General features: G+C 40.3%; 1 protein-coding gene and 2 pseudogenes across 1 annotated transcript; all 3 read right to left on the bottom strand.

Annotated features, from left to right (window-relative positions):
* Positions 1-10347: 10347 nt before the first annotated feature.
* On the bottom strand, positions 10348-10935 carry LOC141827230 (uncharacterized). The gene is made up of 2 exons (XM_074714462.1): positions 10789-10935; positions 10348-10647 (listed from the first exon to the last, which is right to left on the bottom strand). The coding sequence occupies exons 1-2, from the start codon at positions 10933-10935 to the stop codon at positions 10348-10350; spliced, it is 447 nt and encodes a 148-aa protein (XP_074570563.1).
* A 6175-nt stretch (positions 10936-17110) lies between these two features.
* LOC141827625 (cellulose synthase-like protein G3) lies at positions 17111-25367 on the bottom strand (annotated as a pseudogene).
* A 23345-nt stretch (positions 25368-48712) lies between these two features.
* Positions 48713-53073, bottom strand: LOC141828280 (cellulose synthase-like protein G3; annotated as a pseudogene).
* Positions 53074-64644: the final 11571 nt, after the last annotated feature.

The following is a 64644-nucleotide window of genomic DNA, read 5'->3' as shown; positions in this document are numbered from 1 at the left end:
CCAACATTTCAAATTTTGGTGTGCGGCGCTTCAGTTGCAAGGGGGCATCACGCCCTATCATAAGATTTGAATGCTAAGCAAAAATAGGAGTAAAGACGCCGCTACAGTCAGAGTTGGTCGGGAGGGATGTTAGGTTTGGGACATTCATGGTTGGGAGGGGCATTCGTGTTCAAGAGTTGATGTGGGTAGTGTAGACCATTAGGAACAAACACGTCGTTGTTGCATTGGGAGTGTTCCGATTGGATGTTATGGATGGTCAAGCCACCAGTCAAGAATTTACCACCTCACTTGTTGTGGATCCCGCCAATGAGAAAACTTGAAAAAGGGAACTAAACGAACGGATTAGCAGGGTGTCGGGGATTCTTGATAAGCCACTCCGATGCTCAAGTCAGCAAAGAGAAGAAGAATTGTAGAAGGAGTGTATGAAGTAGCTGGAATTAAAGTGCGTTTCATACCTGCCGGGGGGGATTATATACTTACGAGAAAGAACCTTTCTGCTGACATAGGGGTAGGCCGTTGTGGTGTCTTGAGGAGACATGTTCTGTGAATTGCTGATAAATGAGTCTGTGATACAACATCTAGGGGACCGAGTCTGTAAACCTCGTAATCATCCTATGGCTTAGGCATGTTGATTATTCTCGCTTTTTAGGCATAGGTAGAGACACAAAGGGATTTAAGGAACCAGGCCTGACAATCTAGTAACTGTCTTGATCCTTTGGCAGAGTTCGCATGCTTTGTTACTTTTGTCGTCTTCTAACACTGGGGATGGCTGAGAGAGACCAAGTCAGAGTGAGGCTGAGTGGCCAAGACTGCTGAGGCCGAGAGACTAAGGTGATTGAGGTCAGATTGCTGAGAGAGAGGTCGAGTGACCGAGGAGGTCGGACTAGCCAAGAGCAAGTGACCGAGGGAGGTCGGACTGGTCGAGAGCGAGTGGCCGAGGAGGTCGGACTGGCCGAGAGCGAGCCCGAGTGACCGAGGAAATCGGACTGGCCAAGAGCGAGTGATCGAAGAAGTTGGACTAGCCGAGATCGAATGATTGAAGAGGTCGGACTGGCCGAGAGTGAGGCCGAGTGACCGAGGCGATTGAGATAGGGAGTGTTGGGCTGATCCACCGGGGGTTGAATGTTAACCCCTTGACTCGCCATATCAGCCCGCCTCTTAACCTTTATTGCCACGTTAGACCAATCAGGATCTACTGTATCACAAAACCTCTCCATCAAGTTTAGTGAAGGAGGTGTAGGCCGATTGACTAGACAACAACTAGTCGGAGAAAGATTTGCTCGAGTCAGGCCGAGAGGTCCTCTGTTCAGTTCAGGTCGGTGTGTATCGATCGAACGGCAGGGGTGGGCCGAGTGAATCATAATGGGTCGACGAGTATCGCTCAGGCTGGTGGTAAGGAGTTAAATGACTCGTGATGGGTCGGTACTCACACTACTGGTCGGACTGAGAATCAGCGATCTAATCTCATTTAATGCCCAAGATATGCGATCTGCCTCGAGACCGAGGGGCATATCTTTGCATTGATGACGATGGCGTGTGCTATTGACAATGGGATTCGTACAGTCAAATTCAACGTCAAGTGGCCACGCGCCAATGTCAGGTCCCCAATGGTGAGGATAGAGGGCTCAGTGAGGATCAAGGGCTAGGATTGAAGCAGATCTGAAAAGGTGGAGAGAGGCTGAGCCAATCGGAGTGGTCGGACGTGTGGTGTGGATCTGACCACAAGAAAATAATCATCTTAATCCAACAATTGCTAATGTTGACACGTTGGCCTTATAGTATTCTTTCTGGCACTATAAAAGGGACTCTCGCCGGCGCCTTTGAGTTCATCATGCTCAAGTTTCCTAACTCTCTTACTTTCTGTCCCTCTATGTCGCATTCTTCTCTGTTGTTGTTTACTTTTTCGTCGTAAGTCCTGACCCCTCCCCTTGTTTTTTCTAATGGCCTCTGAGATACCATGGTACGAGACACAACACTCTGTCTACGATAGAGACGTCGCCAACCTCTTCCAGACATAGTACTATATCCCAACCGACCATTTCATCTACGTGCCTATGCCCGAGCACCGCCCACACAAACCTATCCTAGGCCATATAATATGTTTCTATAGCCAAATGACCAACGACCTCAGGTTTCCTATCTCTCTATTCATACAAGACCTAGCCAACTTCTACCGCATAAACTTATCCCAACTTACCCCGAATTCTTTCCGCTTGATCTGCGTCACAATCATTGTGTGTCGGTTGTATCAGATTCCCTTGACCCCGACCTTGTTCAACACCTTTTTGGGCCTAAGGCGTGTGATGAGGGGCATTTTCTGCGGGTAAATTAGAATTAGAATGGACCGATGTGGACCGTATTTTATATCACAAATATGGATTTTGGGCTATTTCTTTATTTTGGATGAATTGTGGTGGTTATTGTGATTTTAATTAATTTATGAAATTTTATAAATATTAATTGGTTGTAATGTATTTTGCAGAAAATTCAATTGGGAGAAAAATCGATTTTGATTCGAGTTCGAGTTCAAGTCATATCCATATGTGGCTCAACCAAATTTAAAGGGGTTAAAAGATTCAATTTGGGCTTAATCAACCCTCAAATCTGCCAATCCAACCCAAACATCCGACCCACATAAAAGCTCAAGCCCGGTTCGGTTCAAGCAAAACCCAGCTCAATCTCAATCAAAAGCAAAGCCAGTCCAGATCCACTCCAATCCGGCCCAGCCCAACACAGCTAGTCCGGTCCATATCCATTTCAGCCGGTCCAATTTCAATTTGAAGCCGGTTCAAAATCAAGCTCCGGTTCACTTGCATTCCGCCGGTTCAGCAGCGGGGTTAAAGCCGAAATTCTGATTCAATGGCAAAGGGAGGCTCACAGGCTAGGTTTCTCTATCGCCCTCACTGTTCTTCCCCCTTCGTGATTTTTTTTCTCTGCTTCGTATCTTCTTCCCCTGTTTTTCTTCGTCACCGAGCCTCCTCCACTCCATTCCACTCGCATTTCTTCCCCCGAGTTCCTGATTCAAAGCTGAGTGGCGCCGGCAGCTCGAAGATTGCTTCATCGCCGATCATCCGCCCTTCTCTGTCGTCGTTCTCCGCCGTTGTGTAGCGGTTGTTCCAGCTGCGGACGGCCGACGACAGCCACTCCTCCATCACCATAGAAGCTTCGAAGGTGGCTGGACCTTTTCTGCGGTTATAACAAGGATTCCGCACCAGCATCTGTCTGCGGTTGTAGCAGAACACACGAAGAGCTTCACTATCCACCGTCACCGGAGAGAGCAGATTAGGGTGTTCATTCGTGGTTTCTGACTTTGTCTGCGGTTGTAGCAGGGAAAGGAGCTGCGGCTGAGGATTCCAAGCTTCGCTTGCTCCAACACCTCTCCCAATCACCACCCCGGCGAGTCCATCTTCCCCGGTGCAAGGTCTTCTTCCGGCTGTTGTCTTCGGTTGGTGATGACAAGGGAATCCCCTCAGAAATCCTAGCTTGAACTTATAATGTAGATTAACTTTGCTTGTAGTTATTTGTTGTTCTTTCTGTTTAATTGAATTCGAAAACCCCCTTCTCTATAAATACATTCCTAACTTTAATCCCAATCCCTAATTGTGTTCTAACCGTAACAATGGATGTTTCCCTAACCCTAACTATTAACACTAATTCCTAATTTTGTTCTTAACCCTAATCCTAAGTCTAACCTTTCTAATAACACCCTGATTTCTAATATAACTTCTAATTTGTTTTGTTTGTGTTATTTTGCTAGCAGGTTGTAACAATTGAAGAACCCTGTGAATGTGGATGACTCATGTATTTGTTGTTGGTTCTGTTCAGTTTTGAATAAGAGGGGGATTGATACTCCTAACCCTAGCTGATACTTAATCATTGCTCTATTTCTTTAGCTTCTTTCATTCATCCCTGTTGCTTGAGCATGAGTTAATCCTTCAAGAACCTCCATTTCTGATATTTTGATTTTGAAGACTGCTAGCTGAGTGTGATACTTAATAATCTGATTGTGAATTTCATTTGAGTGATGGTGTTGTTAATGAACTTGTGTGCCAATGGGAGGCTATATGTTTTGAGTTGTAGAGTTTAATGGAATCGGTTGTATCATAGGAAAGTGGAAATTGGAGTTGTTTTTGTTTGTCATCAATGGAATTAGAGTCATTTACTTATGTTGGTTTGCATTAGATGAATTGCATGGGAATCAGTTATGAATGATTTGCAAATGGAAGTTTGAACTTGTGTCACAAATTGAGTTGAAATGAGTTGTGTAGGTTGAAGGAAATTGTTAGTGTTGTGGGATGTATTTTAAACATTTGTGAATAGGTGCTGTGATAACTTGTAAATTGTATGTATCAGTTGTATAGTATGAATAAGTGTTATGTAAATTATATGTATGTTTTGTGATTCTTTTGTTGTGTAAATGTATGTACAATTCATGTTGTAGGTTATGTAATTAAAATGAATGGTGTATGTTATTGTATGATGCATGTTGTATGAATGATTTGTTTATGTAATTGATGTATAGTGTATGATAACTAAATCTATGTTCTATTTTAATTTGTGATGATAAATAAAATGAAAAGAAAGATTGTTGTTGTAATTGAAACATGTCTTGTATAGTGATAAGTGTTGGTTGCTATGTTTTTGTTTGTATTAATAGATTAATGTTGTACCATGTTTTGTGAAGATTAAATAATTCATGTGTAGTTGTGTATGTATTGTAGAGTAATTTGTAAATTGGTAAAACTTGTTGTAACTTGTAATTGTGAATAAATAGAGTTGTAGATAGTTAGATGAATAAAACACAATAAACACCCTACAACAGTTTAGAATAAACATCCTGTCATTGAGTCCGAGAGAGACGACCTGGACCTCTCTGTACTACTTAGGATGATAATAAGAGGTTTGGTGATAAATAAATAAATAATTTTGACGGGTGTAAGTGACACAAATAAATAAGGAAAAATGTAATAAAATAAAATCCCATACAAAATAAACACCACATCAGCGTGCCTAGTGCGGGGTATTTTACTTCTTCGCTCGACAGGGGTGTACTTTCCTGAGTGAGTACCCGACCTCGCATAAGGGTTGGAAAGAGTGTTTTATTTATGTCAAACCCCCTCACCCTTATACATGGCCGACCCACTAGACGTCCGACCTACCTTTCATCCCAGTCGTAGGTCAGTAGAGCTGTCAAACGGGTCAATCCATGGCGGGGTGGGCCAACCCATGATAGGCTCATCATATGGCAGGGCAGGGCGGGCCAACCCACCAATTTGGCGAGTTGAGAAATCTTCAATCCAACCCAACTCAAGGAGGGCCGCGGGTTAGGCGGGCCAACCCACGGGCCTATTAAAAAAATAAAAAATATTAAAAATATTAAAAAATTTAAATTTGAATTATAATTTAAATTAATTAATTTAAAATTTTTAAGTTTAAATTATAATTTTTAAGCTTGAATTATAATTTAAATGGATCAAATCCACTAATTCATTGAGTTTTCTACTTTAATTTTAAAATTTAAAATAAATAAATAATTTTTCTCAACCCGCGGACCAATCCAAGCCCGTCGTGGGCCAACCCACACAGGTCGCCGGCCTAGGTGGATTAACTCATCTGAACCCATCTTAAAATGGGTTGATAAAATTTCAATCCAACCCGTCTAAATTACTTGACGGGGCGGGCCAACCCGACGGGCCTAACCCAACTTGACGGCTACATAGGTCAGCACCATTTGTCCCAAGCTTTCTTGGAGGCAATGAAAATCTTGACCGATCTGAAATTTAACATCAACAACTTAGTAGAGAAAAGGCCCTGTTGTACCGAGCAGGGCTGAGTCCCATTGCCATCCGCTTGGGGGATCGACTGAGTAAGCTTAAGTTATGTTTAATTCTCTTCCCCTTCACTGACTAACTTTGTATTATTTTGCAGGTTGAATCATGTTGAACGCCTCCATGAACACAGTCCTCAAATGGGACTTGGCGTTTGTGGAAGGGCTCTGGGCAGAGGGAGATGCTGCAGAGGATGCCGGAGTACTGCACCATTTATCCCAAGCTTCTGCCGAGGGATCAGGTCCCCCGCAGCCATCATCCGCTCATCCCCAAGGAGCCCGAGACAAGGGCAAGGGCCGGCTTAGAGAGGGGTTAGGGGTCGAGGCTATAGGTCTCGCCCAGCGAAGCAGCCTGTCGAGTCAGAGTGAAGTCTCCCACCCTCATTCCCTGGCCCCCTCAGAAACATCCCCACAGCGCTCCCGGGTCGATCCAGCGGGTTTGTTTTCTTGGGGGATTAGCGAGGCTGTGAGCGAGCGCCTCCAAGAATATCAAGAGGTCGTCCCACAGCTTGGGATGATCGATTTGAGTGCAATCTTACATCAAGGTGAGACAAGTGGTCAGTTATACTCGCTTGTATTCTTTCTTACTTATTTCTTAACCCATTTTATCTGTTTGCAGGCTGGGATGGAGCAGAAGGCCCTCCACCATCATTTGATATGGGTAGAGAAGCGTCATGCTCGGATGGAGAGCCAGATCGCCCATCTTCGAGAGCAAGTAACGGAGCGGGCTTCGACCGGAGGCGGACTGTCGGAGGCCCTGATGGAGGCTGATCGTGCCAAAGACGAGCTGGCCATAACTCGCGCAAGCCCGGCAAAAGGCAGAGGTCATAGCAAAGGAATGGCGTCTGAAGGCCCAGGGCCACTCGACCCATGTCCAAGAGTTGGAGCGAGAACTAACCCAAGTTAAGATTGCGGCTGAGGACGCTTTTCAGGCGGAGAAGTAGGCTCGAGAGGCCTGCTTGCAGGTGGAGCATACCACGACATGCCGAGAGGTAGAGATGGCATCGATTGAAGCGCAGCTCCTTCAGCTAAGAACTGACTCGCGCCAGGGGCGGGACTGGCTGAGTCGGCAGCTGGCTGAAGATCGATCCTGGTAGGCTCAGGTCGTTCTGGAGCTTGAGGTGGCTCGACAGGTGATGGAGGCAGCTCGGGCTGAGCTGGCTGACTTCCGGGCACAGGAGAAAGCCAAACTGACGGAGCACCAATGGTCTTTCCTAGCATTGCAGGACTTATTCGACCTGCTGGCGCTCGAGAAAGATGATGGTGTACGACTTCAAGGACGCCATCTTCTAGTTTATGAAGTCCAGACTCATCACTTAGGGAATTGACCTCAGCTTCCTAGATCTTAGGAAGGTGTGGAACGACCTCCCTGACGCCGAGAGGGGGGACTTCCCTACGGAAGCTAAGCAACCCGAGGCTCCCGCGGAGACAGAATCTCTGGATGTGATTGAGCCCACTAAAGCTCCTACCTCGGCCGATCCATCTGAAGCTCTTGCCTTGGCTGAGCCAGCTACCTCCCAAGAGCCCATGATAGAGGCCGAGAAAGAAGATTGAGTCTTGGGCTCTTATCCTTTATACTTTTATCTTTTGTATTAGTTTCTATCTTATGTAATGAAAATTTTTTGAAGGAAACGATTTTGTCTTGTGTTTGTTTCTATTGTAAGCTTGTAACTTTTATAATGGAAAGAAACACTAAGTGTCCTTGCATAGAGTCATATTTTAGATTTGTCATCGGAACGAAAAATATTAACAATCAGGGTCAGGTCGAGTAGGTAAGACAAATTGAAGGATGTAAGTGAACCAGTCGAGCGAGTGAGACTAAGGCCGTGAGCGAAATTAGCCGAGCAATAATGAGAATCCAATCCGAGCGAGAGTGAGCAAATCCTTAGGACGAGCGAGATCGAATCCATGACCAAAGTTACTTGAGCCAAAGACGAGGGTCGAGTTCGAATGAGAAGACTAAGTGATAAATAGGCGCAAACGAATAGACACGAGCGAATTGGTGGGGAGTGGGCTATATGCCCAGAACGTGAGTGAGTCGGTCAATCGACTGCCACAGAGATTAAGGACTTGGGCTGCACTGTGGACGACACCTGTGACCAAGGTGAGTCAGTCGGGTGAACAATGTGAAGGTGCCTAAGGCACATAAAAAATGTAGGAAGGGTGCGGCTGAAGTGATTGGCCGACCTCCGAGTTAGTACTTTGGGTCAACCAACATACCTTTTTGGGGGACAACAAGTTCAGACATCATCCTGAGCTATTGATGGTGAGACGAGAGACGAGTGACGAGGTGAGGAAATTAGACAGATCCAGACCCTGCCTAACAAGTATCTTCTTTTACCGAGGTAGAAGAACAGATCCGGCTGGTTACAAGGAGAGGTCGTTAGCGAGAGGCTAAGAGGGCCAAAAGAGTTGAATCTGCCGGGAGGCTCACTTGTCTGAGCCTGTCATAAGGTGGAGCCTACTATAATGGGCTAAGAGGGCCAAGAGAGTCTGGCCGTCAGAGGTCGAGTCGTCTGACCCTGTCATGAAGCAGAGCCATCAGTGAAGGGCTGAGAGGGCTGAGAGAGTTGAGTCATTGAGGCTGAGTCGTTCGAGCTTGTCATGAGGTAGAGCCATCAACGAAGGGTTGAGAGGGCCAAGAGAGTTGGGCCGTCGGAGGCCGAGTCGTTCGAGCTTGTCGTAAGACAGAGCCATCAGTGGGGGCTGAGAGGGCCGACAGACTTGGGTCGTTGGAGATCAAGTCATCTGAGCCTATCGTAAGGTGGAGCCATTAGCAAGGGGCTGAGAGGGCCAAGAGAGTTGGGCAGTCGAAGGCCGAGATGTCCGAGCCTGTCATAAGGCGGAGCTATCAGCGAGGGACTGAGAGGGCCGAGAGAGTCGAGTCGTCGAAGGTTGAGTCGTCCGAGCCTGTCATGAAGTGGAGCCATCAGCGAGGGGCTGAGAGGGCCAAGAGAGATGGGCCGTCAAAGGCCGACTCATCCGAGCCTGTCATAAGATGGGGCCATCAGTGAGGGGCTGAGAGGGCTGAGAGAGTCGGGCTGTCAAAGGTCGAGATGTTCGAGTCTGTCGTAAGGTGGAGCCATTAGCGAGGGACTGAAAGGGCCGAGAGAGTCGGGTCGTTGGAGGCCGAGTTGTCCGAGCCTATCATAAGGCGAAACCATCAGCGAGGGGCTGAGAGGGCCGAGAGAGTCGGGTCGTCGGAGGCCGAGATGCCCGAGCCTGCCGTAAGGCAGAGCCATCAGCGAGCGGCTGAGAGGGTCGAAAGAGTTGGGATGTTGGAGGCCAAGTCGTCTGAACCTGTTGTAAGGTGGAGCCATCAGTGAGAGGCTGAGAGGGCCGAGAGAGTCGGGCCGTCGGAGGCCAAGTTGTTTGAGTCTATCGTAAGGTGGAGCCATCAATGAGGGGCTGAGAGGGCCGAGAAAGTCGGGCTGTCGGAGGCCGAGTCATCCGAGCCTATCATAAGGCGGAGCCATCAGCGAGGGGCTGAAAAGGCCGACAGAGTCGGGCCATTGAAGGTCGAGATATCTGAGCTTGTCGTAAGGCAGAGCCATTAACGAGGGGCTGAGAGGGCCGAGAGAGTCAGGTCGTTGGAGGCTAAGTCATCTGAGCCTGTCGTAAAGTGGAGCTATCAGTGAAGGGCTGAGAGGGTCGAGAGAGTCGGGCCGTCGGAGGTCTAGATGTCCAAGCCTGTCGTAAGGTGGAGCCATCAGCGATGGGATGAGAGGGCCGAGAGAGTCGAGTCGTTGGAGGCTAAGTCGTCTGAGCCTATCGTAAGACGGAGCCATCAGTGAGGGGTTGAAAGGGTCAAGAGAGTTGGGTCATTAGAGTCTAAGTCGCCCGAGCCTGTCGTAAGGCGGAGCCATCAGTGAGGGGCTAAGAGGATCGAGAGAGTATGGTTGTCAGAGGTCGAGATGTCTGAGCCTGTTGTAAAGCGGAGCCATTAGTGAGGAACTGAGAGGGCCGAGAGAGTCGGGCTATTGGAGGTCGAGATGTCCGAGCCTGTCGTAAAGCGGAGCCATCAGCGAGCGGCTAAGAGGGCCGAAAGAGTCGAACTATTGGAGGCCAAGATGTCCAAGCCTGTTGTAAGGTGAAGCTATCAGCGAGGGGTTGAGAGGGTCGAGAGAGTCGGGCTGTTGGAGGCCAAGATATCTGAGTCTATCATAAGGCGGAGCCATCAGCGAGGGGCTGAGAGGGTCGAGAGAGTTTGTGTGGAAACCTGCTGTGTATATACAGGATTTTTACAAAGGTGTAGCATCAGCGGTTGTTATATTTTAAGTGTGATAGGGCCACAGGTGAGTAGCGTGTCATGGCCTTGGGAGCTCCGTTTCCTAGGCATCGGCCAAGTAGTAGGATCCGCCTACGAGTTAGGCCGTGACCCAATAAGGTCCTTTTCATTGTGGTTCAAACTTCCTGACTCCACCCATAGGCTTTCTTTTCTTCCATACGAAGTCCCCTACATAAAATGAGCGAGGGATCACCCGCTTGTTGTATATCTGACTCATATGTTGTCGGTAAGCCTAGAGCCACCTGTTCGCTTGATCGCAGATTTCCGTAATGAGGTCTAACTCTAGGGATCTCTGAGCAGCATTATCTTCTGCGCCTGCATATGCCCTGACCCGGGCTGACTCGCAATCAATCTCGACAGGAACCACGACCTCGCCTCTATAAATAAGATGGAAAGAGGTCATTCTTATGCTGTCCCGTGGTGTTGTTCGATATGCCCAGAGGATATCGGGGAGTTCATCGACCCATGAGCCTTCCACATGATTTAACTTGGTCTTCAACCCTTGGACGAGCACTCTGTTCACTACTTTAGTCTACTCGTTACTTTACATATAATAAACCGGAGTAAAAGCTTATTGGATCCCCAAGTTTTGGCACCATTCTTGAAGGTTACACCCTTGAAATTGTCTTCCATTGTCAAACACCAGCTTGCAAGGTATGCCATACCGACATACAATGTTCTGCCAAAGGAACTTGAGAACACTCTTCTCTGTAATTTGTGTGAGTGACTTGGCCTCTACCCACTTGGAGAAATAATCCACCGGGGCCAACAGAAATTTCTTTTGGCTGGGATCGACAGGTAAAGGACCAACGATATCCATCCCCCATTGGTCAAAGGGGCAAGAGACGGTGGAAGTCTTCAGGGGCTCAGTCGGGTGATAAAGCAGAGTCTGATGCATTTGAAAGCTAAGACAGGTGCTGACGAATCGAGTTGAGTCGGCTTGCATGGTGGGCCAGAAATACCTAGCCAATAATATCTTATGAACCAAAGTTCTCCCACCAATGTGGTTGCCACAACATCCCTGATGTATTTCGCGTATAACATAGTCAACTTCATTAGACCCGAGACATTTGAGAAGAGGACGAGAGAAGACCCGTTTGTACAAAGTGTCCCCGATCAAAGTAAATCGGGTGGCTCTTCATCTGAGGGTCCGAGCCTGCTTAGGTTCCTCGGGCAGAATCCCTTGTCTTAAAAAGGAGATGATGGGTGCTTGTTAATCTGCTGGCTTGGCAGGTCGGGGTGTTTGGTTCACTTGGGCAATCAGTTGTTCTTGTATGGCGGGCTCTTCTATATCCCAAGTAGCCAATGCACTGGCCAGCTTAGACAACTCGTTCACCTTCTGATTGTCGATTCAAAGTATTTTTTGTAAGATGACTTCCTGAAACTCAGCCTTCAGTTTATCCATGGCCTCGGCATAGCGTTTCAGTTGCTCGTTGTCGATCTCAAAAGTACCTTTAATTTGTTGGTCCACTAGCTGCGAGTTAGAATGTATGATAACTCGGGAAGCACCTACATACCGAGCAGCCTAGAGTCCTACGAGTAAAGCTTTGTACTCAGCCTCGTTATTGGTGGCTCAGAACTTCAACTTCACAGCCAGCTGCAATGTGTCTCCATGTGGGGAACACAATAATATTTCCACTCTTACCTTTCTTGGTGGCCGACCCATCCACGAAAATCTTCCAAGTTTCCAAGGATTCTCGGCCAATGACTTTAGTTAGAAAATTGGCCAAAGTCTGAGCTTTGATGGCAGCATGAGATAAATATTGAATATCATACTCACTCAATTCGATCGTCCATTTGATGAGGCATCCCATGGCGTCAGGCTTGATAAGAACCCGACCTAAGCTACTATTGGTGGGCACTATAATTGGGTACAAGAGGAAATAAGGACGCAGCAGCCGAGCTATTAGAGTGAGAGCCAACACTAACTTCTCTAAGGGAGTATACCGAGTTTCCACATCCTTCAATAAGTGGCTCGAGAAATATATCAGGCGTTGCGTCTGGTCTTCTTGCTTAACTAAGACGCCTCCTCAGAGGCTGAAGGATAGACCCACAAGAGTTCATGAGGTGTCGGCTTGGCTAGGATGGGTAAATTGGATAGATATTACTTCAAGTCAGCAAAGGCCTGTTCACACTTCTCGTCCCAAAAGAACTGAGTGGCTCAGCGCAGGATTTTAAAGAAGGACAGACTTTTCTCAGCTGAGTAAGAGATAAAGCGGGATAGAACTATGATCTGCCCTACTAACCTCTGCACTTCCTTGGTATTTCTTGGAGACGCCATATTCTACAAGGCTCAAACCTTTTCAAGATTGACTTTGATTCCTCGCTCAGTGATAATGTAGCTCAGGAAGCACCCACTTTTGATGCTGAACAGACACTTATTTGGATTCAACTTGAGGCTATATCTTCGAAGTGTGCCAAATGTTTTTTCAATGTCCGCCGTGAGCTGCTCAACCCGAATGGATTTGTCAGTATGTCATCCACATAGACCTCTATGTTTCAGCCGAGCTGGTGCTTGAAGACCTTCTCCATGAGCCGTTAGTAAGTAGCTCCGACATTTTTCAGCCCAAATGACATAACAGTGTAGCAGAAGGTATCATCAAAAGTGATAAAACTAACTTTCTCCTGATCTTCTCGGGCGAGAGAGATCTGATGGTAGCCTTGATAAGCATCCATCATGCATATGAGCTCATAGTCAGAGGTAGAATCTACCATCTGATCTATCCGGGGGAGGGTGTAACAATCTTTGGGACAAGCCTTATTGAGATTCCGAAAATCAATACAGACCCGTCATTTTTCATCGGGTTTGGGCACTAGAATTACATTAGCCAGTCAGGTGGAGAATTGCACTTCCCGTATCTGCCTAGCCTTTAATAATTTGTTAAATCCTCTCTGATTACTTTCTCTTGATTGGGAGAGAAGTGTTGCCTTTTCTACAGGTCGGGCTCCAAGGAGGAGATTGAACCTATGTTCCATTACCGTCGGAGCCATACCGATGATTTCCGAAGGTGACTAGGTGAAAACATCATGGTTTCGAGTCAGACAGGCAGTTAATTGCTCCTTCAACTCAAGGGACAGGTCGGGCGCCACTTGGGTGACTCGGTCGGGTTGTTCAGGAATAATTTGTACTTCCACCTTTTCCTGGGTTGGCCAAGAAAGAGGTGCGTCTTGTACCGAGTTGACCTTAGTCTTCTGTCTCCTTCGCACCTCGTGGAGGTCAGTTTTAACCATGTCAATATAGCACTTGCGGGCAATGCCTTGATTGCCATTAACAGAGTCGACCTGGTCATAGATTGTGAATTTTAATTTTTGGTGAAAGGTAGATACTACTGCGCCGAAGGAGCTGAGGGCTGGTCTTCCAAGAATGATATTATAGGCAAACAGGGCATTCACCATCGTGAAGAGAATGCTGCAAGGCCACCGTAGAGGTTCTTCCCCTAGGGATAGAGGGAGTTGAATCTGTCTCAGGGGGTCGGACCTCATACCCTGTGAATCCGAACAAAGAAGTCGCCATGGGCTGTAGCTCCTCTCGGTCAATCTGCATTTTGTCGAAGACATCCTTATAAAGGGTGTTAGCCGAGCTACAGGTGTCAACAAACACCCAAGCCACATTATAATTAGCTATAGTGGCTCGAATCACCAAGGCATCATCATGGGGGACAACGGTTCCTTCCAGATCCTGGGGCCCGAAATGAACGAATGACCTATCTCCTGGCTCCGACTAGTACCAATGCTATATGTCTCCAATCGTCGCTCGTGGGCCTTGCAGGCACGATTAGAGTCCCCGCCCGTAGTACCACCGACAATCATATTGATATCCCCGCGGTGAGCGATATTATCCTGATGATCTCGGCGATCATCAGGACGAACCTCCTACTGTAATAGGTGGTCAAGTTGTTGGTTATCTCGTGGTGGAGCCCTATCACGATTCAGAGGGGATCGCCACGACATTTCAGGTCTGGGCCAAGGTTGCGGGTCCATCCTTCATGGGATCACCTGCCGCTCTTGGTCGTCTCTCCAGGCATATCCGTCTGGCACGCGCTTGCCAATTTGGGCTTGGTATCTACCACCCTGCTGCTGCTCCATGATGACTTGGTTGATCTCTTGGGCTAGCTATCGACAATCTTGCGTATCATGGGCAGACGATTAATGATATGCACAGAAGTGGGTCGGTCGTCCAGGTAGAGCTGAGCTTAGCCTCTCAATCAAAGCAAGGATGGTGTCCACAACCTGTACTGCTCGCTTGTTTTAGTGGGCAAGAGCATTATTGAGTAGTTAGGTCTGGACCTCTCTCCGCGGCGGAGGCAGAATCGGCCTCATGTCTAGCAATGAGACTGTTCCTGAGTTGCCTCGTCAAGCGAGCTGTGTTTCCTCCAAGTGAATGTACTTGGCAGCTCTCTCTAATGACCTCTGATAACTGATCGAGGGCTTCTTGACCAAAGAGCAAAAGAAATCTTCATCAAGTAGCCCCTGAGTGAAAGCACTAATCAAGATGTCGGAAGGGGTCGAGGACACATCCCATACGACTTGGTTAAAATGATGGAGATACTCCCGCAGAGTTTCTCGAGGCTTTTGCATCATGAATAGATTGAGAGGGGTCTTCTGGTATTTCTTGCTGCTAGCAAATTGGTGCAGAAAAATCTCTTTGAAGTCCTTGAAGGAATGGATGGAAGAGATCGGGAGCCGGTTGAACCATCGTTGCGCCAACCCAAAAAGAGTGTTGAAGAAGACTCGGCATTTAACCCCGTCTGTGTATTGGTGCAAAAAAGAGGTATTCTCAAAATGGCATAAATGATCTTCCGGGTTGGTTGATCCAGTATATTCCTCTAGCTACGGTTGTCGGAAGTGGCAAGGCAGCTCTTGTTCCAGAATTTCACGGGCAAATGGGGTCTTAGGCATGTCGGTTGAGTGGTGGATAGGGGCTTTTCCCCTACGCTTGTCCCACAACCCTTCTTCGATTTTGGACTTGTGGGAATCTTCCTCAGTGGGCCCCACACCTTGGTTGGTGGAGTCCATAGGCAGCAAAATCTCATCTAATAGTAAAGGTCTTTGTCCTCCGAGAGGGGCATCGGTTGCATGCATTAGAGGCGGCGGAGGTGCGGCATGTTGCAAAGCTTCTTGTACAGCCTGCTGAATGAGCTGGTTGAGGTCTCCTCGTGTCAATGTGATGGTCTCCTCGTGGTTTCTCTCTTCAACGGGATCACGGTTGTTGGTGGTGCGTCTGGTGTTAACCATCGTGGTGTCTAGCTCAGTTTTTCCATAGACGATGCTAATTTGTTTCGGCTAGATGCCGTGGACGGTCAACCACTAGTCAAGAATCTGCCACCTTACTCGCTGTGGATCCCACCGGCGAGAAAACCTGGAAAAGGGAGCTGAGCAAACGGATTAGCAAGGTGCCGAGGATTTCCGACAGACCACTCTGACGCTCAAGTCAGCAAAGAGAAGAAGAAGAATTGTAGGAGTGTATGAACTAGCTGGAATCGAGAGAGAGTTTCATACCAGCGAGGGGGGGCATTATATAATTACGAGAAGGAACCTTTCTGCTAACATGGGGGTAGGTCATTGTGGTGTCTTGAGGAGACAGGTTTTGCAAATTGCTGATAAATGAGTTTGTGATGCAGCATTTAGGGGACCAAGTTTGTAAATCTCATAACCGCACTATAGCTTGACCGTTTTGATTATTCTCGCTTTTAGCCGTAGGTAGAGACACGAAGAGATCTAGGAAACTAGATTCGACAACCTAGTAACCGTTCTGATCCTTTGGCAGAGCTCGCACACTTGGTTACTTTTGTCATCTTCTAACACTGGGGATGACTGAGAGAGACCAAGTCGGAGTCAGGCCAAGTGGCTAAGCCTGGTAAGGTCGAGAGATCGAGGCGGTTGAGGTCGAACTGGCCAAGAGCGAGACCGAGTGATCGAGGAGGTCGGACTGGCCGAGAGCGAGTGACCGAGGAGGTTGGACTAGCCGAGAGCGAGGTTGAGTGACCGAGGAGGTTGGATTGGCCAAGAGCGAGTGACCGAGGAGGTCGAACTGGTCGAGAGCGAGACTGAGTGATCAAGGAGGTCGGACTGGGCAAGAGCAAGTGACTAAAGAGGTCGGACTGACCTAGAGACCGAGGTTGACTGAGAACGAGGCTAAGTGATCAAAGCGATTGAGATCGGGAGCATTGGGACGATCTATCAAGGGTTGGGGGTTGACTGTGACCCCTTGACTTATCATATCAATTCGTTTCTTGACTTTTACTGTCAAATCAATCAGGATCTGCCGTACCAGGGAGTTAACATCATATTTGGGTTTTGAGGGTCCATCCGTATTCGGTTTTTCGCAAAGAAGGTGCAATGTCGTGCTAGTTGTTGGGATTTTAAGACTTCAGGCATGCATGCAAAGTGGTTCAGACTGTGTATTTTTTCTTTTTTAATTCGGATTCATGTGATTAGTTTTTAAAAAGAAGTGGCATAATAGAAATGTACATATATGCATTTTTAGAATTTTAAAAACTAAATATATGAAATGAGCAATATTGAAACCTATTTACATGGTTCGGTAAAATATTATAGTTGTGTCAGATTGGTGCAGCGGTAAGACATTTGATGGATTTATAAAGTACCAAGTTTGAAATCAAACTAAAGTATGGATAGATTTTATAATAGATTTGCACCTGTTCTAAGATGGAATTATTTGTGCCTTACAAGCATATCAAAGTTGGTACTCAATAGTACATTACCATATAAAAATAAAAATCTAATTTTATAAAAAATAATTTTTTGAAGAATAAAATCATTTGGGAAGAGGCTCACTGTAAGACCGACAGTAGAGGCACTATTATGAGATCGATATTAGGGACATTTAATATGAACATTATTGTATAAAGGTGAAATCTGTTACCTTAGCGATTTTATACGATTGATCTTATAATCATTTGTAAAAAGATAAATTAAAAAACTACAATTGATCATTACTTCAAATGAACATCCAACTTTTTATCGTCGTAAATGGAATTATGTGTTTATATGGCGCATAATGTCATACTTATTAAAGTAATATCTTACACAGATGAAATTGATCTTTATACAGTATCATAAGCGATCGTACTCTTCCCAAATTGTATAATTCAAGTTCAGCCACAGAAAGCAAAGACGAGATGCGCGATCATGTGGAGCAGCCCCGCCACCGCGACTGCCGCCGCCGTCACACTCACCGGCATCCTCCCCCCGTCTCTCCTCCAAAACATCGCCCCATAAATTGGCCAGCAATTCCCCGCCACAAACCCACACAGCGCCAACTGCATCGAGAACTCCCCGATTTCCACCTCCCCCGTCACCACCCTCTTGATCCCCACCGCGACCGCGCTCAAGTTCACGACCGCCACCGCGCCGAGCGCCGCGAAGAACGGCGAGCGCGCCCCGAAATCGAAGTCTCCTCTGGCGTACCGATCGGCCTGCTCCTCCTCGGTGACCTTGGAGGTGACGTTGAACCCGGGGGCGGATACGGACAGCGAGTTCAGCAGGAACTCGAGTGTGCCAAAGAGGAACACGGTGGGGCCGCGGAAGAGCCAGATGCGCTGGTCGTTCCACCACCGACGAAAGGGGACGCCTTCGACGAGGAAGTCGAGAAGGTCGTAGAGGTAGGCGGCCAAGAAGAGGTAGGCGTAGACGAAGAACCACGGGTCAGATACCTGCAGAGACGACGACAAATCAAAACAAAACATACCGTCGAACATAATCAACCAAATATAAATATATATTCACCTTGGGAAACAAAGGTACGCGATGGATGAGAGCTATCTGCGGAAGAAGGCCATAGATCATCAACGGAACGCACCAAGCGCCCCAAAAGGTGCAATGCGCGTAGTACAATCCCACTGGGAAGGAAGCCTTCCTGACGCCATAATACAGAGGAGTGTGCCTCGACAATCCCACCTCGTACAGCCCCACGATCCAACGCTTTATTTGGCTGATCACGTCGTTTAAGTTCTTGGGCACGTCTCCGACGAACGCCGCCCTCTCAGGGTCGCAGAGGACTGACCTCCAGCCCTCGCAGTGGAGACGATACCCCGTGTGGAAGTCCTCCACCAGCGATCCGTACCGAAACCCAATCTACGGAGAAGACGAAAAGTAATATATATATAAATTGAATCCAAAGCTTCAAAATCTTCAATTTTACCGTGGAACCCCAGCTGGTGGCGTCTTCATAGTCGCACTTCGCCAGACCGTGAGCCTTCCTCAGAACGTCCTCCGATGCCGAAAACCGGCCAACTTCCGAACGCGATATCGGCAACGCCGCCTTTGTGTCGCCGTGCAAAGACGTTCGAGCGAAGAAGCAGCCGGTGCCAACGTAGTTTGGGCCGCGAAACCCGTCCATCCCCCTGGCATTGAATCGAAACAAGCGCATTAACTGGGAGGCGTAGATGTCGTCCTCGTTGATCCCCTGGTAGCGTTGCGGGAACTGCACAAAGGCTAGATCGGCGGCGAGGGAGGGGTCGAGGAAGTAGCAGAGCGCGCGGAGCGGTGCGCGAGGATCGTTGGAGAAGGTATCGCAATCCAAGGTGAGCACGATTGGCGCATTGCTGAGGGCGCCGGACACCCGCGTCTAGAGAAAAAACCAAACGTAGAATGACGATCAACAGATCATATTCTAGAAGAATGATGACACAACAACAACAACAACAATGAAATCAAATTCAAGAACAAGAAATTTTGTTACCAGGACATTGAGAGCCCCTGCTTTATAGTGGTGATGGTAAGCTGGGCTTTTCTCTCTGGAGACATAGATGAGATTGGGCAATGAGTTGCCGGAGATATCTACGTCTTTGCCGCTTTCAAGCAACACCTGTTCAAGAACAGCATCTTCAAGAGCTAACAAACAGAGCTTTGTTGAAGCTTTTTTTGTTTCAGCGAAGTTTGTTAAGGTTCATAGAGGAAAAGAAAACCTTGATGATGGTGGGGTGGTTGTTGCGGGAGAACCCCTTCCACCTTTCGAAAATTTCAAGTTCCTCCTCGTCTGAGACCAAGTCCTTGGATATGTAATTTCTCTCCGCTGCCCTCCCTATTCTGTCTTTCATGCTCTCGTACATTTTCTGCATTTATTCTCAAATATAAATCAACAGCAATCTCCCTCTTCTACACTCAAAATCTATTTATAGTTTGTCAAGAACATGAAAGGTGAGGACAAGTACGCATGTGGATGTGGCCATGGAGATAGATAGTGAGGCCTTCGAGTTAAGACTTCCAATTATAATAAAAGCACCTTAATCGAACTTTTGTACTTGATGCAAAAATTAACCGTCACAAAATGACACTGATATGATAATTTGCGGGAGCAATGATACATTATATCAAAATACAATATGAAAATGTAACATGACACACTATAAACCTGGCTCCATATCCATGCAATAAGTCTCACATTTATGCAGTGTAATGTGTCATATTACATTTTCATATTGTGTTTTTATGTAGTGTATTATTTCTCAATTTGCAACTATAATTTTGTTAAAATCAAATATATATTTTGTTAAAAACAAAAACTCACTCATGATGGTGTGGTACCACTTTGTTAGAAACGAAAAGGATATAAACTTCTTTATTTAACAAATATTTAGAAAAAAAATATTTATAGAGTTTATTCTACTTATTCATATTCATATTAAACAAATAAAACATTTAAGTTTATATTTCAACTTAAACCTTCAACATGTGTCTTATTTTGATCAGGTATAATAGAAACTTAACTCAATTTTGCTAGTGCAATTACCATTTGATCAAGGTTGACCAAGCTTGAGTTGACTCAAATTGAATTTCAATATTGGATCAATATATTTAAAGTTGAGTGACACTTCAAGTAGACTATGCTCAATAGTTGAGTGAGATGTCAAATAAAAGTGATTTAGCAGATTCGAAGTCAGGTGATAAGCCAGCAAGGAAACTCATGATAGCCATCTGCTCTCGTTGATGTTGTTGAACCTTCACATCAGGACTAAAAGGTAGTAACATATTAAGCTCCTCATATGTCTTTTTGAACGTCATAAAATAATTAATTAGAGGTTGATCTTGTTTTTCCACACGATAAAAAGCTTTGCAAACCTCATACATACGGGTGAGATTTCCTTTCCCAGAGTACAAAAAATCTAGATAATCCATCAATTCTTTAACAAATTCACAGTGATTAATCAACCCAATTACCTCATTATCAATGCAATTTCGAATCTGAAGGAATAAGCGAGCATCTTCTCTGAGCCATGTCTGTTTTGAATCATCTTGTGGTGGATCATCAGTCAAATGTCCATCTTTGTCAATACTTCGTAAATAAAGACGGACGGTTTTACTCCAATCCAAATAGTTTGAACCATTTAACTTATAATCCGTAATTTTAGACATCACAGGTACCATATCCATCACGATTGAAGGTTTACGCTCAGCCATAAAATTTTATTCACAAAGGAAGTCAAATAATTCTTAATGCTGTGAGACAAAAAGAAGAATACCAAATTTGAAGGAAGAAATTGAGGCAGCAGCGGCAGCCAAAAACTCACAGCAGTCAGAATAGGGATTGTTGTAGTTGAGGCTGAGTGGAGACTTTGATTCGTGCTCGCACCTGGCATGGAGCAAGGAAGAACCTTGACGGAGCCTGCTATTATCAGATTTCCTTCTGATCAGTGCGATTGTCGTCTTCCAGAGAAGGGAGAAGCAAATTCGCCGATCTGATTCTACTTCGCTGGTCGACTCGAAACACGTAGCAAGAAGAGTCTGCGTCGGTGTTCGATGATCCTGAAGCGAAGGAATTGAGTGGGGACGAAGGAATCGCCACCCAGATGGGGAAGACGGTGGCCGGCGTTTTCACAGAGAGAAGCGGAGGTGTGTGCGACAACAAGGGAAAAGATGCAACTTCTAGGTGGGTTTTCGAGGCTTCTCAGGCGGACGGACGGCGCTAGGAGAGGTCCGTCTATGTGCGACAGCGGAGGCGGCGACACAGCAGAGAGGCGGCGGGGGGGGGGGGGGCTGCGCGATAGCGGAGGCGGCGTTCCGATTTCTACACCAGCGGCCACGCGTGAGCGAGAGAAAGAGGAACCGAGGGAGAGAAGTCGGCGCCAACAATTCTCTGTTTCTCTCGCGGGAAGGACGAGAATCGGCGCTGAGAAGAAAGTTTCTCTCGCGGGAAGGAAGAATCTCCGTGAGACAGAACTCCCGGAAATAAACCCTAATGCTCTGATACCATGTTATAAAATAACTAATAAAATCTTATTCCAAACCATGAGATATAAGGCCCTATTTATAGGGCCTATTCTAGAAAAGTCTTAAGAAAAATAACAAATATTTATATCTAATAGGTATCAATCAATTGATGTCGATCAGGAAATGAATAGAAAGTTTTTTGATCGATTGCTCAACTCTACTAATTGTTATTAGTTGACTGCTCATGGGCATCAGTTGATTGTTGTTGTTGTTGAAGTGAACAAAATATTTATAATTCAACTGTTACACTCAAGTCATTAGGATTAGTCGATTAATGAATAGTAATAATCAATTATTGTTCAAAATCCAAGAGGATATCAACTATAGATTAGAAGTCAGTGATTGTTCAACGGTCGAGTTAACAATCAACACCTACTCCAATTGATTGTTTGGTAATAGAAATTGATTGTTAGCGAGAAAAATATGCATAAACTGTGCTTGACTAAAATTTTTATAAAAGGAGGTTTTAGATTCTATTCAAAGCCTCCTCTCCTGCTTTTTCTACTTACAACTTGTGCTCAAAGGCTTACTCATTTAGTATTTCCAAAGTGAAAGAAGAAGAGATTGTCTCTTAAGGTTCTTTATTTTTTTCTTCATTCGTGTTCATTGCTCCATTGATCTATAATCTATAATCAATTGTTGTAAAAGGTTTCTCCACCTTTAGATTTTTTTTAAGAAGGAGAAACATATTAATGGTGTTAGAGCACTAGGACTAGGATTGGGAGTAGTAGCCTTGGGAGCCAATGAACCATGAAAACCTTGGTGTTTTGTGTTGTGTTGTGTTTCTTTTTTGTGTCAAGACAATTCATTGTGTTCATGAGACAACACAATCGAAGCTATTCACCATCCCCTTTTAGCTTGCATCGATCCTAACATTTAGGTGATTTAGGGACCACTCCCAAATGGAGGGCACAATCAACCTCAACAATTGAAAACTCAATTGGAATAAGTTTCCTATTACCATCTACTATTGTGGCCATTAATAGATCACTAAGATACTTGTCACTTAGGTGTGTTGTATCAATTCCAATTAGTTTACGAAAATATGCTCGAAAAACACTTTCACGTGAGCCACAAGCCCAAAAATAATGTAGGAATTGATTATCATCATTCATCTTTAATGCAACTATGTATTTGTGTCTCTATATCTTAGTTCACGTAAAAGTCTAGGGTCCTTATCAAAGTCCCCTACCATCTTCTTTAGAGCTTTCTCACATGCAAAGTATGTCTTTCGATATAATATATGATATATGCACTCCAAATGGTATTTGGATCTCTCTATGAAGTATTTTGGGTATATAATTATTTGATGACACAAAATACCCTTCAACTTGAGAAGCTATAAAAGAAGATGTGCATGCAGGGTGATCAACTATTTTCATGATAAGACTACACTAGTGATTCTCTAAATATTTTGTAATTGTAAACTCAATGTATCCCCTTGCAATTATTGTCTATATTTTTTCTCACAAATTGCCTTAACTTTAGTCTTCCTAGAGCCCTTTGTCTTGTATGTGAAACTTCTACTCATAGTATACTTAACAAGTACATCTTTAAAATCTTGTCGCATTACAAAAACCTAAAACAAGAATAAATATATATTTATGATAGTAATCCAAATTTTCAGTAGAGTTAACAATCAACCTATTTATAAAAGTTTATAAAATACATTACATGGCCAACACAAAAAATCAATAGCCTCATCTAGTTCTTGCCTTTACAATGAAACAAGTCTTGAATTCATCATATATGCATCTTCAACTAATAAAAAGTGCTCTTCTAAAGTCGCTATATTCATTAGTCTTGATAGATTCATTCACTACAAGAATAACAACATTGAGCGACAGAATTAGCCACGGAAATTTAATTTCATCGTTAATTTAGCGAGGGAATTAAACCTCTATCACTATTTTGTGTTTTAGAGACGGAATTAAATTTTCATCACTATCTTGTTAGGATCGGTTGGTTCGCTAGAGGGGGGGTGAATAGCGTTTCTCGACTTTTCTTGTTCTTTCTCTGCACAGAGATTAGCGGAAGCAAAAATATAAAAGAGAAAGAAAGAGATAACGCTAACCCGGTTCTTGTTCACTTGGTCTCCACCTCCGCAGAGGTGACTAATCCAAGGATCCACACACACACACACACCCGATGCACTCCTACGTACTTCTCCTTCTCGAAAACCTCGAAGGCGGAGAAACCTTTACAACTCTTTCGATCTCCTCAAAGATGATATAAAATATTGTTTAGGAGGAGAGGAAGAATGCAGAGAATGGAGAACAAACAAGTTCTCAAAAGAAGCACAAAGCAATAAAAGAATGGCGAAGAAGATGAGTTGTTCTCGTGCAGGCTTCTTTTATAATCTCTGCAACATCAGTCGACTGCTGGCAGGGCCAGTCGACTGATGCCTTCAATCGGCAACAAAATCTCGCATTAAAGCGCATTAAATGCTTGCCAATTTTCTGCAACGTTCAAATAGCAGTCGACTGTCCAAGACCAGTCGACTGGCAACAGTCGACTCACCATAACACCAGTCGACTGCCCAGTCGACTCCTGTCTTCCTCTGGCTCGACTGATCTTTCTGTGTGCGTCTGATTTATGAGCAGTCGACTGCTGGCAGGGCCAGTCGACTGGTGAAGCTGAAAAATCCCATATATATATATATATATATATATATATATATATATATATAGAATAATCCTCCCTGCGAACAAGTCAGTCACTAAATAAGACATGTCTTTTTGGCCCTGTGCGGGGAAGGCTTAGACCAATACTAATTGTTACATTGTTTCTACAATATTCCGCTTTCAGAATATTTGTAACAGTCGAAAGTCATAACAAATTAACTACTCCATCAATGAAATATCGAGGACAAAAAATATTTCGCCATCGGCATTCATGTCACTCTCCCAGGTTATATACTTGCGTCCATCTTTCAATGTTGGACGAGTAATAGTTTTGTGATGTGGTAATCTGGCAATCCCCATCCCCTCCACGTCGATACATCCGCTGACAACACGAACAGCGATGCGATAGTAACATTCTTGTTATTTAGTACATCGACTAGAGACCACCGAATGGACTTCATGATGCAAAGACGTACCATAATCGAGAGCCGTATAAAATAACTGGATTATGAATATCAAGGTCAAAGTCTAACACGTGCCCATCAGTCAACGGAGACGGGACAGTATTTAGTAAAATATAAACTATTAAGCGGTTTGTGCAGAGGTGGCAGACAGTCTATCTATTTGGGTCTGACCCAATCGACTTAATTACGACTTCAAAACACAGTTCAATCACGACTGTTCTCAGATGAGAAAAATATAAAATATAGATCAATGAGAATTTGGAATATGCAGCCTAAGTTATGGATCTAATAATTGAATAAGTGTCATTTATGCAGCACTAATAAATAACAAAAATATACCCCCAAAAATAATTAAGAGTACGCACGTACCTTCATCTTTTTGGAGCCTGCGTCATCGCAGCTGTCTTCTTCAAAGTACACCTCCGGCGATCTTTTGACGACTGCGTTCTCCTTACAGAAGGGCAGCCAGTAGCGCGCGAACCGCGCCGCCTCCATGAACGCGAAGAGCGTCACTGCGGAGCCTCCGTCGTCGGAGAGGTAGACCGACAGCCTGTCGGTCGGGTAGTCGAAGGCCATGGCGGAGAGCGCGGTGCTGACGACGCTCGCGGGCGGCTCGCAGCGGGGGTCGGCCGTGCAGACGAATACATCGATAGCAGGGAGGCCGTCGCGGCCGACCTCCCGGAGGAGGCTGTCGGGGAACTCTTTCCGGCGGACGGGGCACCATCGGAAGGGTATGGCGGAGGCCCAGAGGAAGGATAGGACGAGGTCGGCTGCGAGGAGGAGAAAGGAGGCGGAGGAGGGATAGAGGAGGTGGCGGAGGAGGAGGGCCAACAGAGGAAAGGAGTAGAGAAGCACGTTGGCTCGGTAGAGGAGAGTAGTAAAGCGGGAGCGTGGAGAGTGTGGAAGGCGAAACCACCGTTGAGTGACGTCATCGCGGCCGTACTCTGTGGAGCAAGGGAATGAGAATGAGATAAGGTGCCGGTGGCATTACTGTGCTTTATAGACTTAAATGGGCCTTAAATGAAGTTATATGGGCTTAATAAGATTGGCCCAATAAGTGACCAGTAGCATTGTAGCACGATGGGTAAGTTATATGTAGCACTGTTAAATGGGTTAACTCATGATGGAGCAGGCTAATCCATCAGAAATCTGTTATATGGTGAGATGGGATGGATCAACCCACCAACTTATTAGAAAATCTCCAATCCAATTCAATCTAAAACGGATTGCGAGTTAGACAGGTCAATCCACAGACTTGTGAAAAAAATAAAAAAATATAAAAAATTTTAAATTTGAATTATCATGTAAATTGATAAAGTTGAAATTTTTTAAACTTGAATTGTAATTTAGATAGATAAGTCCATTGGTCTATTAAGTTTTCTATTTTAATTTTAATTTTTTTTTAAATAAATTTTCTCAATCCGTGAATCAATCCAAATTGACCACAGACCCACTTGACTTAAGCGGGTTGGCTCATCTGAATCTACTTTAAAATAAATTAATAAAATTTCAACTCAATCCGTCTAAATTATTTAGTGGGACGAATCAATTTGATTGATCTAACCTAAATTAACGGCTATAATTATATGCGCATATACGAGATGATGCGCTCATGGACATCAGGATTACCTCTTCCGCCACCATCTACTCCGACGATGATATGTCGCATGATAATTCGACTAATTTTATTACACTAATTATCTTTGTCTAACTCCTGTATATTTTGAAATTGACTTGTGTTTAAATGATTTATGTGAAATTTAGATGTTTATATATTGTATAATACATTGACATTAGATCAATTTTCTTTTGAAGTTATGCTCATAAGTTGTATTGTGTTCCTATGATTGTGCTAATTGCTTTGTTTGACTTGCATGTTTCCTCTTGTGTTGTATGTGAAATATCACTGTCTTAAAGGTGGAGCTTCGTCTTCTAGCTCTCTTTTTAATTTTTGACAAAGGAAAAGAATTAGAGTATTTAAGTTCATAGCAAAATTCATAAAGTGGGCGATGATGTAAAATTTTCTTCAATTATGACTACATGAACTATTCATTATCATAATGTCATTATATAAGCCTAAATTGAGTTCTCAAACATAAAAAAAGAAAAAGATGATTGATACAATCATACCCTAGACATGTAGATTTGATATTTGACAGTAGTATTTAAGTTAAGAAAGATAATATAGTATCTCATCATCTTCATGTTAGGTGTGCATGAAAAGTCATCGTGGGTTTGAAAATCAAATGCAAGCAAGAAAGTCAAAGAAAAGAAGATTGGAGGCTTAATTCTTGACAAGAGTAAGATCTTGCAGATCAAGTGATAGAATGTATAAAGTTCAAGAAAGCTAAAGCTCAAATTCTTGGCAAGAAGAAAAACTCAAGTAGATCAGGAGATTCGATGCAGGACAAATGAAAACTCGGAGACATGCATGCTCCAATCACTAAAGTCCAAGGAACATGGTTCTTTGGCATGAGGTAAATGAGAATCGAGGGCAAATGAAGTCTAGATGAGTTCAACCATTAGAATGGTTGAGAAAAATGCAACAATCCACTTATATATTGTAAAATAGAAGGGGGCTTTCTATTCGAGGTTTAGGGTTTGTAAAATTTGAATTTATGTTGAAGGGTTGACAATAGTCAACATGACTTTGTAGCAATCGACTAATGTGTTAAAACCCCAAACCAATTTGAGGGTTTTCCATAGTAATCTTAGCAGCGAGTCGTTCAATTGATTGATCATATGGTGAAGGAAACAAAATATTTCTAAATCGACTACCGAACTCAACTCATCAATATTAATGGACTAATCATAGGTATAGTCAATTGATGTCGATGAGGAAGCGAATAAAAAGTTTTTGGATCGACTGCTCAACTCTACTAATTGTTATCAGTTGACTGTTCATGGGATAAGGTGATTGTTGTTATTGTTGAAATGAACAGAATGTTTATAATCCAACTGTTACACTCAACTCATTATGATTAGTTGATTGATGAATAGTAATCATCGATTATTGTTCAAAATCCAAGATGATATTAACCGTATATCAAAAGTCAATGATTGATCAACGGTTGAGTTAACAATCAACACCTATTCCAATCGATTGCTTGGTAATAACAATTTATTGTTAGAGAGAAATGTTGGGAATCCGATGTGACAAAATCAAAAATCGCAGCGGAAAATAGGATCCCTCGAGCGATTCATACGAAAAATCCATACAAGATTAGATCTATGAAATTAAATCCTATCTAATAGGATATATACATTTGTTGCGTGCTCTTTGCTTATCCCGTTCGTCCAAGGTATATCGGATCTCTTGAACGTTCAAATGTACGTGTCTTTATGCGTATCCACACTAACATTCTTTCACCTTTTTGGAAAAACTTGGTTGTGCTAGCAACCTACTTGAGATTTTCGGCCAAGCAAGAAGAGGGAGGGAGAAGAACAAACCAACCAGGAGTTTTGCAAGAGAAAATTCTTTTATACTCATGCCATGAATACCAAAGATTTTTATGCTTTTGGTATTCCTCATCAATGTATGATTAATCCTATTAATCAAGCATGATAACTCCCATGCATGTAACCTCCTCCTCTTCATTGCATGATTAATCTACATTATCTACATTAATCATGCATGATGAATCAAAATCCAATTTGATTCAATTTGAGTCTAACTCAAATTCAACTCATGCATGATAACTTCCATGCATATAACTTCCTCTTTTTATTGCATGATTAATCCACATTAATCATGCATGATGAATCAAAATTCATCTTGGTTTAATTTGAGTCTAACTCAAATTCAATCAACTTGAGTTTAACTCAAGTCTATATCATCCAATGAGCTTAATTATTCTTTTAGTCAAACTAAAATGAACCTATCTCCAAATAGAGTGTTATTTGTGTGTGACCCAATAGGTTCTTGTAACATTGACAATGTTTCTAAAATCAATTTTAGAAATATAAGCAATGAGTGACATCTAGCAATGCATCATTGCTATCCAAGTGACAAGAATGTCGAGATCCGACATAACCTTCGTGACTATGATAATGTATGACCATGCCCTTTTATCCTCGATATCTAGATTGATCAATGAGTCATAGACCGTGTCATCCTCTTATCAATCTTTATGTTTCTTGATCTCCAAGTAGACTCACTCAAGCAAATGAGCTCAATATCTCATATTGACTCATTTGAGCATGACCATGCATTTCGTGGTCCTACTCTATCAAGAGGCCATAAGATATCACTTCCGTTATATGGGAGGGATAGATCCCATCTACATCACTCACATCCCTCCGCATAATTTGTTACATACCTAGTGATCGCCTTTATGGTCTACTCTGTTACGAGTGACGTTTGACGATACCAAAGTAAATAACTCCTTATGTAGGGAACCGTAGTAACTTCAGGTCTAAGGACTATTCATACCAATAGTCACATGAGAAAGTTTATGGCACTCATATAACGATCCATTAAATTTTCTCATGGCGGGTCAATTCAGTATACATTCTTTAATGTATACTCATATGTCAACTCGATATCTCATATCCATGACTTATGAGATCAAGTCATCCAGCTGACCCACATGCTAGTCTCAACGCATTAACATCGTCCTAATATTAATGCTTAACTAGGAATGATTAAGAGTAGTGTTCTCTATATCATCTCACTATCGATTCAAACAATCGATATGATATAGATTAGAATTAGCTACCCAAGGACATTATTATACTTAGTTATTTGGTATAAATACAAAGTAAGTATAATAACAAAAAATCTTACCTTTATTAATAATAGAATATGATACAAAAGGTCTCTAGTCAATCATTACATAATTAGCTGTAGGACTACTACTAACAAGAAAATAGCATAAACTATGCTCGACTAAAATTTTTATAAAAGGAGGTTTTAGCTTCTATTCAAGCCTCCTCTCTTGCTCTTTCTACTCACAACTTATTCTCTAAGGCTTACTCATTCAGTACTTCCAAATTGAAAGAAGAAGAGATTGTCTCTTAGGGTTCTTTATTTTCTTTCCCTTTTCTTTCGTTCACTGCTCCATTGATCTGTAATTTATAAACAATTGTTGTAAAAGTTTTCTCCACCTTCAGATTTTTTCTAAGGAGAAAAATATTAATGGTGGTAGAGCGCTAGGACTAGGCTTGGGAGTAGTAGCCTTGGGAAGCAATGAACCTTGAAAACCTTGGTGTTTTGTGTTGTGTTGTGTTTCTTTTTTGTGTCAAGAAAATTCGTTGTGTTCCTGAGACAGCACAATCGAAGCTATTCATCACCCCTTTTTAGCTTGCATCGATCCTAACATTTAGGTGATTTAGGAACCACTCCCAAACAGAGGGCACAATCAACCTCAACAATTGAAAAGTCAATTGGAATAAGTTTCCTATTACCATATACTATTATGGCCATCAATAGATCACTAAGATACTTGTCACTTAGGTGTGTTGTATCAATTCCAATTAGTTCATGAAGATATGCTCGAAAACACTTTCACGTGAGCCAAAAGCCCAAAAATAATGTAGGAATTGATTATCATCATTCATCTTCAATGCAACATATGTATTTGTGTCTCTATATCTTAGTTCATGTAAAAATCTAGGGACATCACCATAATCCTTATCAAAATCCCTTACCATCTTCTTTAAAGCTTTCTCACATGCAAAGTATGTCTTTCGATATGATATATGCACTCCAAATGATGTTTGGATTCTCTATGAAGTATTTTGGATATATAATTATTTGATGACACAAAATACCCTTTAACTTGAGAAGCTACAAAAGAAGATGTGCATGCAGGCTGATCAACCATTTTCATGATAAGACTACACTAGTGATTCTCTAAATATTTTGTAATTGTAAACCCAATATATCCCCTTGCAATTATTGCCTATGTTTTTTCTCACAAATTCCTTAACTCTAGTCTTCCTGGTGTCCTTTGTCTCCTACTCATAACATACTTAACAAGTACATCTTTAAATTCTTGTCGCATTGCAAAAACCTAAAAAAAGAAGAAATATATATTTATGATAGTAATCCAAATTTTTAGTAGAGTTAACAATCAACCTATTTATAAAAGTTTATAAAATACATTACATAGCCAACACAAAAAATCAATAGCCTCATCTTGTTCTTGCCTTTACAATGAAACAAGTCTTGAATTCATCACATATGCATCTTCAACTAATAAAAAGTGCTCTTCTAAGGTCGCTTTATTCATTAGTGTTGATAGACTCATCCACTACAAGAATAACAACATTGAGCAACAGAATTAGCCACAAAAGTTTAATTCCATCGTCAGTTTAGCGAGGGAATTGAACCTCTATCATTATTTTGTGTTTTAGCAATGGAATTAACTTTCTGTTGCTATTTTAGTGATGAAAGTTTAATTCCATCACCATTTTTATATTTTTAGGGCTTCGAGCTAATTTTTACCTAGTCCGCAAGCCTTGTGAACTCTTTCTTCTCTAGCGTTCCCCCTTCTTCACGATCTTCGACATTCCTCTCCTCTCCGAGCTCTAGCGTTCCTCTCCTCTCTGAGTTTCAACGTTCCTCTCCTCTTCGAGCTTCGATGTTCATGCCCCTACTTCACGATCCCCGATATGCTCCTCTTCTCTCTCGACCCCTTCCCTATCTCCAACGTCAAACTCGGGTCTTTGTCTGGCATAGCCCTTGCCAGGGCAAGCTCCTCGGTCGCAAGCTAAGACCTGACCTTAGCCCTATTGGCTGGCAGCTTGGCTGACAACGATCTAAGGCTCAACCTCAGGCCTATTTGGGAGCTTGCTCGATGGCTTGGTCAGCCACAATCTTAGGCCTAACCTCAACCTTTTACAAGAGCTTAGTGGGCCATGATTTGAGGCCTGACCTAGCCCTTGTCTGGGAGCTTGGTCGGTGGCTTGGTCGGCCACGATCTGAGGCCCGACCTCAGCCTTGTCCTGGAGCTTGGCCAATCGAGATCTGAGGGCCAGCCTCAGCCTTTGCCGACAGCTTGGTCAATCGCGATCTGAGGTCCAACCTCAGCCTTGTCCATGAGCTCAGCCTTGGGCTCAAAGTGAAGGTGGCAGGCCTCTGCGAGCTTGGTTGGCCATGAATAGATCTTGTGGTGAGCTTGTTCCCCACTGCGAGCTCGCAGTCATCCTGGCCTGAATACGAGCTTGGCTGGTTGCGAGCTAAGTTGGTCTCGAGGATCCATTATTTTGGTTTCTAGTTGGGGTTTACACATTTTTTAGGTTTTAAATTGTATCTTGATTTTTAAGATCCTATATTTTTGTACAACAGGAGGTTGTTGCAATGGAGTTGATATTTTTTATTTCGATTTAAGAATTTACTTAGAAAGCAAGTTGAAACTGTGAGGTTTTCATTTAACAGACAAGTAAGCTTTTGCTCAACTTAGTAGTAAGTTTAAATTATTGTGTTATTTCTTCGATGTTTGTGTTACCAAAACATTGTGAAGATGGATTTCATAATCTATATCACTTGAGTAGATTAAGTATGTTGTATGGGAGTCTATCACAAATGAAGTTTCAAAATAATGTTCCAAGCCAAAGTATCGCTAGTTAGCTTAAACGAGTTGCTATCATGTTTGAATGACAACAGGTGTTAATGGCATTGGTTTAGTTGAAAATTTTCAAAATTATCTCTCTATGTACAATTTTAATGCATGAACTATATGTAGATCAAATGGATGTGATAACAAACATATAAGGACAAACCAAGTAGTGAATGACAAACATGATATTTTTTAAAATGAAATTTTACCTATTAACCATCAATAGGGTTAATATTAACTATGATTTATTAGACTAACAAATTGAACATAAATAGGATAACATTAACCATATTAAAAAAATACATCGTGCTTTGGTGGTTTGAATACAACTTAGTATAGGTTCTAATGATTTAATTAAAGTTTATATAACTCGGTCAGCCGGTAGCTCGGCCAGTCGTGAGATTTGGTCCGACCAGCTGCGAACTCTGGTCCGACCTCTAGCTCGGCCACCCGCGAGGTCTCATCCGACTGCGAGGTCGCAACTATGAGCTTGGCTGACCGCGACCTCACAGTTGATGGCTTGGCCGATCACGAGATTAAGGTTCAAACTCAAACTTAATATTTAGTTTAAGTTTAAATACTATGGATAGTATTAAGTCTAAGTGCTTATGAATAAGTTTAAATTATCCGCATGCTTAGTTTTATACGTTTAATCTCCATATAAATTTATTATTGCATAGGATTACAATGTATATGAATAAAGTTTGGATGTATAATAGATTAGAAAATAGATTTATCTAAGATGAATATTATACTGGAGTTGAAGAATTTGTGAACTTTACTAAGACTTATCCAAAATGCATGAATGGTGCAGAGTTATGTTGTCCATATAATCATTGCAAATGTAGAAATATAACTTTTCATGATGAGGATACCATAAAAGTACATATATGTATAATAATTTTATTTCAAATTACTACAACTAGTACTGTTACAGAGAGCCTTATTCGTTTCATCCAATTGGAACTTCGGTTGCTTCTTCATTTGACATAACTGCTCTAGGGGAATCATCATCTAATGAGAATGCAATGAAATCAATACTTTATGATGCAATGAATGATGCAATGAATGTAGTTGATCATTCCAATATAGATGAAATATCAACACATGAAGTTCAATAACTATATGATATGTTAAAGGCTAGTGAAAGAGAAGTATGGAAAGACATTCCATCTTATCATTCCCAACTATCAGTATTGCAAGGTTATTGAACATCAAAGCAAATCATTATTTCTCAGAATGATGTTACAATAACATTTATCAATTGATGTCAGAGTTACTCCCTATTGACCACCTAATGACTAATAGTTTCTACAGTACAAAGAAATTAGTGAGGGGTTTAGGTTAGCTTGTAGAGAAGATTGATTGTTGTATAAGCAACTGCATGATATTTTAGAATAAAGACAGTAAACTAATTAAATGTAGAATCTGCACTCACCCTCATTATAAGCATCATAGTTGCATATTAGGGAAGAAAAAAAATTATATGGGAGGTTATGAATTACTTTTCGTTAATTGCTAGACTTCAACACTTGTATGCATCTACCATAATAGCTTGCCACATGAGGTGGCATCATGAGCATGTGCACGAATGAGGTATAATGTGTCATCCTTGTGATTCCCCTTCATGAAAATATCTTGATATAATATTTCCCTCCTTTGCAATGGAACTATGTAATGTGAGACTATGACTTTATGCAGATAGATTTCAACCATTTGGTCAATCGAGACAGCAATATTCATTTTCACTTGTTATATTAACACCATACGACATATCACTATAGATGTATATAAAAGATGAATTCATGTTTCTTACTTTGATTATTCCAGATCCAACGAATCTGACAGAGAAGATAGATGTTTTCTTGCAACATTTGATTGCTTAGTTGAATGAATTATGGAATATAAGATCGGATACTTATGATGTTGCAAGTAAAACTAATTTTACCTTGCATGCTACCTTATTATGGATGATCAGTGATTTCCAACATACTCAATGTTGTCGGGATGGAGCACGACTAGTAAGTTAGCATGCCCATATTGTATGATAGAATCTGATACATTTTCATTACCTTATAGTAGGAAGGTATCTTGGTTTGATAATCATCATAAATTTTTATTAGTTAAACCTTTCAGGCAAAATAAGAAAATTTTCATAAAAAATATTATAGTTAGAAAACTTCCGCCAACAATCAAGTCAGGTGAAAAAATCATTAACTAAATAGACAACTATGGATTCTACAAGTATCACAACCTAATTCTAATGAGATAAATAAATATATTATTAAGCTATGCAAGTATGGTTGAAAAAAAAAGTATTTTCTAGGAGCTGTCATATTGAAAGTATTTACTCATTCGATATAATTTAGATGTGATGCATGTTGAGATTTTTTTTTATAATACCTTTATACTGTGATGAATGTTCCTAAAAGAACTAAAGACACTGTAAAATCACGTGAGAAAATAAATGAACTAGTTAATAGACTTGAGTTATATCAGATGAAGTAACAAATCAATTTTCAAAGACTTGTTATACATTGGACAAAGAAGGTAAACAAACTTTATATAGTTGGTTGAAGGAAATCAAATTCCTGATGGGTATACCTCAAATATAGCCCGATGCATGGATATGAACAAATTAAGAATCATGTATTCATGCAAAAACTTATTCCAATAGCTTTTCATGACCTACTACCTAATAATGTTTAGCAAACCCTTACAGAATTGAATTTATTTTTCAGAGATTTGACAGTGAGATGTATTATGATGATCTATTTGCTTCGGCTAGAAATTGACATTCTTGTCATACTATATAAGCTTGAGCGTATATTTCCACTAAGTTTTTTTTTATTCAATGGAATATCTACTAGTTCACCTACCTTATAATGTATAACTAGCTAGTCTTGTGTAGTACAGATGGATGTATCTATTTGAATGATTTTTGAGAAATTAAAGAATAATATTTATAACAAAGCAAGAGTTGAGGGGTTAATATGTAATACTTATTTGATTGAAGAAGCAACTAACGTACATTGCAGTTTCAGCAGAAATACTGTGTTTAATTCTACCACTTCTACTAGGAGTCACCTTTTTAGTGCTAGCTGAAGGTAAAGTAATGTCTTTTGTGCAACGTCGAAAGGGTCCTAATGTAGTGGGATCGTTCGGATTGTTACAACCTCTAGCAGATGGTTTTAAATTGATTCTAAAAGAACCTATTTCACCAAGTAGTGCTAATTTCTCCCTTTTTAGAATGGCTCCAGTGGCTACATTTATGTTAAGTCTAGTCACTCGAGCCATAGCAATTTACTCCCATCTACCCCTAATATAGTAAATTGAGGAGTGAAATTGCATAGCAGAGGAGTTAAATTGCTATGTAATTTATGTTGGATTGTAAGGGTGCAAACATAGTCCCACATCTAAAATACATGAAAAAGATTATGGGTTTTAAAGGATGGAAGATATCTCCATTGGTATGAGGCATTTTGGGGAGAGCCTAAGAACAAAGTCATGAGGTTTTAAGCCCAAAGTAGACAATATCATACCATTGTGGAGATGCGGACATCATTGGGGACCTAACAAGTGGTATCAGAGCGATGCTGCTCTTTATCGGACTAACCGCCAGAAGAGCCATAATCCAGATCTAACTATGTGGGTTAAACCTTAAACAAAGGAAGTGGGTGTTCCCATGTCTGAATCAAAAGGACCAAACACCAGGCAGAAAGTCCTAGTTGCGACTAGGCAGGAAGTCCTAGTAGGTCGGATGGACCGAGAGGCAGAAAGTCCTTGTGGGTCGAGGATTCGGACATCAAACGGAGGCTTTCCATTTGAGGGGGGCATGTGGTCCTTTGTTTGAGGGGGAGATTTTTAGGTTGCAAGGGTGTAAACATAGTCCCACATCTAAAACATATGGAAAAGATTATGAGTTTAAAAGGATGGAAGATATCTCCATTGGTATGAGGCCTTTTGGGGAGAGCCCAAGAACAAAGCCATGAGGTTTTAGGCCCAAAGTGGACAATATCATACCATTGTGGAGATGCAGACATCCTTGGGGACCTAACAATTTATGACTATCTGATGGTCAAATATATGGTGGGGCCGATTAATAACTGGCTATTTGACTGGGTAAATTAGGGCTATTTTGGATCAGTTTGGCTACATTTCATGTTATAATTGGATTTGTTGAGCTTAATTTTTATCTTGGATGAAATTTTATCTTCATTCTAATTTTTCATAATTTTTTAGGTAATTATGGATATTAATTTTGTGGTCTTTAATGTTTGTAGAAATTAGAATGATGATAATAATAAATTGGAGTGCTAAATTGCAAGAAAGATCAATTCTGGTTTGAGTTGGGTTCAAATCAGACTCAATTTGACTCAACCAGGTTAAAAGTCAAGCTCAAAAGTGGTTCAAATCATATTAGGATTCAAATTGGGTTCAACTCGGTTCAATTCGAGTTTAGTTCAAGCTGACTCAAGATCAATTGGTTCGATTTCGATTTAATTTGGGTTCAAATCTAGTTGATTCAGCCCAACCTATTTCAATTCTTAATCCTAAAGCAATTTCAACAACCGGTCCAAATCACAGCCCAAATCACAGCTGGCCCAAATCCAATTCAAGCGCCCAGTTCAATTGCTCTGGTTCATTGTGGCGCCGGCTCAGCAGCTGCGTTAAAAGGGCGAAATGCCAGTTCAGTGGGGGAGGCTCACAAGCTAGGTTTACTGTGCGCTCCTCCTCGTGATTTTTTCCTCTACCTCTCCCCTGTCCTTCCCCTGTTCGTCATCATCGAGCCTCCTCCTCCACTCCATACGCCTTCCTCCTTCCCTAATCAGAGCCAAATGGCACCGGCAGCTTGAAGTTTTCCTCGTCATTGACCCTCCGCCCTTCCCTGTTGTCTTCCTCCGTGGCTGTATGTGGAGTGCCCAGCTGTGGACGGCCGGCGACAGCCACTCCTCCACCACCACAGAAGCTCCGATAGGTAACCGGACCTTGTCTGCGATTGTAGTAGGGATTCCACATCGGGCTTGGTCTGCGGTTGTAGCTGAACACCTCGGATGACTTCGTTCTCCGCCGTCACCAGAAAGGGTAGGTAAGGGTTTCATTCATTGTTTCTGACCTTGTCTGCGGTTGTAGCAGGGAAAGGAGCAGCGATTGGAGTCCAAGCTTGTCTTCTCCGTCTGTTTCTCCCGATGACCACCCCGGCGAGAATCGCTTCCATAGGCAGAAGGTTACTTTTGGTTGTTTGGCTTCACTTGGTGATGATCAGGGAATCCACATTTTCCATTTCCTAAACCCTAGCTTGAAATTTTGATTCAATTATGTTTGGTTTTATCTGCTCTTGCTTTTCTTTCTTTCTGTTCTATTCACGATATCAAAACCCCCCTGTCCACCGTGTATATGCTGTATATGTTTAACCCAAATGCCTAATTGCCTTTTGACCTTAACAAACTGTAAAGACTTAACCCTAACTCTAATCCCCTAACCTGTTCGTTGGTCATGTGTTTTGTTAGAATTGGAACCTATGTTTGATTCTGTTGGATTGTTTCAGGTGTGGAGTGTACCGGTTCTATAGCATGAAGTTGTGGAGAATATGTTGATTGGAGTGAATTTTGTTAAGGCCTTTTGTGGGAATTGTTGTGAAATAAATGGCTGCAAGAACTTATTTTGGAAACATTTCTGTTGAGTTGTAACATAACCCTATTAGATGTGTCGGCTAGTTGTAAGATGTGTTGAATAATATGTTGTGGTTGTAGGATTGAATTTAATGCCAATGTATCGGATGATTTAGTTGGGTTGAGTGATATGATGTGTTGGGTTTGTGTATCAAATATGTGCTCTGTTAACTTGAGCCATGTAATGCCACGAATTGAATGTATCATGAATAATTGGTTTTAAATGATGTAATGAAACATGTTTATTGTTGAACCTTTAGTGTGGAATTTTGTTAAGGTTGTAATGAAATGGATGATTGTGAATGCTTGAATTGTGAATTGAATGTTAATTGGTTGTTTGTGCAAGGGTGTAATGGATATAATTTAATGTTGAACTTGTAGTGTTTGTAATGTTGTTGAGATGTAGTTGTTGAAACCGGGTGTATGCTTGTGATATATGTGTTGGAATCATTGTGAATGTGATTAAGGTTCATGAACAAATCAAGTTGTATGTATGTTGTAGTATATTTATGTTGAACATGTTCAAAATGTTGATGTTGTACTTGTGTAGTATAATGTTGTGTTGGTTTAGAAATAATGTGTATCAATTGTATCACATGTTTAGGGTTGTGTAGAATAGTTTGTTGTAATATATGGTTGTACATGTTTTTGTTGGTTGTAATCTAAGTATCGATACATATGTGTTGTATTTTGTGTGTATATGATTTGAGTGAATTGAATTAATGTTGATAAATAAAGGATTGCATGTTGTATATTGAATTTGTGGTAGGAATAGAATTCATGTAATAAGGCATCACTATTGTCAATAAAATAAGTGGTTGAATAATTGCATGATTTTTAATAATTTGTTGTGAATATAGTTTGTAGTATAAGTTACATGTGATAGATGTTGATTTATGGTTTTGTGAGATGCACGTTGTATGTTACTGTAGCTAAAATTGTTGATTGTTGGTTGTTATTGTAAATTGTAGATTTAATTGTAAATAAATAAAGTTATAGATAGTTAGGATGAATAAAATACAAATAAAACCTCGCACCAAGTGTCTAGAATAAATTCCCTGTCATTGAGTCCGTGAGAGAAACGACCCGGACCTCTCTATGCTACTTTAGCGATAAATAGGAGTTTGGAAATAAATAAATAGTTAATTTTGATGGGTGTAAGTGACACAATAAATAAGGGAAAAATGTATATAAATAAATCTCATACAAAACACACCGCATCAAAATTTTGGCACCGTTGCCATGGACTCACATGATGTTTATTTATTTTAGACTGTATATAGGCTGCTTATTTGTTAATTTATTTTATTTGTTTATTCATTGATTGGTTTCATTTATTCAATTATGCATTCATTTATTTATTCATTTATTTATTCCTTGTTATTTAATTCTTTTGTTCTAACTATTTTGAGGGTGTTGATTTTAGTGCCACTAAAGCTTGGTCGTGGCTTTTCTATATTGGAGAGGTGCACGAAAGTGTAGAGAATTGTACTGAGTCCCTAGAATCACTTTCATCAATTTTGTCTGGATCAGTTTGCAGAGTTGAGAACCCAGGGCGATCAAGAATCAAAGAACTCCTCTAGCAACGATCCATCTTCCTGGTGAAAGGGGAGTAATCTATTTAACCTTGTTTTGTATATACTGCTTTATTTTCTTTCATTTTTATTTTTGTTAAGTATGATGTGCATAGTTCTATTTTTGTTAAGTAGGATGTGTATACTTGTTATAATTATTTCTTTGTTAGGATGTGTATATATTTTATTCTTGTTATTTGGTAGGATGTGTATATAATCCATTGTTAGTTTATTGTTTGTTTTATTTAGTGTATATATTCCATAATTTAGCTTAGGATGTGTATAAATAAATACTTTAGTTTAGGATGTGTACATTAATTCATTATTCATTCTTTCACAATAAATTTTCCCCCTGCATGATTTCATTCATCTTAGAAGTTGTGATGATGTAGTTAAATGAGTTTATCGGATTCTTAGATATAACAAAGCAGAAAGAGTTTGTGGATTGCGTGAGGATATAACTTAGGGATGGATTTCACTTTGATAAGTTGAGCTAATGACCTACATTTACCCAGTGAGGACTAGCCTAATTGCTTTATTTGATTGTGTGGCACTTGTGGTGAATGTTAAGCTAGAACTTGCTCTAATTCTATTGAAATCACATTAACATGTGGTTACATGAAGGCTATTTCATTGTTTCAGATCTATTCTCTTTTCTTAGTATAGGTCTCAATAAATTCTTCCATCATGTATTCCATTTTACCTATCATGATTTGTTTTTTTTTTTGTTATTGGAATCAGAAAGCTTAACTGTTGAGATGAGTTTTGCCCGGAACGGACAATAGTTTAAGTGTGGGGGTGTGCTTAAATATTTCACCATGGACAAACTAGTAGTTTTAGTCTGATTTTTATTTTACTTGTTAGTAGATTTATTTTATTTTATTTTGTGTATTTCTATTTGGGTGTAGATAGGTTTTTTATTTTGGTTGTTTTGTTAATAGGAGAATAAGAGTTTGTAAATGGAAGATAGTTAGTAGCAAGTTTTTGTTTGGGATTCTCCTATTATGAGCTTCATTAGAGATAAGTTTAGAAGAGGATGGAATGGTATGTCTTGCTATTAGCTTTTCCCCATGCTAGCTTGGATGATATGTTCTCTTGGACATTGCTTACTATACTCATCTATGAAACATGTTATGTGTTTCTAATTCTTCCACATACTTACTTCATTGCATTGTTTCTATCTTTCATTCCACATCATTGTGAGCTTTATTCCTTTTAGCATGTTCTTTTTGAAATTCTAATAAGCCTTCATGATTATGGAACTTTATGTATATATAGTGGTGGAGATAAGAAAAAGAGCAAGCCTATGGTAAGACAGGATCTATAAGTAGCTTGAGAGCACTCTACTTATTACATGTTTATGAGGATGAGCCACTTCATTATTTTCCCTGTGAGGTTATAGTCATCATTCTTAACTGATTCAGAGTAGATTGAAATTTCTGTGTTGTTGATCCATGTATGAAATGAGTTCTGGATTGCTTGTATCTCTAAGATTTGGTACTTTTATTTAGCTTATTGTTATGAATTCTTAATTTGATGGATCATTGTTAGGGTGGAAAATAATATAGATTAGTTTACTTTCACGGGACGTGAAAGAATAAGTGTGGGAGATTTGATAACTAGCTATTTGACTGGGTAAATTAGGGCTATTTTGGATCGGTTTGGCTACATTTCATGTTATAATTGGATTTGTTGAGCTTAATTTTTATCTTGGATGAAATTTTATCTTCATTCTAATTTTTCATGATTTTTTTGGGTAATTATGGATATTAATTTTGTGGTCTTTAATGTTTGCAGAAATTAGAATGATGATAATAATAAATTGGAGGGCTAAATTGCAAGAAAGATCTATTCTGGTTCGAGTTGGGTTCAAATCAGACTCAATTTGACTCAACCAGGTTAAAAGTCAAGCTCAAAAGTGGTTCAAATCAAATTAGGATTCAAATTGGGTTTAGCTCGGTTCAATTCTAGTTTAGTTCAAGCTGACTCAAGATCAATTGGTTCGATTTCGATTTAATTTGGGTTCAAATCTAGTTGATTCAGCCCAACCTATTTCAATTCTTAAGCCCAAAGCAATTTCAACAGCCGGTCCAAATCACAGCCGGCCCAAATCCAATCCAAGCGCTTGGTTCAATTGCTCCGGTTCATTGTGGCGCTGGCTCAGCAACTGCGTTAAAAGGGCGAAACACCGGTTCAGTGGGGGAGGCTCACAAGCTAGGTTTACTGTGCGCTCCTCCTCGTGATTTTTTTCCTCTGCCTCTCCCCTGTCCTTCCCCTGTTCGTCATCATCGAGCCTCCTCCTCCACTCCATACGCCGTCTTCTTCCCCGATTCCCTAATCAGAGCCAAATGGCGCTGGCAGCTTGAAGTTTTCCTCGTCGCTGACCCTCTGCCCTTCCCTGTCGTCTTATAAATTCATGATATTTTTTCATGTATTTTCAATATGAGACTTTGATTGTATCCCAACAGGATCAATGGCAAGAAATATCTTTAGATGATTTAGAAACCACTCTCATACAAAGCCACATTAAATCTCAACAATTGCAAAGCCAATTGAAAGAAGATTTCCATTACCATCTACTATTATGGCCATCAATAATACACTAGGATACTTGCCACTCTGTGTGTTGCACCAATTCCTATTAATTTATTAAAATATATTAGAAAAGCTCTTCCACATGCACCAAAAGCCCAAAAGCAACATTGGAATTTATGACCATTTCTTTTCAATGCAATATATGTATCTGAGTCTCTATATTTTATCTCATGAAATAGTCCAGGGATATCATCATAATCTTTATCAAAATTACCTACCACCTTATTTATAGCTTTCACACGTGCATAGTATGTCTTTCGATATGATATATTCATTCCAAATCATGATTTTGTCTCATTCTGAATGTTTATGGGTCTATAATCTTCTGATGTTATAAAATGATTTTCAATCTAAGAAGCTACAAATGAAGATGTGCATATCAGATGATCAGTTGTTCCGTACTAAGACTGCACTGGTTGTTGGTGCAAGATGCACTAAGATCTTGCCTAGAGTTTCGATGTTTGACAATACACCTAGGTCTGGTCAGTTTGACCAAGGGTTGATCCAAACAGGATTTGATGTTTGGATGTGTGGAAGTGAGTGAGAAAGATCTAGTCGGTTAGACTAGACAATGACTTGATGTTTGGATGTGTGGAAGTGAGTGAGAAAGATCTAGTCGGTTAGACTAGACAATGGAAGTCCTGGTGAGTGAAGCTGGGCAAGAGAAAGTCCTAGTTGTAGGCTAGGCAAAGGGAAAGTCCTGGTTTGGAGGATCAGGCAGAAGTCTTGGCAGAGTCAACGTGCACCAGGCAAGATCCGGACTTGGGTAGTTGCGGATGAAATGGACTTGGTCAGGAGGACCAAGTTGCAGAGAAGAATGGACTGATCAGGAGGATCAGTTGCGTTCAAGTCCTGGGGGCAACGACAGAGCCGAGCACAAGTCCAACAAGTCTGGGTGACTTGGTTGGCACAAATTCTCCAGAATGGAGTGGGTTAGACTAACCCAGGATTTCGGGAGAAATCCGAAGTTAGACTCACAAGGTAAAGTTAGGTTTGCTTCTTTGTATGCATGCTGATTTTTTCAGGAACTATAATACAGGCTGAACTTCAAAAGACCATAACTTTTGACTCGGGTCTCAGAACGAGGCAAACTCAGATGCGTTGGAAAGCTCTTTCAGAGATCTACAAAATTGGTGTTTTGAGTTTTTTCGGATTCAGGCTGGAGTCGACTCAGAATGCCACTTGAGTCGACTCGGAGGGCTGGAGTCGACCCAGAAGCCCATTTGAGTCGACTCAGGCAGCTGATAACGACAAAGAAGCAAGTTTTATCCACCACATAAGCTGGAGTCGACTCAGGGCTTGCTGGAGTCGACTCAGGAGGTCTATATAAGGCTGTGAACGTGCAGAAGCAACCCAATTCAAGCCAGAAACCTCCCAACTCATCCTGTGGTGCTGTGAAACGCAAAAGAGGCCAGTTCTTGCAACCGGGGAAGATCCAGAAGGAGTGCGGAGCGCTCAGGACTTCCAGATCGGGCACAAGAGTTTGCTTTTAATTTATTGCATTTAATTTCAATTCTTAAGTTATTGTTTATCAGACTGTAAGACGGGTTTCTCCGCCTCCGAACGCCGTTCGGAAAGGAGACCACTAGTGGACGGGCGCCTCCCGACTTAGGCCTTGGACGTACTAACCCTGGGGGGTTAGGAACCAAGTAAATCTCGCGTGTCCCCTGCTGTGTTATTTAATATTTCCGCTGCTTAGTTTTTACAGTTAACGAACGAAATCGAAAAAGCGAAACGCGCTATTCACCCCCCCTCTAGCGCGTACACGATCCTACACTGGTGACGCTTTAAATATTTTCTAACCATGAACTCAATATCTCCCCTTGCAATTACTATTCATTTGCAATTTTCTTCATCACAGATTGCTTTAACTTTGGTCTTCCTAGTGTCTTTTATTTTATATGCGAAACATCTTTTTATAGCATATTTAGCAAGTGCAAATTTAAAATATTTTTATGTTGCATAAACCTATAATAAGAATTGATATATAGTTATGTTAGTACTATCACTACAAAAAAAATTGGATTTTAGCGACGAATTTTTGGGATGAATTTATTTCGTCGCAAATTGGCAACCAATTTTACGACGAATATAATTTTCGTCGCTATTGGCAACAAAAATTACGACGAAAATAAATTAGTTGCTGAATTAGCAATAAACTAAATTCGTCGCAGAATTTATTGCAAATTTTACGACGAATCCAGAATTCGTCCCAAAATTAGCGACAAATCCAGGATTCATCCCTAATTTTGGGACGAATTCTGGATTCGTCCCTAATTTTGGGATGAATTCTGGATTCATCCCTAATTTTAGAACGAATCCTGGATTCGTCGCAAAAATATTGGGACGAATTCTAGATTCGTCCCTAATTTTGGGACGAATTCTGGATTCGTCCCTAATTTAGGGACGAATCCTGGATTCGTCCCTAATTTTGGGACGAATACAGGATTCATCGCAAAATTAGAGATGAATCTAGAATTCGTCCGTAAGTTTGGGATGAATTCTGGATTTGTCACAAAAATTTTGCGACGAATCCTGGATTCGTCGCTAAATTAGGGACGAATCCAGGATTCGTCGCAAAAATTAGGGACAAATCCTGGATTCGTCGCTAATTTTGGAACGAATTCTGGATTCGTCGCAAAAATTTTGGGACGAATTCTGGATTCGTCCCAAAATTAGGGACGAATCCAGGATTTGTCCCTAATTTTTGCGACGAATCTTGGATTTGTCGCTAAATTTTGGATTCCAATTTGAATTTGTTGTCAAAATTTGGGATAAATTTAGGGACGAAACTAGAATTCGTTGCAAAAATTAATGATGAATTCCAGATTCATCCCAATTTGGCAAATGTCATAATTTAGTGATCGACTGGAATTCAGTCGCTAATTTAGCGATCGAACCGGTGTTCGATCGCTAAATTAACGATCCAATTCCAGTCGATCGCTAAATTAGTGACCGAACTCCAATTCGGTCGCTAAATTATAATTTAAATAATCAGTTTTTAGGGATGAATTTTTGCGACGAACTCTTTTCGTCGTAAATTTGCAACGAACTTTCTGTTCGTCGCAGAATTGGCGACAAATACGCTGTTCGTCGCCAATTCAACGACGAATTTGGCGACAAATACATTTCGTCGCCAAATCTTTAATAACCTAGATCTGAATCACGAATCCTTTCCTCTTTACACGAACAGCCGCCTCTCCACCTCCTTCTTTGCACGAAAACGCCCCCTTTCCTCAATAACATCAGCCAACAGTCTCTTCCTCATCGGTTTCTCGCTTTTGCCGGTTGGGATCTTGCCGGATCTTTCCTCCTCGCGTGTGGTAAGTTTCCTCCTTCCTCCTTCCTCCTTTTTCCTTCCTCGTGAGTGTGTTTTCTCCGCCGGACCGCTGTAGGGGCCAGTCGTCGCTGCTGGCCGACCGCTGGCAGCATCGGGTAGTGCACGTTGTCGGTGCTGCCCGGCGCTGGCCGCGCCTGCACGCCCGCTGGCCGCTGGCCATGCGGCTGCTGTTGGCCAGCGCTGGCTGCGCGGCTGTTGCTGGCCGGCGTTGGCCGCCGTTGCCCGGTGCTATCCTAATTCCTGACTTATGTAGTGAGGAATTAAAATGGCTGACTGGAAATACTTTCTGTACTGCTTTTAAATTCTCATTCTCTAGAAACATAATGTTCTTGTGCTTATCTTTTACTGAACTTTTATTTTCTAAATACCAAGCTTAAATGGTGATATTGTTTCCTTTTTCCCCTCAGATTTCTTTCCAGAATATCAATGCCGCGAACTTAAAAGGCATTTTAGGATTTTTGGCTAAAGTAAGTTTCCCTAAAGTTTATTTATTAATTTGGCATATTGCTATCAAAATTAAGTGTTGAAATTTTTGAAAGTAAAATGGCACATCAGACCATTATCCTGAAGAACAACTTGTGCACTCTATTTGTTTTGCAGCTGCACTCAGACATTGTATTGTACAGCTTTGGAGTAGTTATGTTGCATGTGTTTGTCGTATGATATAATTGATTTTGGTTTTATTCTTGGTGCAGTACAAGTTGTATCTCGATATCTTGGCTGCCCCTTTACTTCTTATTGCATTCCATGTTCCTCAGGTTGGTTACTGCTTTATGTGTCCAGGTTCTTGTGTTTATGAATAATGCACACCTTGTGTCTTATGTAGGAAACAGTTAAGCCATTTCACTGAGTCTCTATCTTGGAATAGAGATGGTTGCAATTCAAGATTGTCTTTTTCTTTATGCTTTTTAATAAATCTTGGATTTATTTGAGAGGTTTTGGATTGAAAAATCTGGTCATGTGTTGCTTGATGATCTTAAACAAATTTGTTTCTCTTTCTCTTGTGCTGTGATATGAAATCAACTGGCTTCAAGGATATGCTTAAGAGTCTTCTTAATTTAGAATAGAAGTGTTTGATCCAGTAGTCTGTGTTGAAGTAAAATTACCTTCATGAACCAATGATGAGACAAACTTGCATAATCCATCCTTAAAGGTCTGCCACTTGGGGAATTCCAGATGCTCCTCAACAGAGTCTCCGGAGAGCACAAACGACCATGATGATACTTTCTCTTTATCATATTTTTTTATGCAGGAGAAGAAAAGATAGTGACGGAGAAGGAAGTAGAGTCTCCGGAGAGCACAAACGACCATGATAATTTTATTCTATCTTTTCTTCGTCCTCAGACTTACATGTGTACATGTCTATTGTGGATCTTTGTATGGATTGCATCATTTGGATTTTGTATATTATGCATGTTATGGATTATGGATGTTGATATGGATATTTGTATATATGGATCTTTGTATAATGAATGAATGTTGTTATGGATTGTTTTATATTTATGTACTGTTATGGATTGATATATGGATGTTGATATATTGTTATGGATTGTATGTGACAGGTCTTATGTATGTTATGAATCGATCTGATTGGATCGATATTTGGTTGTATATACGAGATAATCAACAAATAAGTAGAATCTGGAAAAAAAATTTATTTTGCGACGAATTTTACGACGAAAATCATTTTCGTCGCAAATATGCGATGAATTTTACGACGAAAATAAGTTCGTCGCAATTCTATCGTAAGTTACTATACATCAAAATTTTGCGACGAATATAGAAATTCGTCGCAAAATTTTGCGACGAAATTAGATTTTTCGTCGCAGAGAATGGCGACGATTTTATTTCAACGAATTTAAATTCGTCACAAAATTCGTCGCAAATGATTTTACGACGAATTTTTTTAGGAAATTCATCGTAAAATTCGTCGCAGATGGTAGGTTTTTTGTAGTGTATTGAAATTGTGTTGAGTTAATATTATGAAAGTTACAAAAATACGATACTTGACCCACATAAAATTCTTCAATAGAGTCACCGAGTTCTTCCATTTGCAATAGAACAAGTTTTGTGTTCATTTCATATGCATCTTCAGCTAATGGAAACTGCTATATATCATTTGCTAAGAATTCATCCTTAAAGGCATCCATTTCAATTTTCACTTCCATTCTATTATTATATTCTTGTTCAGTCCTCGTATCCTCATAAAGATCTTCCAATCTTGTACTCATATGTACTAAGTCATCCTCAAAACTAGGGAGTTTATTCATTCAAATTAAAGATGTAATTAATAGTCTCTCCAGTGTTGATCACAACACTAGAGGAAGTTGAAGGTGTCATATTGTCAGTATTCAAATTTATATTTGAAGTAATAGATTTATTTTGATTTTCTATTTGTGAATCTATAGATTGCATCATAACGGCAAGCACATCATCAAAAATTTGATCTTCCTTTCATTGATATATATAATTAGAAATTAATCATATTGTGAACAAAAATTTTATTAAAATTGTGAATATTTAAAAAACATAATGGCCAAGTGAAGGAAGTCAATATAAAATATGTATCTTTCTAAAATTGTACTATAACCTTTTAGGATTTATCCTTTTAGAAACAATTAACTTTTAGATAAAAACACAATTAGGGTTTTATTTTAGAAGAGTTAAACAAAGACATCTAAACATTGGAAATGTTAATCTTTCTTAAAATTGCTAATGCTAGTCTATAAAAAGGGAAAAAGATAACTAAAACCGGTATAGAAGAAAACATATATGTCTCAATTGATCCGAGTGAAAATTTCCTCAGTAGGATTTTAGATGTCATTGGTGCTTTGAAGTTTTTATGGAAGGCTTGGAATTTTGGAGTAATTTTTCTCTGTCGGGAGTTTTGGAGCTGTTGGAACTGTGATTTACACTAAGCCAAAGAGTGACAATTCAGTTTTAAGGATGTTTTGTCCTATCAAAAGATTTGAGCACTGATCACAAAAAGAACAGAGCTGAGTTTCGCCCGACTGTTATAGTCAAAGCTGGCTGGGTGGAACATTGTGTTTCGCCAGTTAGGACTTCGGTGGTCAGGACGGGACGGTCGTTTGTCTTCGTTGAGTTGTCGTGTCGTGCTATAGACAGTCGGAAACACATTGTATGCCATTTGGAAATGGCATGGTGTTTAGGTTTAGGTTTTCTTGTTCTCCTTGTTGATGTTGATGAAGAAGGTGCACCGTTATGGCGATATCGACCATCGATTTTGGTTCAGACGCACGTCACAAAGAAAAATCGAACGTGATTCGGATTTCTCTTTCAGTTGGGATGCATGCGACAGCCACAAGGGGCGTCGACAAAGGTATCACATAGGTGATTTGGTAATTTCCAACGTCACATACGTGATTTGGATAATTGACAAAGTCACGTATGCAATTCAGTAATTTGTCGTAATTCTAAATATACGTGGCATCATCCGTGAACACAAGTATAATTTTTTTATTTTTATTTCCTTCAAATCAAATATTAAATCTTAAAACTTAAACATTAAAAAAATTAAAATTAAAATTATTTTATACTTATTATTCACGATGATGCTTATCGATAATGCCCAGAATATTAACATCCTTATGATATAATAGTTCTTCCTGTCTGTTATAAGATGGAATTATTTGTGTTTAGATCGTGCATTAATGTCATCGTTCTTATAGTAAATTCTTCCTGTCTGTTTATAAGGTGGAATTATTTGTGCGATCATGTGATCGTACTAGACGAGATGCGCGATCATGTGGAGCAGCCCCGCCACCGCCGCTGCCACCGCCGTCACACTCACAGGCATCCTCCCACCGTCCCTCCTCCAAAACATCGCCCCATAAATCGGCCAGCAATTCGCCGCCACAAACCCACACAGCGCCAACTGCATCGAGAACTCCCCAATGTCCACCTCCCCCGTCACCGCCCTCTTGATCCCCGCCGCGGCCGCGCTCAAATTCACGATTGCCACCGCGCCGAGCGCCGCAAAGAACGGCGAGCGCGCCGCGAAGTCGAAGTCTCCTCTGGCGTACCGCGCGGCCTGCTCCTCCTCGGTGACCTTGGAGGTGAGGTTGAACCCGGGGGCGGATACGGACAGCGAGTTCAGCAGGAACTCGAGTGTGCCAAAGAGGAACGAGGTGGGGCCGCGGAAGAGCCAGATGCGCTGGTCGTTCCACCACCGGCGAAAGGGGACGCCTTCGACGAGGAAGTCAAGGAGGTCGTAGAGGTAGGCAGCCAGGAAGAGGTAGGCGTAGACGAAGAACCACGGGTCAGATACCTGCAGCGACGACGACAAATCAAAGACATACCGTTGAACGTAATCAACCAATCTATTAATTCACCTTGGGAAACAAAGGTACGCGATGGATGAGAGCCAACGGCGGAAGAAGGCCATAGATCATCAACGGAACGCACCAAGCGCCCAAAAAGGCGCAATGCGACGTAGAACAATCCCACTGGGAAGGAAGCCCTCCTGACGCCATAAGACAGAGGAGTGTGCCTCGAGAATCCGACCTCGTACAGCCCCACGATCCAACGCTTCATTTGGCTGGTCACGTCGTTTAAGTTCTTGGGAACGTCTCCGACGAACGCTGCCCTCTCAGGGTCGCAGAGGACTGACCTCCAGCCCTCGCAGTGGAGACGATACCCCGTGTGGAAGTCCTCCACCAGCGATCCGTACCGAAACCCAATCTACGGAAAAGTAATATATATATGTAATTGAATCTACATAAAAGCTTCAAAATCTTGAATTTTACCTTGGAACCCCAGCCGGTGGCGTCTTCATAGTCGCACTTTGCCAGACCGTGAGCCTTCCTCAGAACGCCGTCCGACACCGAAAACCGGCCAGCTTCCGAACGCGAAATTGGCAACGCCGCCTTTGTGTTGCCGTGCAAAGATGCTCGAGCGAAGAAGCAGCCGGTGCCTACGTAGGTCGGGCCGCGAAGCCCATCCAGTCCCCTGGGGTTGAATCGGAACAAACGCGTGTACCTGGAGGCGTAGATGTCGTCCTGGTTGATCCACCGGTAGCGTTGCGGGAACTGCACAAAGGCGAGATCGGCGGTGAGGGCGGGATCGAGGAAGTAGCATAGAGCGCGGAGCGGTGCGCAAGGATCGTTGGAGAAGGTATCGCAATCCAGGGTGAGGACGATCGGCGCATTGCTGATGGCGCTGGACACCCGCGTCTAGTGAAAAAACAAACGTAGAATGACGAACAACAGATCATATTCTATAAGAATGAAGACACAACAACAACAACGGAAATCAAATTCAAGAACAAGAAATTGTGTTACCAGGACATTGAGAGCCCCTGCTTTATAGTGGTGATGGCATGTTGGGCTTTTCTCTCTGCAGACGTAGATGAGATTGGGCAATGAGTTGCCGGCGATATCTACGTCTTTGCCGCTTTCAAGCAACACCTGTTCAAGAACAGCATCTTCAGGAGCTAACAAACAGAGCTTTGTCGAAACTTTTTTTGTTTCAACGAAGTTTGTTAATGTTCATATATAGAGTAAAAGAAAACCTTGATGATGGTGGGGTGGTTATTGCGGGAAAACCCCTTCCACCTGTCGAAAATTTCAAGTTCCTCCTCGTCTGAGACCAAGTCTTTGGAGACGTAATTTCTCTCCGTTGCCCTTCCTATTCTGTCTTTCATGTTCTCGTACATTTTCTGCATTTATTCTCAAATAAATTAACAGCAACTTCCCTCTTCTACGCTCAAAATCTATAGTTTGTCAAGAACACGAAACATGATGAGAAGAACCAGTAGTAACAATCATGGAGAGAGATAGTGAGGCCTCGAAGTTAAGACTTCCAGTTATAATGAAAGCACCTTAATCAACTACCCCTTGTAGTACTTGATGCAAAAATATCAAGGTTTATAGGATATTATCACTTGAAATACACCCTTAATCTCTCAACCCATTAACACTAGAAATACAAAACATGCCAATTTTATATCCTTAACCTCTCAACACTAATCTCAATGACACACACATAAATATCAATTTTATTATATTCATATAAAACATAATTAATACATATAGCACCGTCATCCTAATCTTCTTGGCTACATATTGGTTTCCTTTTAAGATTCTTAGTGTTGCGTTTGTGTATATATATATATATATATATATATATATAAGGATTCAAGATTTTTATTATTTCGCTACATATAAATATATAGGAATTGACAAAAAGAAGTCCCGAGTACAAGTCAGTCACTAGACAAGACATGTCTTCTTGGCCCTGTGCGGGGAAGGCTTATGCCGATACTAATAATTACATTGTTTATACGATATCCCGTTTTCATAATTTGTAACTATCGAAAGTCATAACAAATTAACTACTCCATCATTGTTATATCACGCGAGGACAAAAAACAATTTCCCTATCGGCGTTCATGTCACTCTCTTCTGCAAAAGGTATCCGCCACCTTAGCGGTCCCACACGGTCGGTCCCACGACCATCTGTGAGGAAGTAAATCGAGAAAGTACAGTTGATTACGACGCAGGAGGGTATTATCTGACTTCACCAGGATTTAAACCCTTACTCTCTTCTGCAAGTCTGCTGCGTCATAACCGACGTTCATGTCACTCTCCCTAGCTATATATACTTGCGTTCATCTTTCAATGTTGGACGAGTAATAGTTTGCATGTTTAGCAATCCAATCCACATCGATACACCCAACGAGGCCATGACAACACAACCGGTGATGCGATATCATCGTAACATTCTTGTTATTTTAGTGCATCGGCTAGAGACCACCGAATGGAATTTCTTATCCAATTACGTACCACAATTGGCAGCCGTACAAAACAACAAGTTTATGAACATGGAAGTCAAAAGTCAAACACGTGTCAATCAGTCAACCAGCACAAAAGTTAGTGGCGGGACAGTACGTAATTAGTAAAAATATAAACTTTCCGCGTCAATACACGTCGAGGACTTCGTCAAGGACTTTTGTTTATGTTTTTGTTTATTTCAAAATTTTCTTAAATTCTTTTTTTCCAAAAAGTATATACTAGTTTAATAGAGGATCAGTACACCGTTTGATGTGAGTTATTATTGAATTTTCTTTCAAGACTTCTTTGATATAAAACCTTTTCTTTTAAACTTAATTACGACTTCAAAACTCAGTTTAATTAGTAATTACCACGGTTCTGGGGTGAGAAAAATATAAAATATAGATCGATGAGATTCTATAATATGCTGTCTAATAATTAAATAAGTACTCGGCGGATTTATGCAGCACTATTAAATAACAAAAATATACAAAAATAATAATAAACAGAGCGCACGTACCTTCATCTTTTTGGAGCCGACGTCGTCGCTGACATCGCCGCGCTGTCGTCTTCGAAGTACGCCTCGGGCGATCTTTTGACGACTGCGTTCTCCTTGCAGAAGGGAAGCCAGTAGCGCGCGAACCGCGCCGCCTCCATGAACGCGAAGAGCGTCACCGCGGAGCCGCCGTCGTCGGACAGGTAGACCGACAGCCTGTCAGTTGGGTAGTCGAAGGCCATGGCGGAGAGAGCGGTGCTAACGACGCTCGCAGGCGGCTCACGGCGGGGATCGGCCGTGCAGACGAATACGTCGATGGATGGGAGGCCGTCGCGGCCGACCGCCCGGAGGAGGCTGTTGGGAAATTCTTTCCGACGGACGGGACACCACCGGGAGGGGACGGCGGAGGCCCAGAGGAAGCATATGACGAGGTCGGCTGCGAGGAGGACGACGGAGGCAGAGGAGGGAAAGAGGAGGTGGCGGAGGAGGAGGCCGAAGAGGGCAAAGGAGTAGAGAAGGGCGTGGGAGCGGAAAAGGAGAGTAGCGAAGCGGGAGACGTGGAGAGTGTGGAAGGCGGCAACGCCGTTGCGTGACGTCATCGCCGCCGTTTTCCGTGAGCAAGGGAATGAGCTTGCTCGGTGACTGTCATTTATAGACTTAAATGGGCCTTAAATGAAGTAATATGGGCTAATCAAAATCGGCCCAATAAGCGACACCGGCATGACTGTTTACTAAATGAGCGCGATATTTTATAAATATATTTACAAATTTTAGAATATTTTTAGTTACCCATTTTAAATTAAGTATCTTAAAAAATAAATAAATAATAATGTAAAAGCATAAGCTATATAAATTTCTTCTGATATAAAAACTTCCAACATACAATTTTGCAATTACATAGACTAATATTAATTGTAAATAAATTGGTTTATTATAAAAACTTCCAACATACACGAGGGTATTTGGAACAAAAATGGGTATTTGCAATTACATAGACTGATATTAATTTTGCTTAATTTTATCCATCCAATTTCTTCCTGATAGAATTAATGCATCTTAAGCACCAATTTAATTACTTTATTTTTGACATGCTAAATAGAATTCAATTCTCTAATGTTGTGGAGATTAGCGAGCTTGCTAAAAGAATAATTCAATTGAAGAAACATCGACTGTATCCTTTGGTATATTTACTTTTGAAGTTAGCATTGCTATTACCAGTTGCAACTATAATTGTAGAGAGAGTATTTTTAATAATGAAAATAATCAAAATCTTACTTCGTAATTGGTTAGGAGATGATATGATATTGATTATTTGGTACTATATATTGAGCAAGATGTATTTAATAAGTTGATAAGGAAGCTATTAGTCAGCATTTTCAAATTATGAAATCTCAGAAAGTATTATTGTAAAAACATATGAAGTTAATATATAACTTTTATTATATATTTTGTATTGTCTTATTTTTTTAATTTATTGAATTCACCCTCCCCCAATTGAAAATCCTAGATACACCACTACCTAGAAGAGAGTCGTCTTCCAAGAAGCCGTAAGGATTCCGTCCACCAAGGAGGCAAGGAGATCTTTCTAAGATGATGTCAACATCTACAACTGAGCTTCCTTACTCATCTCTCTTTCTTATGGTTATAGAATGCTTAATTCTATATCTTCGACTTGTATCTCTATCTCTATAGAGTAGTTTCCTTAATTTTAGGATTAGGAAGTAGCCTAATATAGAGTTGATACTTCTCTTTTGTTAATTTCTTCTTTTATCACATGATGTGTTTGATACTTGATTCAATTTTAATATGCTATGATAACAGAGCTAGATTGTGTTAACATATCATAGGGAAAAGGGGAAGGACTGAAAGGTGAACCTAGTTCGACCTATAAATTTTAGACTTGAGGGTTTGTTCATGAAAGTAGTCCAAAACCTATTGAGGTATCATTGGCTATCATAGAACATTAAGTGTTTACCTTGATTCGGTCTCATGAAACAAGGGATAACGGTCTAGGAGATCATGTGATATTGTGATAGGGAGCCTCTTTGAGAAAGCGGTCACCCTAGTACGGCTACCATGAAAGTAAGGATCATATTTGATTAGATACACCAATGTTATCCAAGTGCAAATATCGATTACCTTAGGATAGATCACCTTTAAGTTTATCAAACATTAAGGTAAAAGAGGGAATTATAATTAGAGTGTCAATGATCATTGTAGTGAAATCAAAGTCTTAAGATTGAACAATATATTTAATAGTTGGTCAAGATTGATCAAGTGTAGAGTCCAAGCAAGTTAAAATTGATTGGATGCTTAGAAGTGAGTAAGATGTCCAAGTAGGATCGGATACATGGTAGTTAGTGAAAGTCCTAGTGGGACTAGACAATGTAAGTACTATTGGGACTAGGCGATATAAGTCCTAGTGGGACTAAGCAGAGCAAATTCTAGTTGAGAACTAGATAGGGAAAGCCCTAGTTGGGAACTAAGCAACGACAAGTTCTACTGGGACTAGGTAATGAGAAGACTTAGTTAGGAATAAGATGGTGAAAAAACTTAGTTGGAAACTAAGCAGTAGAAGACTTGGTTAAGAATCAGGCTGTGAAAGACTTAACTTGGAACTAAGTGAAGTCCAAAAGGCTCAATTGGGAACTAAATGCTTGGAGCTGGAAGTCCTAGTGGGTTAGTTGGGAGCTGAATACTTGACAAAAGAAATCTAATTGGTTAGGTAAACCAATGTTTGGCATGTGGTTTTATATGTTCATTTTGTAGGAAATCACAGTTGGATGAAGGCTCGAAAGACTAGAATGTTTTAGAGGCAAGACTAGTTGGGAACTAGTTTGAGTGATTAGACCCATGGTCCGTTGGTCCGGGTGACCAAAATGGGTCTGATCAATCAAAAATTGACTTTATTGACTCGAGCAATTCAATCTTCAGATGAGAGTTGACTAAGATCTAGGTGATCGGAAGGGTTCCGAGCAATAGAATGTCGTAAAAGTTAGCCTGATCTGCAGTTGAAGAGGATAGAGTTTACAACTGAGTCAGCAGAGGTCTAGTCGACCGGAGGAACTTCCAAGCGACCGAAAGAGTGTCAATCAAGATCTATAAAAGGGAGTTGATATAGCTTCTTCCTTCAATCAATGGCAAGAAACATTTTCTTATTATCGTGCTCTAAAGTGTTTTGCTCATGTGGTATGGGAAGTGCTAGGAAGTGTGTCACATCACTCGGGGCTTCAAATCACATCTATATGAGTTGGTTTGTTTTTATTTAAGTCATTCTTGTTTTTGTTATTGTGATTGTGCATTTCTAAACATTGTAAGAGGTTTTCCACCTCCGAAAAATATTTGGAAAGGAGAAAGAAAATAGTGGACTCTAAACCTTAGAGCAGCACCCTTAGGGGTGTGAACCAAGTAAAATTTTATCTTCTTTTTAATATCATTCTTGTATTTTATTATTCCTCTACATAAACATAAACTGATTTTGATAGATAAGATAAGAAATGAAAAGAAGCATATATTATTCACCCCTCTATAACCTAAAGATAGATCTTACAGTAGTAAAGTCTTAGAACTAATATATACGAACATATGTAGACCAATCTCTAAGGCATCTTGGAATGAACACACTTATTTCATTGGTTTCACAGATGATTATTCATGATATGGATATTTATACCTTACTCATGAGAAGTCGCAATCCTTAAACATGTTCAAAATTTTCAAAATCGAAGTTGAAAATCAACTTGGTAAGAAACTTAAGGTCGTCAGATCTGATCGTGATGGTGAATACTATAGTCAGTATGATGGATCAGGTTAACAATGTCGTAGACCATTTATGAGTTGCCTTGCTGAGAGTGAGACTGTACCTCAGTATATCATGTTTGACACTGTCTAGTTATGGCTAAGCATTATAGGCTTAATGAAAAGGAACTGAGTTCTAAAATTGTGAGTTGTCATTCTATAGAATACTTTGAAAATTTTAGGGGTTATAAAATTTATGATCCATCAAATAGGTCCTTTTTGAGGTAGGAAATGTTAAATTATTGAGAACAGTCGAAGCACTAAGATTAGGGGCATATCTTTTGAGGAGGAAAACATTAACAATCCTCTTGTGGTTACTACTAGTGCAATGAGTAATAGTATGATATCTATATCCTATATTATGGATATTGCACATCCAATGGGAGTAGTAATTAAACTAAGATATTATCGTGTCTTCTCCAATGTAATTGGAGGGTCCTTCCACTAAAATTAAGGTATTGCCTCATATAGATGAGCAAGTACCTCAACTATAAATGCCTTTAAGGCAATCCTCTAGGGAAAGGAGATCCACGATTTCTTATGATTATATTTATATCCAAGAGCATGAGTTTGACATATAATTGGAAAGTGATCTATATCTTTTGAAGAAGTCAAACAACACTCTAATCCCAAGAGGTGGATTGAAGTCTTGCAAGAAGAGTTGAAGTCTATGACAGACAATAACGTTTGAGAACTTATCGAATTGCTTAAAGGTATGAAATCCGTTGGTTGTAAATGAATGTTTAAAACAAAATAAGATTCAAAAGGTAATGTCGAGAAGTATAAGGTTCACCTCGTTGTTAAGGGACGGAGTACATTGATTAGAATGAGACTTTCTCGCCTTTTTTGATGAAAGACTTCTTTAAGATAATCATGGAACTTGTAGTTCATTTTGATTTAGAGTTATATCAAATGGATGTAAAGACCACATTTCTCAATCGAGAAATTGAGGAGACTATGTATATGGTATAATGAGAGATTTGAATCTGAGAACTCAAAACACCTAGTATATAGATTAAAGAAGTCTATTTATAATTTAAAGCAGGTGTCCCGTCAATAGTACCAAAAATTTAATTAGGTAGCATACATAGTAGGGATGTTAAACAGATATTTAAGTAATCCAAGATTAGGACATTAGAAAGCTGTGAAGAGAGTAATGCAATGTTTGCAGAAAACTAAGGAATACATACTCATGTATCGGAGGTTTGATCACTGGAGGTGATTGAATATTTAGACTCTGACTTTCTTGGATGCTTGGATAGTAGGTCATATCTTATGAAAAAGTATCAAACAGATATTAATAGTCACTTCTACTATAGAGGCAGAGATTTATAATAAAGTTATGAAACATTTAATCATGAGATTTGGCTATAAAACTTAATCACATCATTACAAATCGTTGATGACATTGATAAATCATTGAATATCAACTGTGATAATAAAGTTATTGAATTTTATGTCAAAAATAATCGTAATTCATCGAAATCAAAGCACATCGACATCAAATTTCTAACAGTTAAAGAAAGAGTTTAAAGTGGTCAAGTGATGATAGAACATATATTCCATACAGGGGCGGATCCAGGATTTCATATTTGGGGGGGTCATATAATGAAAATGGTATACTCATTTGAATCCAAAAATTGTCCAAAGATACATATCAAGGGCCTAAGTACAACCTTAATCAATTAAATAATTATTTAAAAAATAAAGAATAACTAAATTAACATTTATAATCCTTAGCACAAAAACCTAACATAGCATAATACTGAAAAGCTGGTTCATTTGCTCTCTTCCTTTGAAAAAATTTATCAATCGTTTTGATTTTCCCCATTTGAAACATTTAATACTGAAAAGCTGGAATTATTTCAAATAGGTGAATAATAATTAATAACAATAATATTAAATCAAATATTAAGTTAGTGAATAATAACAACATAAAAAATATCAAACTTTTTATCATTTCATCAAATATTAAAATAGCAATTCCAACTTTAACTAATAAACCATTTAGACACTTTAATTTCTAAACTCATAAGATTTGATTAAAATGCCTAAGACTAAAATTAATCATTTTATAAAAGAAAAATACAAAATTAAGGAATCTAAAAAAGGAAAACAAATAAAATCAAGCAATATAAATCATAATAGTGTATAAATCTATGGCTTGTACAATAGGAGGACAAATTAACATGTATCATCAAAACCCCAAGGACTAAAATCAATTCCAGCTTTCTAATGTCAACAGTTAATACATACGATAAATTATAAATGTCAAATTGTCGGATGTTACGATCCTACATTCAGGATCTAAATTTAGCTTTCTTTCTATGCTGTAGGAGTTCTCAAAGGCCTCTCGTGGCAATGAGAGTCATGATAGACTTTCAATTAACAGCATGATTGGCTAATTAATAATTCACAAGAAAAGATTTCTGTAAGTTGAAAAGCTTTGGGATTGTTAATTCCCAGTGGTCAATGAATGGATGCATTGTAATGTAGTACAAAGAAATTCGAATTCATTCACGATCTGCATTATATTGTTTCACTAGCCATTTAATTTCGATGGATGAAGGAAATTACGGACTTTACATAGAGAGCAGAGTTCTTCTGCATAACCACCAAATGTGGATACTGGCAGTGTGACATTTATACAAGCAACTGCATTGTATCCTGGAGTTCTTCCAGCAATGCGATCTCGCAAACCATCCAACTCCCTTTTCGTAACATACGTCTTGTAATCCTAATCGAACTTGAAAATTAACAACAACCATCAATATGATACCGAATGTCATAAGAGCATGAGAGCAAATCGATCAAAAAGCATATTTTACAACAGTTCATATATGAGAAGAGCCAACAAATTGAGCTGCTCGTTTCCGATTCTCACCTCGATACCAAAGGACTCATTGAACTTATAGAAGGTGCGAACCCGGAGGCGGAGGCAGCCCACAGCTCGTCGTCCGAGACAACTTCCCTCACGAAGAGAGAACCCCACCAGTCAAATTTCAACCTTTCTTGCTCGCATAGGTGGGAGGATGCGGATCGGGCGTCCACGCAACGACCAGGGGGCGTCCGGTGAGTTCCCGTCTCCTCCGAGGACAAGAAGAGGGTTTGGGGCGAATCATCTCCTGTATTTTAAGAGAAGATGAATCGGGAATATGGCATCCATCTGTGCACCTCTGCTTCCTCGAGAAGATCGAGCTTGTCCCTGCGGGCGTCGAGCAGGCGCTGCACGGCCTGGCCTTGGGAAGACATGCGCACGCGGCGCGCCCGGACGCGCGCCTGCACTCGGACTAGCGCCTGTGTGGTCGTAGCGTACGTGGGCTGGGGGGGCCATGGCCCCCCCCGGGTCCCTTACTACATCCGCCACTGATTCCATATTAACATATCCACTCATCAAAGGCTTATCGCCTAAGGTGTTTCATGAGCATATGATGAATATGGGGGTTCTTATATTGGATGAAGTGTCCTAGTGAGAGTTTGTATTTATTATTTAATGCTCAATATATATATGTTAATAAACACATATATTTTGTTTTATTTTATTATATGTACTTAAATTCAAAATATTCATATTTGTAAATATGATATTAGATTCCTTTTGGAATTATAATATTTAGATCATAATTTATTGTTACAGTTTAACATAAAGTGTTTGCAAATATAATCAAAACCCTTCAATGAGATTAGAGAGTAGCAAAATCTGGTCATCAAGTTTTGATTCCTCGTGTTTTGCAAGTTTAAGTTGGATTAAATGATCATGGAGCACTTGACTATCATTAAGAAAGAAACTGTCATCAATTTCGAGCCCTTTCTCGTGTTGATCACCATCTTCTTTCTTGAAGATTGCAGGCATTGGAGAAGATGAAGAAGGGTTGGAAGAACTTTCTAGCGATGAAGAAGAATGTGCCATGGAAGGCTGATTTATTGATCGCTCCCTCTGTAATCGAGTCTGAGGAACAATCGATCTGTTCAGCTGATTTCGAAAAATGCCTGATTGTGAATCTTTAAAGAGATCTGACCTTTGAAAGAAAGTAAATAAATTATGCCTCGACAGAAATGCCAGACATTGAATAATTCATGCTCTTACATCATTTTCATGTACCAATGATCTCAACTCAAATCAAAATGGCGAGTTCGAACGGACTTCGAGAATCGTGGATCCAAAATTTTGTTGGAAATGAAGAGATCAAACAAGGAAGAAAACTATGAAAACGTGAAATTAAGCAAAACATATGAGAATTAAACAGGCCACTAATGCATTGTGATTTAAAGCTGCTGAAAATTCAGAGAATTGCCTAATTGTTATGTCATTGAATCTTCTCTGAAAAATAATTTCAACCTTGCGATATAATTATGAAAATAAGATAATGAAGATTACCGATGGAAATCTAGTAGAAAGCTATGAATGATGCTGAGAATGTTGTGCCCACAAATGGCCCTAATTATCTTCCTTTGATTTTTGACAAGGGTTTTATCGGTGTTCAACATGATTGGTATTACACTCTATAGACAGGCTTCATCTATTGCATCCTCAAACTTGTGCATATTTGTTGTTATTTATATGAATGGAGGAAAATTTTGGAGTATCAATTTTTGAGAAACAAGATACAAAATCTTGTTTCTAATTGTGGTGGTATTGACAATGAGTCACTCTATGTAACTTGGGGAAAGATATCGAGGGGAAAGTTAGAAATGAAATGAAAATTGCTAAAACCACTTTAATTTTTTGATAAAATAATCTAGCAATGGATTAACTATGAAAAAAATATTGCAAAGAGACTTTTTATATGAGTAGTAGTTGTACTAGTTGTCATATTCAAGTTAAACATTTAGGGTGTATGCTATTTGTCAAAGATATTTTGCTAAGTGATGGACTTTTAGTTAGAATACACTTAAGTTTGAATATGGGGGTGAGATTTAGAAAAAATTTTAAAGTAGAACTAGGATTAACTCTTTGATACAACAACAAAAGAATCTATGCCAATTACTTAAAGTTGTCGAGTGGCCTTGATATTAATAGTTAATATATCACTTCTAGTTAGTATATTGATCATGAGGTTATTTAAGACTTATCATTAGGTGTGAAGCCTTCCCAACATATCCAAGAACTTATGGTATGGTGCATGCTGAAGGATTCTTGTCTCTTGATGCTCACCAAAATAATAGATGTTCCACACTTGAGATACTGTTATAGATTGATCGCATTCATTAACCTGAGGTATGCCCTCTTTTTCTCCTTTTCACCTTCTTTTTTTGATGGAAGTACTTTTTTGAAGATAATAAGTTGAACATTCCTCATAATAGAATGTCTTTTTTTTTAATACCAATTTTGACATTTTTGTCAGCATATTGAAGTTATTGATTAGGGTACACATATTCATGGAATCACCATTTGGTCTCTAGACACTACAATTCATTCAAATGAGAGAACTAGCCATTCACTTTTTAGGTTTAATAGCAATGATCCAACATACTCATGCCACAACTTCCGACTGTCGGAGAGCACCTACTTGTTGTATGATTTACTTGGATTTTCATCTTTGAATACAAGTTTTTGCAAGGGTGGGTGATCATTCGCGATATGAGACATTTTGTCGAAACTGCAAGATCAATGATCACACAACTGAGATGGGATGCTCTTTGATGGAGCTCGACAGCAGCAACAATGAGAAGCTCTTCGTCTGTCAGAAGCCCTTCTTCAGGAAACAATAGTAACTCATACAATTACAACAACTCGGCATACGACAAAATATTTGTTATTCCATATGTAAGATGACGAAAAAGATGAGATTTTGAAGAAGATATGGAGCCATGGAATTGCAACGGCTGCACAGGTTATGTAACTACACAAATAAATCAACATAGCATCTTTAATTTTCTACGAAGCAATAATAGTTTCTTTCTTTCCTTCTGGAAATGGAAATGTTCTTTCTATCTCATCTCTCGTTTGTAAGACTAATTATACAGATCATATTCAGAGCTACTTCTTTGGAGATAGAAGTGATCCAATCATTCATAACCACTTCCAATATTTGGATATATGTATTTTCTTTTGTCTGCAACTAATTAGTGATGGGGATCTAGAAGATCTTAAGACGTATAGTGACAAGTATACAAACAGAGTGAAAATTACAAGTAATGAAAAAAAGAATGTTTATATTAACAAAATGTTTCAAGCATATCCAGTAACCAAAATGTCTCTAGTACAACAATGTCTCTAAGCAGAGAAGTAAAGAAACTGGTCAGCTGGACAAGCTCCAGACTCTAAGCTCTTCGGCGGCATCGCCGGTGAAGAATAAACCACTAGGGTCACTTTTGACCACCGTCAAGTCCTCATTAAAGTGAATCTGACCCATCTGTGTGAATCTGTAAGACAAAAACAAAGATTGTGCTTATCGATTCTCATAATTTCAAAAGAATTAATAAAAATGGTGATATATAAATAAATTTGAAATTATTAGCACATACGATGGCAAATCATAGAGGCAAATGGAACGATCACTGCGTGCACATGTCAATACAGACTTAGCATTAGCATCGCTAATGCCGCAAAGAGAAATTACACCCTGAAGAAAAAAAAACATATATAAAGGTGAAATAATTAACGAACATTAAAATATTGAAGTTGTTTTGAATAGCTAGTTAAAAGTCACTTACGTTATTTTCTTTATGTGTATAAACTAATTCCAACGATTGACTTCCTTCAGAAGTTGCCCAAATCTACACAAAGAAAAAATAATAAATGCATGTTAATATTAAATCACAAGATAATGAATGAAATAATAAATCAATATTGAATACTAACTTTTATTGAGTTATCAAGCGAACAGGATAGGATATACGATCCCCATGAAAGCAGTGACATGACTGATGATGTATGACCATTAATTGTTTGTATGCATTGAAAGGAAGTGAGATCCCACACCTGAAGTCAAGTAAAATAAAGGGATTAATATTATAAGATATATATAACAATTGTTGTAAAACTAATAAACTAGTATACGTACCTTAATCGTGTGATCCATAGAACCGGAATAAAGTTTATCTCCTTAATTCTTCTGAATTGTATTGCCAAGCCAAAATGGATCCATCCTGTAGCAATAAATAAATACAAAAATGCATGAGATTTATTTATTACATGAAATTTAAAGTCATATCAAATAATTTAAAATAAATTATTATATTTTAAATACCTGGATACCAGCAAAAACGAATCCATTCGTGGCAGTAATAGCATAAACTTGTCCTTCCAGGTCTTCGATTATATATTGAGTTTTGGTATGTGAATTGTAGGCCTGTCGTCAGTAAATTAATTAATTAAAACAAGCTAAGGTTAGCAAGCGATCGATTAAACAAAAACAATTTAATGAAATGTACGTGAAAATATATAAACATATATATTTCTTCCCAACTCATCGGGCCTTTTGATCTATCGATCTAAACTCACCCTTTAATGAATCAAAGAATATATACTAAGTACATGTGTTTGTTATTATATCGGGATTAAGAGTATGTACTTTTATAGTAACAGAGGTTTAGTTCGATTATAAAAAGAAAATAAAAGAAAAACTTAATGTGCAAGTTTAGTAAAAAATTACGCACGATCCCCGGCAACGGCGCCAAAAACTTGATGCGTGTTCCGCAAGTATACGGAATGTCGCCAAGTAATAAAAAGATCGAATCCACAGGGACCGTGGAATTAATTACTATCCTAGCACAATAAGAGTGGAGAGTTCATAGGAAATGGTTTGGTGTGGGGGAGAAAGAGTGTTCTAGAGCTCCTAAACCTTAGTTCGAAGATATAATTCGACTGTGACAAAATGTGGAAGGCGACTCTAGGACTTCGGATTCCTCGGGATATTGATTGATTGACTTGGATCCTCTATCATTCCTCAATGATTACACAATTGTAGGGATTCTAACCAAATTATCCAATTAGACCTCGTCAGGCTTCCTCGGAATAAATCAATGGTGTTCTAATGTTACTTATGTTGGTTTGAGATGATTCTAGATAGCCTGGTTCAAGGCTTTCCTGTGTCACTCAGGCGCCCCAGAATACTACTAGAATCCTACCCTCTGTCACAGGGTATCCTTTTAGAGACCTCTCCCCAACACTAAGCAACCGTTAGTTATCCCTCATAAAGATTGTTCACAGCTTAAGCAATCCCTCGGAAGGTCCGGTTAAGACTCTCCTCCTGTCACGAGGCGTCCCGGGTATACGATCCTAAGAATTACTCAAACTCCAAATAATCTCTACCCTTATAGATTCATACTATTCACAAGCATATCATCAAACAAGCATAAAGCACAAATCCACAAAGCAATTGCACAATCATATCATAGAACATGGTAGATTAACAAATCCAAAGTTACAATCATCC

Source organism: Curcuma longa, chromosome 4 (genome assembly GCF_044706935.1).
Source record: "Curcuma longa cultivar G26 ecotype Majalengka, Jawa Barat chromosome 4, ITB_CL_G26_1.1, whole genome shotgun sequence".
Lineage (NCBI taxonomy): Eukaryota > Viridiplantae > Streptophyta > Magnoliopsida > Zingiberales > Zingiberaceae > Curcuma > Curcuma longa.
The sequence above is the reverse complement of the archived record's forward strand: the minus strand, read 5'-3'. Positions and strand labels throughout refer to the sequence as shown.

Excerpts from the sequence above, each read along its gene's own strand:
- LOC141827230 (XM_074714462.1), bottom strand. The coding sequence starts at position 10,935 with ATGGATATCGTTGGTCCTTTACCTGTCGATCCCAGCCAAAAGAAATTT. Across the intron at positions 10,648-10,788 it reads AGTTCCTTTGGCAGAACATT|ACTAAAGTAGTGAACAGAGT; the intron begins GTATGTCGGTAT and ends AGTAACGAGTAG.